This window comes from Panicum virgatum, chromosome 1N (genome assembly GCF_016808335.1).
Source record: "Panicum virgatum strain AP13 chromosome 1N, P.virgatum_v5, whole genome shotgun sequence".
Taxonomy (NCBI): Eukaryota; Viridiplantae; Streptophyta; class Magnoliopsida; order Poales; family Poaceae; genus Panicum; species Panicum virgatum.
Window position 1 is genome coordinate 44,684,454 of NC_053145.1, and position 63,553 is coordinate 44,748,006.

Genomic DNA, 63,553 nt, shown 5'->3' on the forward strand with positions numbered 1-63,553 from the left:
TGACCTTGTTACCCCTAATTAATTATAGCAGTTGTGATTGAAATTGCATTGTTTATATATTGTTCCCAAGATCATTAAACACCATGTTCGGCTTGTCTGCTTTCGGCTTATTACAGCTTATTCTCTCTCAAAGCGTACTACTGAATCAACCAGCTTGTTCCACCAACCGGCACTAGAAACAGAAAAATAATATCTACTAATGCATTTGGTTAGCTTCATATCTTTCTCTACATAATAGTTTCTTGGTGCTTGACATTGCTTTAATTAGATGAATCTCATTACAATCTAAATGGACAGTCTATGTGTAACAAATTTTGGAGGTTAAATGAACAGTCTTTGAAACAGAGGAACTATGTCTTTAGGGCTATATATTAACGGAGTCTAGATTTTTGTCAAGAGAATTGTCTTCTCCTTACTGATTTTATTAACTTAGTAATACATTTGAATAATCTTTCAGTAACCAAGAGTAGGGGCGGGTCTAGGGGTGGGTCCGGTGGGCCCCGAATCACTTTAAAATTTGGCCCAAACACTCTTATTCCCAGTTTTCTCTTATCTGCCCTTATTTATTACTCACAAAAATTAGCTACTAATTATTTTCTTGTGTAAAACAAGTGATAATTGAATTGACAAAATGAGAAGTGAATCATTACTTTTTTATGAGATTAAATTGATTTATTCACTAATCTATTTAAAATTTTCTTCTATTGGATCACACTAACTAGAAATCCTAGATCTGCCTTTGACCACGAGTCCAACAGTAGTCGCTTGCTGCTACTTGAGTCATGTGCACTGCCCCGCGACACTTGTATGTAACATTTTCTGCATTTGGGGGATCTTTTCCACGTTTTTCACGTCTGATAAAATTTTGAAACCTGCCCACTAACATATATATGTTCATTCAGGTGAATGTAGCTGGCGGCGAGAGCCCGTCGGCGGAGGACATATACAAGCCGGCCGTGTCGGAGATCATGGTCTGGCTCACCACCTAGGCCAGCCGGCGGGCGCCGGCCCGTGGGCTCCTCAACAGCGTCCCGTGCGGCGCCGCCGCCTGTCGACATGCTCAGCTGCAGCCCCCTCCGAACTGCAGCGGCAGGAGGCACCTACTATAGTAGTAGCTTGTTTAATCAAATTCGCATTCCAGTCTTAAGGTTTGAGGATCGTGAGTGCTGGTAACTGGTCAGGTCGAACTGAGAACCGTGCTGCCCTGTTTGTGTGTCGTCTAAGCTCCTTGTCAGCGTTGGTCATGTCGTGTCTTAAACTATCGTACACGGTCTTATGAGTTGCTAGCTGAACCGTTTTGATCTCTGGATCATTGGCTTGATTTTGTTTAGATTGTTGTCTTTGTCTGGCGTTGCTGTTATTTTTCTTTTTCTTTTTTCCTTTACTCTGAAGGTTGATCGTTTGGTGGTGGTGTTCTGGTTCGTGGTAGTGTGGTGGCATGCAGCTTGATGGATGTGATGTGTTTCTGCCCGTGTCTCGGTGACTCCGGCGTGGTGGTGGCATTTGGGTTGGGCTGACATGCGGAAAGGCCTTTTGGTCGAAGCCTGCTGGTGTAGCGCTCCAAAGCCCATGTGGGAAATACGTGCGTATCAGATGGGCCGAGCGCACTAAAGCCGGTTTGTTTGAATAGTGCCTTGTGCTTTCTTCTTCGAGTGCCCACACACAGGCAAGGAAGGAAGAAGTCCATCACGGTGGCTGCAGGTGCGAGACCATTCGCTAGTCGATCCTCCTTGGTCCTTGCATTGCATTGTCCTTCCCCGTCATGTGGTGCCAGCTACGGCCCCCGCTGTCACCTGGATCGCCTCATGTGGCGTCCACCATATTAGCATTATCGAATTCTAGAACTGCGCCCTCCCCACACGCACGCACGCACGGCATGTGCGCCCCCCCAATCCCCCCACGGATCAAGCCGCCCGTCCGCTCCGTCGTCGGGGTCGGGGGAGTGAAAGATAGAACCCAGACCAGAAGAATGCTGTGCCGCACATGAAGCATCACAGGCAGGCGAGGCGTGCAGCAACAGCGCCGAAAAGGGAGCAGGCACGCGCACAGCCCAGGCAGGCGAGGCGACGTGGCGCGCACCTCCAGCACAGGGCGCCGCGGGAGCTTCAGTCCTCGATCGAGCTGTTCAACAGCACTACAGCAGTGGCCAAGGCCCGGACGAACGCCGCCGCGACAACCGCAGGGGTGGGTCTATCGCAGTGGGAGAGAAGAATCTCATGCCATCGTCGCCCGTTTATCGACGAGGTGCTCCGTCGTACGGCAGGCCCATTTCTTTTGGCGCCTAGCTAGGACCGCCTAGCTAGCTAGGCCGCGACACCTTTCTTTCCCGCACAAATTCTCATGTGGATTCCCCATATGATGCTGCTAGCTGCTACTGATTAATCTACTAGTAGTATACTAGCACCCACTCATCACGAAAGAAGAAAAGAAAAGAAAACACAAAACAAAACAAAACAAAAGGAAAAGGGAGCAGCGAAAAGATCGCTCGGAAAAGGCAGGCGGAGTGGCGAGCAGACGACGGAGGGAGCAGCGTAGGCAATAGAACTCCACTGAAGACCGTGGACACACCCTTTCTTTTACAAACAAACCAAACCTACACACACAGTGCATCACTACAGTGCCCGATTATATTCTCGCAAAAAGCGCAGGACGCAGCAGCCAGCAGGCACGATTCCCCCTTCATTCAACTGGTGGCCGATCGATCCCCTCCTCTTTCTGAAAGCGGTCGCTGGGTTCTATGTTATCCTGCCCATCGCAGCGATACAAGTAACTAGCAAAAGCAGGCAGGAGGTAATGCGAGGACCTGTCAGCAGATACCGGCGAGAGGGCCGGGTGCCTGCATAAACAACTGGATCGTTCTCGGTTGGTGGAGCTCGAGAGGTGTAGTTTAGGTCTCGAGCTCCCCCTCGCTCGAGCTCGGATATGGTTATTTGTCCATTTCGTAATAATATACATACATGCTGAGCTGCTTAGCTTTAATTTGGGAGTTGGCGTCGCTTTGACCAGGACCGGTCATCGTCCGTCCAGTGGCGGAGGCTGGAATCACCGGCAAGGGGGCTGCTTCCTCCTCTTCTTCCTCCCGCCCCCCTTTCTTCTTCTTCTCTCCCTTCTTTCCTCTTCTTCTCCCTCCCCCTCTCCTCTAATTTCCATGGAGTTCATGGGGGTAGGGGGGCTGCATCCGTCAGTGGAGGGTGAGGCATGTCTTCGTGGACAATCTCAGGAATTCTCTGTTCCCCTACCCCAACATGGAAACAGATATAATAGGTGGTGATGACGCAAATGCTATCGTTTATAAATATGTGGTTCCAAAAAGGAACCCAACCAGCAAAGGAGTATTAAACTAAGTTTGTTCAGGTAATAAGTGCTTTCGAAAGTTCTGCAGAAAATGTTTTCTCCGCCCATTCTAAAATAAATTTATTTGTTTACCCTAAGTCAAAACATACAATGTCTCACCAAGAACAATACTACGATAGTATATGAGCATCATCAGCGTCCTGATCTGTTATGAAATATGTTTTCATAGTTTCTTTTATTACGTGGTGTATATGGTGGTATTTTTTTTCCGATAAACTTGATCAAACTTACAGTAGTTTGATTTAGGATAAACTTTAGAAAAGTCATAGTTATGGACGCAGGGGTAAGATTTAATTTAGAAACTTTTCTATACTTTACCTGATTTTTTCCCGTTCCTTTTCTGTGCACACAGCCGGGGAGCGGGGCGGGAGGGGGGGTTAAAATTTGTGTTCCTTTGAGGCTGGATGGCAAATTTAAGTAATTTGAGCCTAGATGTTCAAGAAATTCCCACGCATTTCACTCTTTTCTTTTAGGTAATTCATGGATCCCTCTTTAACTATCCCCGTCAGTTCTTGGAACAAGTCTATCACCTCGTGCTCCCACATGAGCTAATTAGAATTAATATAAGAATAAGATTAATAATTATAATTATTTATCTCACATTCTTTTTCATCTATTAAATGTTCTAGCACATACTCTAAAATATATATTTATCATTATCTAGTTACAATAGATTTCATTTTGCATCACACCTCCATATGTATTTGATATATATTTAGTTGAACTATCTGTTTGTGAATTGATATTTTTATCTCTTCCATCATACATGAATATATGGTGACATATATCGTGGGTAGTATTTTTATATAAATAATATATTAATAATGATAGAAATAGTAATTTAGAATTTTATATTGGTGCACTTTAATATTTTATTAGAATTACATAATTTAGATTCAGATTTAGGAGTAATTTAACTTGTAACATTAATGATATAATTGGATAATTTATATGCAAATTTAGGGTGTATTTGTATTATTTTATAGTGGTATATGTGGGTAATTTACACAAAGATTAGGGGGTTACTTTAACCGGTCTGATGGTTAGTATAATTAGAGTTGTTGGATTGACGGATGAATGTTTCTGATTTTTATGAAAATTTATAGGATTTTTCTATTTTTTTAGAGTGTCTACCTATGATCATTGATGGCTTCACGTGGAGACTCCAAAGAAGACTTCAATTAGTAATAATAAGATATAAGTGGTTGAAAATGAGCACCCCTAAATTGAACATACAGGGGTGCAAACAAGTTGCCGTAAAAGCATCTCCAAGAGTACTTTTAGATGGTTTAAGGTGGATGGATACTCTTAGCCTTTGGCGCACCTATTCCCATCGTTATGAACAGAGGACGAAAGATGTTTCAACCGTGGTTTGCTGATAGTTGCTGAAAAATCATATCCATGGTCAATAGCATTATCCTTCAAGTTAATCAGCCAACTCTATCTACACTGAACACTCGTGGACGGAGGCTCCGGACCGGAGCTTTTTTATTTTCTTCTGGTGAGCTAAAGCGTAGTACAAAATTCCACCCTGTCGATGGAGTAGAGTGTAGAGACCAAGAGACGGAGTATCTACTACGAGAAGTGTCGCATGAATCCCGCTGGTTTGATTGTACTCGACGGCTCCGGCCGGAGGGAATCCAGATCCACGGGCTGAATTCCGGACCAAGGAAAGCTCGCTCCTCGCACGATCACAGCTCGAAAAGCATCATCATCTCGTGGAACAGTCAGACTAAAGCAAAGGATCTTTCCCTCCCGTGGCGTCCTGCTCTGCTAGTATTCGACGACCGGCTTCCTCCCCGGCTAGTCTCGCCTGCCACACTGCCAGCGACCAGCATGGACAGTATCACCGGCTGCTCTGCTTGCGAAGTGCGAACACGCTACACGCGAGATCGACCGGCGCCCGCGCGATCCACGGCGACCGCCACCTCTTTTCCGGCCCGTCAGTGCGCGGAGAACGGCGACGAGATGCCAGATGCGGACGGGCACTCCCCTTCCCCCCGTCGCACCCCTTGCTATAGATAACAATGGAGAATGGACTAATCCTCCGTGCGCCACCACGTCGGCAGCGCGACGACGGCCGTAGGGCGGGCCCCGGGCGGAGGTCCGGCTCTGTTCATTCCCCGGCCCTCGCCGCGCGCACGCTGCAATCATGGGCCAATCTTTGACTCCGCAGCAGGGGAGGGGGAGAGCCGAGGTCTGGACGGCCGGCGAGGGGACCGGGCAGGGGTGGCCGTGGTGGTGATAATGGAGGCGCGCGGCGCACAGTGGAACGCGTCGGCAACAGTGGCGCCTTGCTCGGGCCTCAGGTGTCACGGCGGGGGCGCCCGGCGACGACGGATCGGAGCCACCGCCAGCACGGGGCCGATACGGCGGCCGCGGCTTTACGCTCGCTTTGTGCCCGGCTGCTCCCCTGCCGGTGGGTAGCGCGACGTGCTGTGTTCTTTTTCAGGCGGCCGGGGAAGCAAACAACATAGCAGTCCCGGTCCAAGTCCCCGGCGAGGGTGCGCAGGGGAGGAGGTGGCTGGCCCTGGCTCCTGGCTGCCTGGCCGGGCGCACTAATGAGTGACGAGCGGCATCGGAGCGGGGGGTAGTCTTGGCAGCTCCGCTCGCCAATCCGGTCAAAAGGGACAGCAGGCGCCGCAGGGGAGGTGCTGCACAGCCTGCACTGCACTGCACTGCACTGCAGCTATTTGCAGCGGCCAGCGGCAGTTGCCCCGCCCAGCCCACCCTTTCTCGCTCACTCTCACAGCCAGCAAGCCCCTCCTGGCCTGATGCCATGCTTGTCTACCTCTAGCCTGGGTTTCCGATCCCCATCCCGTCGCCACTGCTCGTACGCATGCCATGCCATGCCATGGTCCTCCTTTTCAAACCGCACGATCCGCCTCTGTTTCACTGCCTGTAGTGTGTGTGTCCTTTGTCCTGTCCATTGTGAGTGTGAGTGTTCATGAATCATGAGCAAGGTTAACCTAACCGGTGGGAATCGGTCCGGTTCCGGTTCCGGCCGGTACCCAACCGGCCAAAATTCAAATTTTAAATTTGAATTCAAAAAATGAAAAATTCCCAAAAAATTCCTAAAAATACTTTGAGGTGTGATGAATCTAATGGTGTCAAATTTTCTCAAAAATTCATTCATTTAGTATAGTTTGTGGGAATTTAAAGTTAAATCAAAAAAGAAAAAGAAAAAAAATGGGACGGCCCATGAAGGCCCACCGATCAAACCGGTCAAACCGGCCGGTAAACCGGTAAAACCGGTCGGTAAACCGGTAAAACCGGCCGGTAAACCGGTTGCACGGGAGCGTTTGAATTTCAAACCGGTCAAACCGACCGGTAAACCGGTAAAACCGGCCAGTAAACCGGTCAAACCGGCCGGAACCGGTTGCACGGGAAAATTTGAATTTATTTGAATTTGGATTTGAATTCAACCGGTTTCCACCGGTTACCGGCCTAACCGGTCCGGTAAACCGGTACCGGAGGGCGGCGGTAACCGGTTTCCGGTTGGGAAATAAAACCCTGATCATGAGAGAGAGAGATGGAGAGGACGGAAACAAAAGAAAAACAGAAAACAATTGCGGAGAGAGGAGAGGGGCGGAGGCTGTGATAATTGAGTCAATTTCCTATATGTCATTGGAAAATACAGTCTATCTCTTATGTGTCATTAAAAATTACATCATCTCTTCTATGTCATCGTTTATAATTTCTCATCCCTTACATGCCATTGCCGTTAAAATCAGCTAACAGAGCTGTTAAAGGGCATAGTGTAAAGTCAATAATACCCCTAGCTAGGATGGATCATATTTGTGGCCGAAATCCCTTCTATGCCATTACAAATAAAAACAATATACAATGACCTGGTTATTTTATCAACAGATAGAAGGCCAGGTAGGGGCCTTCTTTAGCTGGTCGCAGTTCATCTCCTCATCGTCCCCATGGTTTGTGTGGACGACGTAGAGATGACGGAGGGTGTGGCGTCCTCCACGCCACACGCTCCTCGTGTTCCTGCTCCAGGGGCAACTGTGCCTGTGGAGCAGCCACCGTCGGCAGCAGCGCGCGCTGCTCGCCGGCAAGAGTCAGGGCGCCCATCAAGGGCCCCCTCACAAGCTGCGAGCGGCGGAGCGCTGGCAGCGGCTAGGGAGTTGCTTCGCAACCCCCCGGCTGGAGCAGCCTCGCCAGACGCCCTGAAGCAGTGGCGGGATGACGTTGACCGTCTCCTCCACCTGGCTCAGGCCTCCCCCAGTTCTGCAAGGACTGGGCAACGACCTCCGCCCGGCAATGCGGTGGTACCTTACCACCAGCGTCAGGGCGGTGCGTCGGCGTCCGTGCACTCCCCTACCGTGAGGGGTGCACGAACAGAAGACCTGCGGGCGGAGCTCAACCGCCGGCGCGCGGGAGAGGATGCCCGCGTCTCCGTTGAGAGGGCGCGAGAGCGCCGTCTTAACATTGAGGGCCGTAACCTCAACGCCGACTTGGATGTGGTGGCACCCAAGCCCCCGGTGAACGCCCAGATACAGCCAGGCGCACCAGTTGCCGGGGTGGGCTGCGCTGCACTGGCGGACCACCTCCGAGCGGTGGCATGGCCATCCAAGTTCCGCCCCCATCTGCCGGAAAAGTACGACGGTACCTCTAACCCGTCGGAGTTCCTGCAGGTGTACGTTACTGCCATCACAGCAGCTGGTGGTAACGGCGCCGGCGCCAAATGTCGTGGACTATTGGGGGTACCCACAGCCGGGTGGCGGAGCGCACCCGCCTATTCCCCGAGGGAGAGTGCTCGGGGAGGTACTAGGCGATTGGGCTGATCTTAGCTCTGAGATAGGCACACAAGAACACACAATCTAGAGTGGTTCGGGCCGTCGGAGCGTAATACCCTACGTCCACTGGGAGAAGTTTTGATCTCTGTTGAGTATGAGTCTATCCTCTGCCGGGCCTTGGTTCTCCCCAGCCTCGGTCTTCCTTCTAGCGGGCGCCCCCTTTTATAGACAAAGGGGTCGGATACATAGGACGTTGGGGCCCCGACAGGTGGGCCCAACGTGACTGCGCAGCATACTACGCAGAGTATTCAGATGGGTACAGTGGTTACGGATCTTTCCTCCGATACGCTCTGCTAGCGCTACAGTGGTCTTCTCTTGTCCTGTCACCAAGGTGTCCGTTGGGGGAGCGTAGCTTGCGGCGTAGCCTGTGGAGGCTATTATGTAGGCGTCATAATGGGTGAAGCCGAGCCGTCGTATCCATCTGTTATGGCAGACTTGGCAGGCGCGGCGTGGGCGGCGCCTGCGGCTCCACTATCTTGGTAACACGCGATCAATAGTGCCTCCTGGTCAAAGAATCACCTTGGCTTCCACCGCATCAATGCGGGTGTCCACCTACCACAATAAATGCAGTGGTGGGTGAGGCTTAGTATGGAGACCAAGCGGCCTTGAAATGTCGTGCTTGTAGACACGTGTCGCTCCGGACCACCCCGAGGCAGGGCGTCGACTTCTTCCCTTAGCGAGTGGTCCGGTTACCATACAAGGGGTCCGGGACCCTATGAGGGGTCCGGGGCTTCCGCGGGGGTCCGGACCCCTCGGGAGGTCCGGAGCCCCGGCTGTTCGGGCTGCCCGCCTCTTCCGGGACACGCGTCGTTCCCGAACCTTTCCCAGTCGTGAGGCAGGTCCGGAACCGTCGCCGAGAGATCAGGACTCCGGACCACAGGGGTCCGGCTGTTTGGACATAGTCAAGGATAACTACAAGGCTCTTGCCTAGATACAGCAAGAAGGGGTACCCCAGTCCTGGGGTACCGACAGTGGCCCCCGGGCCTACCTCGGGAGAGGTACGAACCCGCGGGTGGGGCCACTATCGTGATGTGTTTCTACGTAACCTGATTACGCTGGTGTGCTCATACAAAGAGCGGGTGCTCCAGACCCCTGAGGCCGGTACACCGGTTGCCAGGTTCAGGCTCTAGAGTGCTCTCCGCAGGGCGATGAAGGTGTAGGCTTAGGGTACGGAACCAAGCTAAGCGGCTACACAGACCTCTGACCGCTCAGGGAGCAACACCACCTCCTGGACCTGGCTCTTGGCGACCGTGGCGAGCGGTCTCCGCCGGAGCGGGCCACCGGAGTGGACTTGAGTCGACCGTGGCGAGCGGTCTCCGCCGGAGCGGGCCACCGGACTGGACTTGAGTCGACCGTGGCGAGCGGTCTCCGCCGGAGCGGGCCACCGGAGTGGACTTGAGTCGACCGTGGCGAGCGGTCTCCGCCGGAGCGGGCCACCGGAGTGGACTTGAGTCGACCGTGGCGAGCGGTCTCCGCCGGAGCGGGCCACCGGAGTGGACTTGAGTCGACCATGGCGAGCGGTCTCCGCCGGAGCGGGCCACCGGAGTGGACTTGAATTATTGCTGACGAACCAAAGGAAAATGTCACCGGACCTCACAGTAAGGTGCAAGAAACCAAGCCTTATACTAGAAGGGAGCCCGGGACCTCTAAAGACAGCAGTCTTGGATACTAGAGTACATGTAACAAGGTAGTGAAGTACGTAAGCTTAGGGTACATTACCAGGCTAAGCTACGCGGAGCTCCTCTACCCCAGGATACGAGTACCACTTCTCCAGAGTAGGTCCTTAGGGGTCCGGACTGCCTTCCAGCTAGAAGGGGCGTCCTCACCTGACTTCAAGCCGGCGACTTAACTTGGATCGCTAACAAAAGGAAAGACTCTGTTTGGGGGGAAGAGACGGTTAACCAAGAAATAGCCAACCAGAAAAAGTGAATGTAATTAGAGTGGTGGCGAGACAAGACTAAGAAAATAACTCTCCTTTATTAGTGTGGTTATCACGGTATACATCAGAGGTCGGGATTACGAGGTCGGAGCTCCACCGCTCCGGACCGCTTTTTGCCTGTTTGTGTGATAGTGCCAGAGGTCGGGTTTATAAGGTCAGACCTTGACCGCTCTGGACACACACATAGGCGCCACGTTATTACAAAGGAGGATCTCTTAATCTTTTCTTAGGAGTAACCTACGGCTGCATGCTATACAGCGTGTTCTTCTCCGGTTGGAAGTGGTACGGTCACTCCTGAATTCTTCATAGTCGTCGGAGGCGAAGGCGCCCTAGATGTGCTTGAACTGCATCATCCAGCATCACCTCGGGGGCTCGGGGGGCCACTCCTTGCCTAAGAGCTGTCATATGCTTAGGTAGCATGAGACAAATTCTTTGGCTTTGAGTGGGAGAGACCCCCCTACCGCCGTCGTCGCCTGCCGATGGAAACCAGACGCCCTTGCGCAGCAGAAGGACCGGACGTGGAGCGCTGAGAGGTGCAGTCGTTCGCCGGCTTGTCCTTGGTGCTAGCGCCAGGGGCCTCCGCGCCTGGCGGCGGGGGCTTGTCAGCAGCAGCGCCGAGCTACGCTGAGGCGGATCTCCGGTGCTGGCGACGGCAGGACGACACGGCCAACTTCCTCCGGGATGGCCGTCGGCTCCGGGCTCCATGTTGAGAGAAAGCCTTAAGCCGACGTCATACCGCTGGAGAGGAAGGATGACCGTTGCTTGAGAGAAAACCTTGAGCCGACACCGGGATGGCGCGGGGCGGCACGCGACAGGCGTCGCCCCCGCGCACCACCGTGCCGGCTCTGAGGCGTCGTAGTGGCGACGCACAGCAGGCGCAGCTGCCGTGCACCGCCGCACCGAGGGCGCTGGCGCCCCAGTGCCACAGCATGCGGCGTGGGTGCCACCATGCCTCTCTTCATCTTCTTGTCCGTCGTTGCAGAGGATGAACACGGCCCCAGAAGCCTGAAGATCCAGCCAGCGCCTGTTCCTCCCCACGGATGGCGCCAAATGTCGTGGACTATTGGGGGTATCCACAGCCGGGTGGCGGAGCGCACCCGCCTATTCCCCGAGGGGGAGTGCTCGGGGAGGTACTAGGCGATTGGGCTGATCTTAGCTCTGAGATAGGCACACAAGAACACACGATCTAGAGTGGTTCGGGCCGCCGGAGCGTAATACCCTACGTCCACTGGGAGAAGTTGTGATCTCTGTTGAGTATGAGTCTATCCTCTGCCGGGCCTTGGTTCTCCCTAGCCTCGGTCTTCCTTCTAGCGGGCGCCCCCTTTTATAGACCAAGGGGGCGGATACATAGGACGTTGGGGCCCCGACAGGTGGGCCCAACGTGACTGCGCAGCATACTACGTAGAGTATTCAGATGGGTACAGTGGTTACGGATCTTTCCTCCGATACGCTCTGCTAGCGCTACAGTGGTCTTCTCTTGTCCTGTCACCAAGGTGTCCGTTGGGGAGCGTAGCTTGCGGCGTAGCCTGTGGAGGCTATTATGTAGGCATCATAATGGGTGAAGCCGAGCCGTTGTATCCATCTGTTATGGCAGACTTGGCAGGCGCGGCGTGGGCGGCGCCTGCGGCTCCACTATCTTGGTAACACGCGATCAATAGTGCCTCCTGGTCTAAGAATCGTCTTGGCTTCCACCGCATCAATGCGGGTGTCCACCTACCACAATAAATGCAGTGGTGGGTGAGGCTTAGTATGGAGACCAAGCGGCCTTGAAATGTCGTGCTTGTAGACACGTGTCGCTCCGGACCACCCCGAGGCAGGGCGTCGACTTCTTCCCTTAGCGAGTGGTCCGGTTACCATACAAGGGGTCCGGGACCCTATGAGGGGTCCGGGGCTTCCGCGGGGGTCCGGACCCCTCGGGAGGACCGGAGCCCCGGCTGTTCGGGCTACCCGCCTCTTCCGGGACACGCGTCGTTCCCGAACCTTTCCCAGTCGTGAGGCAGGTCCGGAACCGTCGCCGAGAGATCAGGACTCCGGACCACAGGGGTCCGGCTGTTTGGACGTAGTCAAGGATAACTACAAGGCTCTTGCCTAGATACAGCAAGAAGGGGTACCCCAGTCCTGGGGTACCGACAAACATAATGACCAAACAATATATATAAAAACAGAACAATGACCAATGTTACCCATACCCATACAGAGATATGTCAAATATATTAATTACATTGCAAGCTGCGAGTTTTGTTCATACAACTAATTTTGGATGTCCAAATATGCATCATTGCTAGCAACAAGTGCTGTCCATACATGCCAAAAACAGCAGCAACAACCTCACAAGGTTCCAGCAAAATAACAGCACATAGTCTAGGTTTTATAAAGAGCAAGCAAAACATGACACATCAACTTGCAGCCCATACATAACAACAACTAGACATTCAGATCTGGCAGTGAAAGCTTTTTTTTGCTTCTAGTATGTGAGACAGGGCTATGCTTGTGGGGGGTTGTCTTGCTTCTAGTACCCATCGCTGGACTATCATGTGGCACTGAAACTTGTTTCTTCTTCAACTTACCTGTTGTCTTTTCCGTCCCTACTGTCTTTGCCTTCCCCTTCGATTTCTTCTCCTTTGTAGGCTTCGAGGTAGCTGGTGGTGGTGTGCTTTCACGTGTAGGTACCATAGGGTACTCAATGGAAAATTGCTATATCTGGTTTGAGCCACTTCCAGACCTGCACATGTGTTCCATACACGAGGACATATTATGATTGTTAAAAGATCTAAATGGTGTTGAACAACAAAGTGCTACAAATGTACCTGAGAGAGTGTCCAGAACCTAAGCTAGCTGAAGCACTTTGGCTGTCATGCAAATATGTAATCAGAAATTTGTGAAAAATTTTAGAAAACAAAAGTAGAATATAAGTGTTCAGATTTTTACTTAGGAGGAAATTGCATTGTTTTTTGTGTTGAACCAATAGGTACAATGCTGCTCTCACTTGTTGGTGCAGTAGTTTTCTTCTTTTTGTTTGGTGGACCCCTAAATACCATGAACAACAATTAAATAATGTTAAAAAGTAGAAATTGCAGATAACATATGATAGAAAGGCTAAATCAATATTGTAATACGTACTTTTCAGCTAGTAAAGCTGCTATATCATCAGGATCACCATCCTTGCAATTATACCAGCGATGGCCATATCCCTTGCAAATAGGGCACTGATGTTTACCTTTCGGCCTTGCACCGCCACTAGCCTCAGTACAACCTTTGAACCTCTCGTTCTGCCTTCTACCCGCTGTAGATTTTATGAGTGGTGGATGCATGAAGAAATCATGGTTAGATTGTGCCCATTGTGCCTTGTCAGCCATGGCAGTGATTAGAGCCATGTATGCAGCTTTGAATTTCTCAACCGAGTAATATGTGTCAATATATTTCTCCAAAGGTTCCCTAAGAAGTGTGATAAATGCAATGACATGTTTGCAAGGTATGCCTGTGACATCTCATTTTCTGCAAGAACAAGTTCTATTTTGTAGGTTGACAACACATTTGTAGCCACTACGATCTTTCACAGAAACCTCTTCAAGAATATCCCCACTTCTCTGTACATCCATATCCAAATTTCTACTTTGCTCTCTCAAATTCTTGATGATGTGTGGCAAAATGTCTCCTTTCATCTTGTTTGATATATCCTTTCTAATATCCCACTTGTCCATTATAAGTTGCCTGAAATTGTCCATCAAATCATCCAAATTCAGGCCCTTGATATTCTTTATCCCATTGTTGAAACACTCTGCCAAGTTATTTGTGACATAGTCAACCTTGCAATGGGTCAAGAATTGACTTCTTACCCATATCTTGGTATGGTTTTGCCTTATATAATCCATTGTTGGTGGACATGCTTCCTCCATTAGTGTCCAATGCTTCTCAAAGAAGTATGGGCTTCAAGAATATGCTGCTGGCTAGAGATTTTCTTCAAATATCTTCCATGTATATCTTTTCTTGAAGTTCTTAACTAAATGTAACATGCATTCCCTATGCTCTGCAGTTGGAAATACATCCTTAACCCCTGCCATCACTGCTTGTCCAGCATCTGTACATATAGCTAGACCTTGTGGAGATACAATTGCATCTCTAAGCCTCTCCATAAACCAAATCCAGTTGTCATTTGTTTCAGAGTCAAACACTCCAATTGCAACTGGATACATCCAATTGTGTCCATCTACAGCTACTGCACATGCTAGCTGCCCCCTATATTTTCCTGTAAAAAAATATGCTATCTATTGCCAAATATGGTCTACATCCATTGAGAAAACCATCAATGCATGGTTTCATAGCAAAGAACAGCCTATTGAATCTGATTTGGTCCGCTATTGTGTGATGGTCTATAACTACAAAGCTGCCAGGAGAGCACCTTTCAACCTCTGCCTTAAACCTATATAGGTTATTGAAGCTCTTGTCCCAACTACCAAAACAACTTTTTGTGTGCCAATTCCTTACTAGTATACACTCTCTTATAGGACACCTCTACCTTGTAACTATATCTATGTACTAATAAACAAAAAAACAAATTTGCCAATAATAAACAATTATCTTTATTGTGACACCATCTCTATATGTAGAAGCATGTAACCTCCATCTACATCCTTCTTCTTCCTTCCTCGAATAATAAGCCCTCATTCTCTCTGGATCACTTTTCTCAATATTATACTCAAATTCATTCTTGATAGCATGTTGAGAAAGAGCCAACCTAAATTCTGCAATATTGGGATATAGGCTGCCTACGCTCATTGGAGGGTCATTTCGATCATATGCTACATTAGCCATAGGTAGCACAGGATCTCCTCCAATCAGACCATCCTCTTCCCCAAACTCCACATCAGATTCAGATTCAGACTCACTTTGTGCACCCACATCACCACCATCCACATGTGTCTTAGGAGCAGGTAAGTACATGCCTTCATCATCAACTTCCATATGTTCTTTGTGTGGTTTAGGATTTGCCAAGTGGCCATCATCATCATCAGGATCGTCATGAGGTTCATCATTAGGTTTTGCGGGTTGTTGGCTAGTTGTAGGCTTACTACGTTGGCTGGATACATGCTCGGTTGACTGGTTTGTTGTTGGCTTATTATGTTGGCTGGATATAGGCTGAGTTGATTGGCTTGGTGCAGCAAAAGATGGGCATGCAACAGAAGGGGTGCAAGGGATATCAAGTCTAGCTGAAATTACTGAATGGATGCACTCAATGATAGGCACATCTCTAGATTCAGTGTATGTAATGGTCATGCGCACCTCCTTGTTATCAACATGTTTGCTAAACATTGCAAGCAATTCCTGATCTGTTCTCACTTCTACATATTTTTGGAAATCATCATAATAGAAAACATGCACTACTTCCTGAAATCCATGAGGGTACTGATCCACAATTTCTCCGACAAAATCTTTGAAATTGCAACTATCAGAATCCACAACTTTGCTGAATCTATAGCATGAATCCTTCCTACATTTCCTAGGGTTGGCTTTAAAATGGATATCTAGCATAAAACTGCTCTAGGATTCATCCTGTTAATGAAGAAAAACTAATTGTTTTTTGTTCCAATTCAAATAATTAGAGAATGAAAATAGAAAAGAAAGTAGTGAACTCACCTACAGGAAGCCAATCGAAATGGTTCCCTTTCGTCCCCATCGTCACCTCTGTCCGCGCCCGCTACCCACGCGAGGGCGGCGCGAGCAGCTCCCTCCCAGCGCTCGCCCGCACCGCCGGAGGGGCACACGGCCCTAGCGCCGGCCATGCGCTGTGCCCGCCAGGGCCACGCGGCCCCAGCGCCCGCCCCAGCGCCCGTGCTGTGCCTGCGAGGGGCGCGCGGCGCACAGCTCCCAGCGCCCGCGCGCCCTAGCGCCCGCGCTGCGCCTGCGAGAGAGGGGCGCGATTCGGGGCTCCTCCTTCGCGAGATCTAGGGTTGCGGCTGTAGGCTCCTTTGGAGATGCGTCGCGATGGGGACGGGGTAGAGAGCTCTCGGGGGATAAAAAAATTGATGAGGTAACTTCTATACTTTGGAAGAAGGGTATTATTGACATTTCACAATGCCCTTTTAACAGCTCTGTCAGCTGATTTCAACGGCAATGGCATGTAAGGGATGAGAAATTATAAACGATTGCATATAAGGAATGGGGTAATTTTCAATGACATATAAAAAATAGACTATATTTTTCAATAGGAATTGACTCGTGATAATTTCACGGCCACAACATTCCATTCTGCAGAAGCATCCTGCATCCTGCAGCCTGCAGGAGGGGGCAGCCCCACTCCCCCACCGCCACCGGCCAAAGCCCTGCCTCTGCCCAGCTTTCAATGCGCAATCTCCCCAGTCCTCTCGCTGCTTCGCCTGTACTTTCACTGATGGCCCAAACACACACGCACCCGCGCGCCCGCCTGGTGGCAACAAAAAACAAGCATTGTTTTCCCCCGGGTTTTTGTTCGCGACCAGGGAAAATGCGAAGAATGAGTGCCATGTAAGAATCGGTGATTGCGCTGCTGCTACTACTGTTGATCGAATCAAGAACCCATCCTCCTCCCCTCCCTGCCAACATTACGTACGTACAAAACTGGACAAACATTAGGGAAAAAAATATTCTACCGCGTTCCTCCGTCATTACATACACGCCGCCGGCGCCGGCGCCGGCGCCGGACGCCGCGGCCGTTGCGTTGCTCGCACGGCCAGGCCATACAAGCCGGCGGCTTTTCCCTTCCCTTGCATTTGCGGCGACTGGCCATACAAGCCGGCGGCCCTTGGGGAACGGAACAGAATCCACCAACTGCGACGCGGGCGGGCGATGATGAATTGATGATGGCCGGTGGCGATCGATCAGTACGGTTGCAGGAAGTCGTCGGAGTTGGCGATGCAGTCGGTGGTCGGCCAGGCGGAGCGGAGCAGCTTGAGGAGGTGCTGCGCCTTGCGCTTGGCGCGCTCCGAGCACCCGCCCTGCACCATGAGCAGCAGCTGGCTCATGGCGCCCGCCCGCACCGCCTCCACCTGCAGCGCCTCCGACCCGCCCACCACGGCCACCAGCGCGCCCGCCGCGTGCTCCGCCGCGCGCCCGGACATGGCGCGCACCAGCGTCGCCACCGCGGCGGACCCGCCCCCGGCCCCGGCGACCACGGCGTCGCGCCCGCCCTCGGCGCGGCACAGCCGCTCCACGGCCGCCAGCGCGCGCTCGGGCTCCCCGGCGCCGCCCTCCGCCACGCGCCGGGCGAGCGCGGACGCGGCGCCGGCGGACACCGCGCGGGGCCGGTTCTCCTTGGCCAGGCACAGCGCGAAGAGGCCCCGGATCCCGACGCGGACCGCGCGCGCGTGGGCCTTCTCCTCCACCAGCGCCACCAGGCCGTCCATGACCCCCTCGGCGGCGCCCAGCAGCGCCCGGGCCTCCGCGCCGGACGCCGACGCGGCGGCCTCGACGACGGCGCCCGCGTTGACACTGGCCTCGAGCGGGCCGGCGGCGGCGAGGACCTTGCCGAGCCTGGCCACCCGCTCCTCCCGGGCCACGACCTCGGCGGCCTCGGCCTCCCCGAGGCCGACGAGCGCGAGCACCGCCATGGCCTCGGCCTGGAGCTCGTCGGAGCCGGAGGCGAAGGCGACCTCGAGGAGCGCGGCCCTGGTCTCGCGCGTGGCCATGACGAGCCTGTTCTTGTCGGACTCCCTGGCGAGCGCCCTGAGCCTGCGGAGCGCGGGGAGGCCCGGGCCCTGGGCGACGAGGGAGCGGACGAGGTCTGGGTCGGCGGGCTGCTTGGGCGTGGGGATGCGCTCGACGCCCATGGAGTGGTGCGCAACGCACCAGTCCTGGATGAGGCGGCGGAGGGTGTGGTTGGGGATGAGCGTGAAGTCGGCGAGCGGCGCGCGGGTGACGGGGCAGGTGGTGTTGCCGGTGGCGACCCAGGACTCGATGCTGGCGCGGTCGTAGGTCTGGCCCGTGGACACGGTGACGGGGTCGGCCATGAGCTCCAGGGAGATGGGGCACCGGAAGTACCAGGGCACCTGCACCCCCGCCGTGTCCAGGCCCAGCGCCAGCGGCATGCTCCCCGGACCCGGCATTGCAGCCCCGCAGCCGCTTGCTGTTGGTTGTGGATCTGGACCGATCGAGCAGCGAGAGCTAGCTCGCGCCGGAGATGGACTTGGAGGTAAGCTAAGCGTAGCGTGGTGGGGGAAGAGAGAGAGAGAGATAGAGAGAGAGAGAGAGAGAGGTGGTTGAGTTGAGGGAGTGGTGGGTTGGTGGGTGGAGAGGATGGTGCTGACCGCGGGTGCGGTGGGGAGGGAGGAGGAGGAGGAGACCGGCCGATTCGATCGAGGGCCGGGACGAATGGCGCCGGGTATAAGTAGGAGGGAGGTGGCCAGCACGTGTGCGGGTGGGGGTCACTCACGACTACGACTACGGACTACGTGCGTGCGGGAAGCGGGAGACTCTCGTTGGCTCGTTGCCGCACTCGAGCCAGATGCTGCCGCAGCGTCCGTCAAGGCGTCAAGCCGTTTAACCGGGTTGGCTCATGGCTAAGCCTGCTCAGCTAGTTAATGGGCTGGGCCGGATTGAACCGAGGCTCCCGCTCCACCAGTCCCTGCCACAGTGCTGGGACCCACAGCGCAGCGGGCCGGACAAATCTTGTTTGGTTCCCGTTACAATTGGTAACCAGCGTTACAATTGGTAACAACTTTGACTACTAATTACGGTGTCAAACAAAGTCAATTTACAAAACCAATTTCAGAACCCCGCGCTAGTGACCCTGAATAATCTAATGAGGCAGTTGGCCGCGCGATTATAAAATGATTATTGTAGCATCACTGTAGCTAATCATCGATTAATTACCGTCATTAGATTCGTCGCGAAAAGTTACACACATTCCTAAAAAGATTTTGCGATATTCTTTTCTCAAAAAAAAAGTGTGCACTAGTTTTGTGCAAAACCAAACAAAGGCCATATTGTTGAGGACTTGAGGTTGCCCGTGCGCTGCTGCTCGGGTCGGGGTGGGGGCGAGACTCGAAGGCTTGTTGGCATCCCCCGCCATGGTTCACAAAACCGGACGGGAACCGACGCGGTTTCCGCGGTTCCCGTTTCTCGTTCCGATTCAAAAACGAAAACCCAGTCGGAAAACGCCGGAAACCGCACGGAAACGCCGGAAACCGCCCGATTTCCCGTTCCCGGACTTCACCGGGAAATAACTTCCCGACGGGAAGTTAAACCCTGTCCCCCGCAGGCTCTGCCCTCTCCCGCCCTCCATCGCCAGGCAACAATACAAGCAACGCGAGCACGGAGCAGCTCGACCTCCCGCTCGCCCCCCATATGCCTTTGGGTGGCTCCGAAGAAACAACGGAAGCGCGGGAAGCGGACGGGGCTACCCCTACGCCGTAGCCTGTCTGAGCGCGCGTGTGCATGGGGATCGGATGCCGACGTCTCTACGCTAGAGTGGTCACGCACAGTACGCACACACGGGCACACCTAGATGCCAACCCAGCCATCGACCCACGGCAAACGGCGGATTCCTTCAAACGGCCTTGTTTGTTTTCCCCACGCTATTCCATTCTATGAAAAGAATTTTGCATGCATAGTATATTAAATGAAGTTTATTTATAAAACTTTTTCAGAAATGTGTGTAATTTTTCGCGACGAATCTAACGATGGTAATTAATCGATAATTTGCTACAGTGATGCTACAGTAACCATCATCTAATCGCACGTCCGAATGTCTCGTTAGATTCTTCAGGGTCACTAGCGCGGGGTTCTGAAGTTAGTTTTGTAAACTAGCTTTGTTTGACACCGTAATTAACTGTTAAATTGTCACTATTCACTAGCACAGCACAAACCAAACGCAGACGTTGGCCCTGTTTGGATACCCTATGTTAGTGTTAGTTTGTGTTAGATCAGAGCAAACTAACACCTAAATACCCAAACAGGTGTGTTAGTTTGTGTTAGATGCAACTAACACCCCCAAAAAACTAGCACTTCTTAGAGGTGTTTTTGTGTTAGTTTTGGTGGAGTCCACAGGAAAAAAGAGAAGTCCCACTCTCTCTCTCCTCCCTCTTCTCTCTCCCATGATTGGAAAAGTGATTTTATTGTCAAACTAACACTAGCATCTAAATATCTCAAGTGTTAGTGTTAGTTCTGTGTTAGAAACTAACACTAACATCTAACAGTGTTAGTGTATCCGGGCCGTTGTACTCCAGTTCGGTCCTGGTGCCTGGTGGTAAGTAGTGCTACCGCTGACGTGGACAGTGGTAGGTGGTAATACTGTGCTACTCCAGTTGCTGATCGAAGGGAGCTTCATCCCAAGGGCCAATGGGTTGGTCATGGCTCGCATAGCTCTAATAATCGCGTCAGGTTACGTGCTCGTGTTGCCCTACACCCACAGTGACCACGCGCGTGGGGTCAACGCAGTCAACGACGACATGTTCCGGCGGCGGCTCCACCTGATCGTTCTCCCGTCGTCCATGGGCAGTACTTCCTCCGTCACAAAAAAAATTAAATCTCGCTTCTTGAAAAGTCAATTTTTTTAAATTTGATTAAATTTATATAAAATATTATTAATGTTTGTGTTACAACATAAGTATCTTTAGATTAATCATGTAATATATTTCTATACTACATCTATTCGGAGACACAAATGCTAATAATTTTTTAAATAAATTTAGTTAAAATTAAAATAATTTGACTCCTCGAAAAATGATTTTTTTTTTGAGACGGAGGAAATAGTGTTTTGTCGGTCGCCGCGCTGTCCGGCTCGCCGTTTAAACCTGTCCGCTTCACACGGGGCGGCCACACGATGGAGCCGGTCTACTCCCTTGATTTTGATTTGAGGGTGGAGCCTCCATCCATAGGCAGGGCCAATTAATGACCTGGCGACAACTATTCGATCGGTGAGAGCGCCACACGGGCTTGTAGTAGTTTCTGCACATTTTGTATGTGCTGCTGCATCTCTTCGCCCAAGCAGACGAATTTTGGATTTTAGTTACTATACTATCATGTTCCGTGCTCCAATCATCAGGCTATTTAAAAGGCCCGTCTGAAACACAAGAACGGGCCTACCACTAGGCGAGGAAAAGAAAAGTTGCATGCTAAACACATATGGCCGTGTCATCTGTTACAAAAATCAGGGCATGTGCAAATAAAAATTGGAATTGTTTTGTACCCTAGGATTGCGCTCATATTGAACTAAGGTAATTGTCACAAGAATGGAGCTAGCACTACTAGAAAAAGAAAAATAGAATTTGACACATATTGTTTTCTTTTATTACAAGGATCGGTGCATATTTGTATTAACAAAGGGATCTAATAAAAAGCTCTACCCAAAATCAAGAGGTACCCCCACCGTACCATTTTTATTTATAAGTTCATATTAGGTTGTCCTAAGTTCGATTTGGCTAGCTTTGACCAAATCTATAGAAAAATAGAACCACCACAACAACAACAACATATTAACAGCAAACATATAGACTACCAACAAATATTTCACGGTGAATTCTAGGGGCGGAGCTACCCTATCGGCGGGGTGGAGCGGCCACCGCAGCTACCGGCAGGCTCGTCTCAAGACCCCCCATATTTTTTCGGCCCCTCCATATTTTGCCGTCCTCTGTCAAGCCTTCATGTCAACCTGTAGACGCAAGATTGGAGATAAAAGGCAGAGTTGTAGGTGGACTATATTTGTATCCATGAGCCAGCAAAGGCCAGCACGAACTAGCCGCCCAGAGGCCAACTGGCCAAAGCCCGATACTACTATCACTTGTTCCGGTTATCAGACTCCAGAACCCAATAACCCTTCTCTTGCAGTGGGTGCGTTTATATATTTAGAGTCCAAGCGGTGGCGGCGGCTGCCGTGAGCACACCAGAAGGTGGGGCAGTGGGCGTGCGGCGAGCCGATAAGGGCGCGGCCTAAATGATTTGGAGTTCCTTAGTGATTTGCTAGTCCTTTTATTTCAAAAAGTGATTTGCTAATCCCTAGTGGTATGTGTATTCTTACAACATTTTGAGGCATATGATCACTTTATTGTTACTATAAATTTTTGATAGCATATTGACGCAAAAACTATAAATTTATTTTCAAATTTGAGGTAACATTCTAAAACTTTGCTTGAAATTTGTAAGATTGCGATGTGTGAACGCGCTACTGCGGTGTGAATGGGTGCGTTTATATATTTAGAGTACTCTTTCGCTAAAAGTCACCCCACCTATAATAATTTCCTGGCTCCACCACTGGTGAGTTTTATGGAACAATTTTGGTATTGTAAATATTATTCTTTTTCTATAAATTTGGTTAAAGTTTACATATTATTTTTTATGAAATCTCTACCACGTTGCACCTTTGGACTTTAACTAGTAGCCCCGCTACATACGGGACAGTTGTATATCGCTTAAACTTCTATCACCTGAAGAAAGACTTTGTGTAGGCGTAGGCTCCGGTTTGGCCGAACTCAGTCTTTTGTTTTTCAGCCCCCACATGTGTGTATACAGTAGTCCTCAACATAGAAGAGTACGATGCTGCCTCATAGATTCGTTCTTTTTTCCATTCTCTTTCGTTCTATTTTCTTTCCAAATTTTCTTTCATTTTTCCAACCGTTATTTTGTCTTCTCGCAATTAACATGTTTTTCTTTAAAAAAATTCATTTTTTCATTTTTTCTTCCTTGTATTTTACGTTGACTTTTCTGGATTATGTTTTTTCTCTCTTTTCTTGGTGCGATAGGTTACTTTATATCCTAATTTGTTACGTGAGTTCACATGTTGATTTTAACTTTATATTTTTTTCAATTTTATTAAAATAATAAATTTTATCACTACAGTACTTAGTATATTTGTTATTACTTTGTATATTTCTTTTCACAAACAGATTTAGCGTCTCGGTCTGCTCCAAACTTGCTATTACTTAGCATATTTCTTTTCACATGCAGATTCATTTCTTCACGATCCAAATAGGATGAGGCATAATATTATTATTTTTCTATTCTCCTTTTTGCTTTCTTTCTGTAATACTAATTTTCTTTTTTCTTTTCCTTTTTAATTTTTGTTTGGCTTAACTAAATTATTAGTCATCTTATAGAATTTATGTAAGTTGAGAACGTATCACGTACTATTATTTTATAATATATTTTTTATATACTTATTTAGCACCTTTATATATACTTATAATAATACATTTTTGCGATGTAGATGCATTTGTTCTTCCTGCAAATTATTTTTCTATGTGTAACTAATTAGTTCCCAATGCTAAATTATTTGTTCGCTTTGTAGATTAAATTGTTTGGTGATGTTTATTGATTTATTCGTCATACTCATTTTTTTATTATTTATCCTGTGCAATCAATGTTCACGATATTTATTCTTTAATGTTTTGTTTGTGATACATTATTATTTGTTCGTTATGTTTAATGTTTTATTTATAAAAAATAATTATTTATTCGTGTTGTTAAAATATTTATCTCTAGTATCCAAAATTAAGTATTTAGTTTTAAAGAAAAACTTTTTTAAAAATTATTTTGCAAACATAGGTAAGTGTGGTTTTGTTTTGAAGATTTTATTATATAAAAAAGATAATGATGCAACCTAAATTTGATATGGATGCTCGGTTTAATACTTATTTAGTTTAGAATTTGCATGCACGTGAGTGATATCATCATCATTGCACAAACAATAATCCGTCTACCCTATGTTATTGGGTTGACTGTCCATCTATTTCACACAAATTAATTTTTCAGATTATGGTTGGTGTAACTGTGACCGACGGTGACATATAGGCTACATAAAAGTACTGCATCGAACTTATCCTAGGACCTAATAGCATTTGTTTTCCATCTATCCATCCAAGTTAATAGCTACTCTCTCTGTCCTGAAATTTAAGGTATTAAAGAGTTTAAAATTTGTATCTAACTGTAAGATATTCTAAGATCTTTTGGGTCCAATCTCTCTCCCCATATTAAATCCATCGGGCCACAAAGTAATAAACTGAATGGAGATTTCCTAGATTTTGATGCGGCAACCAGTGGCTAGCTAGTAATCTTGCTATTAACTAACTAAATAGAAAATTAATGAGAGATACATGCGTTTTTTTCGCATCTCTTTATTTTGTTGGCCTCTTTATTTTATTGTCAAAACGCTACGAGTATTTCTCAGGTTTCCTCTCGTCCGCAATGGTCGCGCTGTAATCTTCGTTTCCACTGTTACGCGCGGAGCTTCTACAGTACCAGCACAGTACAGCTGGCTTTGTTTGGTTCGCGCTACAATTGTAGCGCACTAGGAATAGTAACAGCTTTGACCACTAATTATGGTGTCAAACAAAATCAGTTTACAAAACCAACTTCAGAATCCCCGCGCTAGTGACCCTGAAGAATTTAATAAGGTCTTTGACCGCGCGATTAGAAGATGGTTTCTGTAACATCACTGTAGCTAATTATCTATTAATTACCGTCATTAGATTCGTCGCGAAAAGTTACACTCATCCCTAAAAAGTTTTTGCAAATAGACTCCATTTAGTATTTCATGCATGCGAGATTCTTTTTTCGAAAAACATGCGCGTTAATTTTGTTGCCAAACCAAACAGGCCAGGGGTCAGGCGAGACAAAAAAAAAACCAGTTTGACCGTGCTACAGTGCAGGTTCAACGCACCCGTCGAGGGAGCACGCAGTGAATCTCCATCCACCACATGTAATAACGGTTGTCAGTGCCGCTGCACGTCTTCGCGGTGCCCAAGATTATCCAAACGGCAGCTCCCGGCCGCCCCCCGGTCCGGTCCGCGCTCCGCGGGCTCCGACGCGCTCTGCCCGCACGGGCGCGTGGGTTTCCGGGCGCCTCGTTGCGCGTGTCGGCACCCGCGCCCTATCCGGGCCGCCCATCCGTCCGCCGGGCGCCGGGGCCTCGCGGACCCCCGCTGGTCAAACCGGTCAATCCCCCGCTCCGGGGCCGCGGGCCCCGTGCCCCGGCGAGAACTGGAGAAGGAAGCTGGAAGCCACCGCCTCCCCCGCTTCCGCACGTCGCTGGCTCGCTCGGGACCCGGTGGCTGCCTGGCGACGCACGGACGGGCAGGGCCGGGGGGACCACCGTCCTCCGGGCGCAAATATTCAGGGAGCCACGCAGGACGCAGCCGCGGGCCCCGCGCTCCTCCTCCGTAGCCACCGCGGGCGACGTGTCGCCAGCCGGGCGCCCGCGCGGGCGTGCGGGACGGGGCGCCGGTCCCTGACGTGTGGGGTCCTCGGGCGGGCGCCTATGAGTGGGGCAGGGGGGTGTCCCCGGTCAACCGGGCAGTGCGCGGGGTCGGGCCGGGGCGCACGTGCGGGACAGCGGGGGCGAGCGCTCCGAGTTTTGACCGTATCGTGTTCGGCGTGGGGGCTATAGGCTCGCCGGCCGGTACGGAATCCTCACCCCCCGCCTCTTTTTTTAGAGGAAAGAAGAAATATATTAGACTAAAGTTGAGTACGTCATTAGATTACAAACACGTTGGAATACAATCTGATTATCTAAAAGTCTTGTATAGTCTAAATTTTCAACTCCAGACCTATATGACGCTTCGTATAGAAGGCTGCACAGGCAAACACTCGACGTGCACATGCAAACACCCGGCAACAAACTCGAGAACAGAAGCCCAACGAATGGCGGCCAACACTCCTGCAGGCGAAGTGGAGAAACTTATTTCTTGTGTCTTCCATCTTCTTCTTTCTGCCACCGAAGAAAAAAAAAGTCTGATCTGCATATTCTCCCTAGTTCTTCATTGTGGTCAGATCTAACCACAGCAAAACGGAGAAGAGACTGGAGAAAATTATTCCATGAAGGTGGCATCATCTCCACCTTGATGTCACTACTCGGAAAACCAAATCTCCATGTCGTTAAATCGATGAAGTTGTTGGCGTTGGTGTCACCCCCATCTTCAACAGATCCGCCATGGAGAAGACGAATCCACCCTGCCCCCTTGCCGTCACCGGAGAGGAGGAGGAAATAAATCTCCAATACCAAGAGACTTGGCATGGAGAGACTCTAAACCTAAAAAAAACTTTAACTCTAGATGATTCGATCTACTGGAGAAAACTAGAAAAAAATGATGGATCTCCACTCCCTTCGACCTCCGGCGAGACGCCGAAGGGAAAGGGAGGGGACCAAGCGGTGTTGGAGGCGGGAGACGCCGGCGGCGGCGCTAGGGCTCCGAGTGGAGTTGGCGACGTGAAGCGTAGCGGCTTTTCTCGGGCCCCGCCTCCTTGGATGGCGCCGCTGCACTGCACGATGCCACGATGGGGTGGGTGCTCGTTTCATCCGGGTGCTGCACGATCCTATCTCCGCCGTCCTCTTTCCATCTGATCTCTCTACTTGTCCTTTCTGTTTGGTTTTGTTACCGCGCAGCTCCGGATTACAGAGTTGACGCACGCGACCTCAGGGCCGCGCGCATGTGAATGCACCTCACTTGCCTGTAGCAAAGGTGCGTGCGTCCTTATCATTTGTTTGCCTTCCTGTAATGATGAGATGCACAATCCCTCTTCCGGTGATAGGAGCACAGGATTCCGGAAAACAATGTCGCCTTGACTAACGCAAAATTGGATAAAGATCGCGCCGAGTACTCTCCATCCATGTACCAAAAGTGCAGTGGGAGTTGATGGGGAAAAAAAGGCGTGCTTGATTTCTTCGTAAAGCCGAACCAACTGACAAACTGGTCTAACTAATTCTTATTTTTAAATCCGATCATTATGTTCAGGTATGCATGGAGTGGGCCGCAAATGCCGTTGCTATCTTCTGTTCCATGCATGATTATCTTTCCATGCATGTTTTTTTTTGTCTTCTATAACTCTTGTTATTGTTATGCTATGATTGGTCCTCCTTTTCGTTCACCATGTAGACGCTTCGTGAGTGAACGAAGCTCCCTTGCTCATTACAATGGAGGGCCATGTTGATTTCGTTGTGAGAAAAGAGGGAATCGTCGAGCCATCTCCTCCATGCTGAGATTTCGTTGGTCTGCTCAATGCACAATATAATCTAGGGCTAATCTTGGCCATTGTTACACATGTATGATTGCATCGCCTCCACATGTTATATATGCTGATTTAACCTCCGACCAAAAAAATAATCCCGTTTTGATCACATCTGCTATTTAGGTGAACATTGACTCCCCTTCCTAAAAAAAGAACATTGACTCCCCTAGCAAAAGGAAACGTAACAACTCAGATACTCACAACGTACGCACATCACCCATATGAACATATGTAGGCAAACCCTACCCCTATGAGCATCTTCGAAGACTGAGCCGGCAAATTCTCAAGATTGATGAAGTCACCACAGACGCCTCGCCGTCGGCGGGAACGTCGCCTACCACTGAAAACACAACGCTTTAAATTCTAGAATATTCGCTCCCACGGGTGGTCAAACCCAGCACCTGAGGTGCTACTGAGGCTCATGTAACCACTACACTATAGGCCCTTTCGCAAAAGGAATCGTATGTGGTTGAGTGTTTGGATCCTTGCATTGGCAAAAATTTTCTTCTTCACCCCTAAAAAAAAAAATCTTCTAGGCAATTCAGTCCACCTTCTAGGCAAGGTAATAAGACACTATTACGCTAAGCCTAGCCCGGGGGTGGTAGGGTGAGGTGATGGTACACGGGATTATGGGAAATCAAACCTATATCATTAAAGGTTTGGCTATGGCATGGTCACTGATGTTTAATTAATTTCTATTAAATATTTACAAACTTTACTAAAATTTTGAGCCTAAGACGATTTTAGTGTCTTTGAAAAGAAAATTACATATATATAGCACTACTTTCATGGTACAACTTTTTATTTTTTTCCCATCTGAGGTCTATCCTACAAGTTACAACTTTTTTTTGCAAAGCATTTTTACTGACCTTATTATAGTATACTTCTAATAATGTGCCGTGGATATTAAATGGTACTCCCTCCGTCCCATAAAGACTGTTTGTTTAGTCTTTAAATTTTGTCCCACAAAGATTATTTATGTAGATTGTAGTAAAGTTCATCTAATTAAAGCAATATCAAATACTAAGAAAAATAATTGCATAGAGAAGGGCATGGGGCCAATCAAATATTTATTTTTCTAGTTCCAATGCATTTGCATGTGAGGACCTAGGGAATCAAATAAACAACGCGGTTTTCAATCACAATTACTATGGTTAATTAGGGTAATATAATCATCTTTCATTATTACTAATATGTCTGAAATTTTCTAGACGATCAGTCTCTGTGGGACGGAGGGACTCGGTACTAAGTTTGTCTGCAAAAGGTGGCGTGGAACCAATAATGTGTCATCCCAATTCCCACCAGATAATATAATAATACACCTCCATGTTCTTATTCACTGCTGATAAAATAAAAAGTAGAACCAACAGGGGGGCACGCCGCTGTTCGGATTTGGACTGCGTGTCGCTGTTCGCATGCAGAGACTGATGAAACAGCGTTAGGAAAACCTGCGTGTCCGCGCGTGCCGACCACGGTGTGAACGCGGCGCGGGCGCAACTGTGCCCGTGCAGGGACCAAACTGGAACCCGCGTACCCATCAGGCGTGCGCCACATGTTCCTTGGAGAGCACAGAGCAGCTAGCTCTAGCTTGGCAGCGCTGGACTTGCAGTCCAAGGTCTCGTTTAGGTGTAGGGTGTAAAGTTTTTGAAAAAAATCTTTTTAGATTTAAAGTATTAAACATAGATTAATCATAAAATTAATTACAGAACTTGTATGTAAATCGCGAAACGAATTTAATGAGCCTAAGTAATTCATCATTAGATGTTGATTACTGTAGCATTAATATAGCAATTTAGCGTCTAATTACAGCCTAATTAGGTTTATTAGATTCATCTCGTGATTTACAAGCAAATTGTGCAATGCTTTTTTTATTTCGTCTAGATTTAAGTCTCCATAATGTCAGAAAAAAATTTGGAATTTTAAATTATGCAACTAAACAAGTGACAAGTTGGAGTGCGAAGCCGTCGGCGTGCAATGCAACAATCCGACCCCAGGCAGCGGTCAATGCGAGCACCGACGACACTGGTGTTTGTTGCATGCATGCCCTGCAGCCTCTTGCTGCAGCGCCGTGGAGGCGTGGACTGGGTGGTGATCAGGTGGTGAGGGCCTGTGGGCTGTGGGCAAAGGCCCTGGAGCTTTCACAGGTGTGCACGGACGGCGCGGAAAATGTTGGAGCTCTCTGCTGCTGCCTGCTGGTGAAGATAAATAGCCTCTGGGGATTACTCTAGGCTGGCACTGGCACGGCCGTGACTCTTGAGACGGTCCACCCCACTGTACGTTGGATGGATGGATGGCACTAGTTACGTATCCGACGAGTAGTAGCCACCGCAACCACCAGGACTAAATTTTATTGTTACCCATATCAGCACACAAGTAGAAAAATGATTCCATATCCGTATCGCGCGGATAATTTATACCTGACGGGTAACCCACATCTAAAAGCATACCCGAGAATTACATATAAATATCGAATATTCACATAAAAAATAAATCGTTTCAAGCTAAAATTGGAGTGCATGTGGAGTAGGATTTCACGGAGGGTTATATACTTTAATTGGATTTGGGCTAAATTAATGGGCTATAAGAGCTAAAAATGAGTTAGGCACTTAGGCTATCTTTTTTTTTCTACGGGCGTTTCTTATCCGCGGGTAGGTGGGTATGGTTAGTATACATCCACAACCATATCCACCATACCTGATGGTTATAGAATTTTGTCTGATAATATATCCACGGATAGAAAATTTATCCATCTTCTCATTAGGTAAAATCCGTTGGATACTTGGATTTTAGGTAGCCGTTGCCATCCCTAGGGCGAGGCTGGCGTTGCATAAATAGACCACCGGCCGGCCCAGGCCGGGCACCCTCCATCGGGAACTTGGACGTGTGAGGAAACCGTCGTGTCACTCATTATCACGGTAGGAGCTAGCAGCAGCCGTCCGGCGGGCTCTCTGAACTCTGAATTCTGATCGATGATAGCATGCTACAGTGGTCGCTGGTCGCTGCCTGTGAACCAGGAGCCTTGACTGCTCGCGGGGGCCAGGGTTGATCTTGTGAGCGATTTGTGAGGCGCCGCTCGCTCCAGCGCGGGGCATCTCTGTGGCACTGAATAAATTAACAAGGCTACCAGGCCTGTGTGGCTTCTTTCTGGGCCTGGCGGCTCTCACATCACCTCATCACCCGCCCGGCATCAATTGTAATTGGCCATCAGATCACAAGGATCACATCAATGCCGCTGTTCCGCACGCCCGCGTCTGCGCGCTCCAGGCAACCCGCCCCGCCCGGCCGGGACGGGACGGCGCGGGACCGGGAGCCAGGCAGCGGCCGGCGGCCGGAGACCCGCATCGTGCGCGTGGCCCAAGTGAGCATGCAGGCAGCGGCGTCCAGCGGGGTGCCGCCTCCGTTTTGGGCCGGCAGGGCGCCCCGGCGCGCACGCTCGCGTCGCCCTCTCGCTCGCCCGGACGGTCCCAGGCTCCAAGCCTGGCCGGCTGTCGTCGCGTTCGCGTCGCGTGGCGTGGCGTGCCACCCACCAGGAGAGAGAGAGAGAGAGAGAGAGAAGGCGTCCCTGTCCGGCGGTCCCGGGCTCCCGGCCGGCCCCTCCTCCCTGCATGCGTTTGACGGTCGTCGCCTCGCCTGCGGGCGCGGTACTTTGCCTGCCGGGCTCGGAACCGCATGCCTGCCCTCTTCTGTCCGGGTGCCCTGCCTCTGCTGGCTCCCATTCTCAGGTGGTTCTGAGCTCTGATCTGCGGTCTCGTCGCGCGTCTCTCCGTCTGACCGATCGGGACGCCGTCTGCGTGCGTTCACGACCAAAAATCCGGCACGACCCATCCGTACGAGAACAGTATGCTTATTCTCTTAAAAAAAGAGAACAGTACGCTTATTGTGTGCTTCAGCTACCCCACGCTAATCTTGCTTTGGCGTGTTTAGTTGAAACGCAAAAAAAATTTCGAAAGAATCTTGCTAATTTGAAGTACTAAATAAAGTCTATTTACAAAATTTTTTGTACAAATGGGTTGTAAATCGCGAGACGAATCTAATGATGCTAATTAATCTATAATTAATCCATAATTAGCGGATAGTTACTATAGCATCACTGTTGCAAATCACAGATTAAGTAGGCTCATTAGATTCGTCTCGCGATTTACAGCCCATCCATGCAAAAAGTTTTGTAAATAGACTTCATTTAGTACTCCATGCATGTGTCAAAATATTCGATGTGATGTTTTTTTTTGTGTTTACGGGGTTTATGGGTGGGAACTAAACATGGCCTTTGGCTCCTATATACCTTCCTTATCTTGGAGGAGTATGCTTATTTTTCCCTCTGCTATTGATTTCTATCTGTTGCTCTGCGCTTACTATGAAAGTGCCCTGTTGCATATACTATAATGACTTCACCGCACTTCTATTTTGGGCCAGTTTTGCTGTTTAGTGAATAATATGGGCCTAAAGAAATACAATAATACGTTATCAATTCTAAACCCCACAGAGCCCAACTTTTGTGCCTATAATATGGCCCGGAGCACTTCTCAACGTGGGCTTTCATAGAACAAATTACTATTCTTGGTTGAAAAGCATCATTCCGCTGATGCCCACTATTCTTGGTTTCTTTCTACGCTTTTGATGGCCAAAATCATATTTTCTAGACTGATTTGCCAATCACATGACTTGCAGTGGAAAGAACAAAATTAATAGAGATATTGTAATCATCAATATAATTAAATGATGAAATAAAAAATAACATGATGCTCTTAAATCTTACTCGGCGTCTAGGCTCCCATGGCCGTCTGGGAGTGGTCGTGGCCCGTGGCTGTGCGTCTGGCGATCGGCGTCAGGGAACCAACACCGCGACCACCAGGCGTCCGTCTCCACGAGGCGTGAGGCCGAGGCACGAGTGTCAGTGCGCGATAGGAGAGGAAGAAGCGTCGGTCCTACCTTTGGTGTTGGTGATCGAGTCGAGCGCCGCGGCGGCCATCGAGCAGAAGGCTGGGTGGGAGTCAGGCAATCAATAATTCGGGATACAATGTGACTTCTGGGTGCAATTTGAGCCTCGTTTTGATATAGATTGGGCTGCAAATTAATAAAATTGAATCCTTTTATATTACTATATATAAAGTATACATCATATTTTAGGGGACCTTCAAATTTGAGGGCCATGTGCAGTCGCACAGCCTGCACTGGCCCAGGGATGCCCCTGATGCCATCCCGGCAAATCTATTTATCGCGTGTGTATCGTAGAAGGGCGTAGGTGCTGGGTTTGGTGAACACCGGCGACCATAGAAGATATGGGTGGGGATGGTAGGGAAGACCAGCGGTGGTGGCGGGTTGCGGAGAGACTGCGGGGACATCACCAGCATCTAACAAAATAGTGTAGAAGGAGAGGAAATTGCGGCGACAATGCCTTCAAGAAGAGAAATGGGGCCTGACGGTGTAGTCGTCGTGGAGACCTGATAGATCCAGCATAGCTTTCACTGGCGATTTCATCAACCCGCCCACACATGGCCAACCTGCAGGCTGCAGTGCATCACCTCCTGGCTGGAGTGGAGCAGAGGCGCTTGCCACCGGCCACGGGCTGAGGCCCCACCGGACCCGAAGAGAGAGCCAATGGAGAAAGGTGCTCGCCGACTGCCGGTGAGTGGAATAGGCAACCCTTGCATCGATCCATGACTGCTATCACTGTCGGGCAGTGTGTGCAACACTGTGGCGTCGCCGAAGCCAACAGCCCCCAACTTGAATAGCAAGGCTTGCATGGAGCAGCCCCGTTCGCCGCCTCCCTGGAGGAGCCGTAGCCAGACAGGGCCACCCAAGCTCCCCAACTAGGGATGTCCGGAAGATGGCGGGAGGGACCGGACCAGGGCCGGAGATGGCCAAATCCTGTGGAGGGAAGCCAAGCTGGGGCCTTAAGAGCCGGCGAACGGAAGGCGCCCGACAGAGGCTGTGCCCGAGCAAGGGCAGCCTCGCGCTGCCTAGGCCACCTCTCAGCACTGATGGTCCAAGCACTGTAGTAGAGGAGGGAAGCCTGCGCCACCGTGCCGCATAAATCTGGACCCTGGGTCACCGGATCCGACATGCAAGACGCCGGATCTGCAGGCCCAGGCCGCCGCCGCCGGCGGCGTGACAAGGGGTGGGAGCACCCTAAGCGGTCAAGAGGAGCCTTGCCACCGCCATCCCAGCAACCACACGAGCTTCCAGTGCTCTGCTCAGGCGGCGGCAAGGTGGAGAGGAGGTCGGGAAGGAGGAGGCGGCGGCGAACAGTGGGGCGCCGCTCGAGTCGCCTTCGGGGGGAGACGTAGGGGGAGGGGGGTGTTCCACTTGGCACTTTCTTCTATAGTGTCTGATGTGAAAAATGTTCCATGGTGAAAAATCTACAGGCATCTTTCTCAGCCATGCTAAATCTCGTTTCTTCGTCTTCTGCCAATTTCACTGATGTGTGGCTCCATCCGTTACTTGATCTTGACCAGAAAGAAATTTTTTTGAAAGAGACGAAGCAATTTGTTAACCGAAAATTTCTATTTTCTATAAAAAACGGTGGTGGTTGCACACCAGCAGCATCGTCTCGTCTCTGCGTGTGCGGCCATCTGGCAAGGCCCCTTTCATACCATCAAATCTGGTTCATATCACTTGCATGCTACCAGTAGTTCTGTCGACTGTCATGTTGCAGTCATCCAAACATGATCGCACCGAACCGTTGAGAAAGATTTGATTGTGGAGGCAAAGGATCTAAAATGAAAGTGATGATAACTTGGGGGTACGATGCAAAATATACTATAGATTAGGATAGTAATGTGAAGTTCGGGATATTCTTAGGGGGCTTTCCAAAAACTACAGTGAGATGTACCCTGCTTTGCATCCTATTCATTCGTTTCTACTTGAATGGTGGAGATGAAACAGTAACATGGCACCGGATATATTCTCTATATAAACCATCTACCGCCCGCACCTCACAACTCATGCAGAACCACGCAGAACACAGCCTCACGCACTCCTCCCCAAGTTTGGTGATGCCTCCCAAGAAGGCCGAGACAGACGCGCCGGGCGGGTCGGGCGGGGTGGGTGAGGAGGCAAAGGAGGACCTGGCGGCCAAGGAGGCGCCTGTGGCCGTGGTGAGCAAGGAGACACTGGCTGCGCTGGGGGAGGAGAGGAGGTGGCAGCGCCAGCTGGGGCAGCACTAGCGGCAGTGGTGGCCATGGCGGCAAGGGCGGGCCGAACAAGAAGGGCGGTCGAGGAGGCACGAGTGGAACGGGGTTTCAGTGGCAGACAATGGCACCGCCGGTGATGGGGGTCGGGGGGGGGGATGCCGGGGCTTTCAACTAGTTAACCCAAGCTCGGCCTTAGCAGAATAAGGAGCTCAATTGGCTTGAGCCAGCGAGAACTGGTGCAATTTGATGAGAGGCAGAGTACCAATCCCCTAGTGGTGTACCTAGGATTTTGTCATTGGGGGGGCCAAGCACTCTTGCCGCCGACTGCCGCTGGGGAATCTCCACCTCTGCTAGTAGTCCTACGGGAGCATTGGGGGCCCTACGCCCCCTGGCTCCGCCCCTGCACTCCCTCACCCACCTGCATGCATGAATTGCTGTTAGTGCTTGTGAGATTTAGTCTTAATTCCTTGCTTGCATGGTTTGTGGTGATCGTGGATAATGTTTCTTGATCTGATTGTGAAGGCAAAGGATCCAAAATGAAAAGTGATGATAACTTGGGGGGCTTCTCTTTTAGTATAAAAGGGTTTTGATACTGTGGGTATCTACTGTAATGACCCGGACCGGGATAACGGATAAGATCTACTCTACACATTGAGTAGACCACACCTGCTAATTAATTCTCTTGTGCTTTCGTCCTTGCTTCGCGCAAAAGAATCGATCCGGAGTTAACTAGCTTCCCGCGACCGGCTATTTAAGCTGATTCGATTCCCACTCAGATTTCAGTCTGGGACTAAAGGAATACTGCGCCGCGTCGCTACAGTAGTGCATCGCTACAGTACCCTCGCGCTACAGTAACCCGGAAAAGTGGTCCGGCCCATCTGGCCCATGGGCCGTTCTGTTACAATCACCCATCCTTTAGGATTCGACGTCTCCATCGAATCATCGAACTAGCTTACCAATACGGGACAAAGGATCATGATCTCCTATCTTGGCCACGACCGTATGTCCTAGTGCCAATCAACACATCACGCACATGCGTCCAGTGCTAACGATGCATCCCCGATGCCCGTGCACTGACCCACACACGACCGTGTACACATGATGGGCTCGTGACCCACACCTACCTGTGAAACCGCGAGAGTCGGCTCTGATACTACTGTAACGACCCAGCCTGAGATAACGGCTAAGATCTACTCTACACGTTGAGTAGACCACACCTGCTAATTAATTCTCTTACACTTTCGTCCTTACTTCGTGCAAAAGGATCGATCCAGAGTTAACTAGCTTCCCACGACCGGCTATTTAAGGTGGTTCGATTCCCACACAGATTTCAGTCTGGGACTAAAGGAATACTGTGCCGCGTTGCTACATTAGCATGTCGCTACAGTAACCCTTGCTACAGCAATCTGGAAAGTGGTCCGGGCCATCTGGCCCATAGGCCGTTCTGTTACATCTACCCCACAGTTTTTCCTTCAAAAAAACTTGGGGGTACGATGCAAGGATAGTAATGTGAAGTTCAGGATATTCTTAGGGGGCTTTACAAAAAAATTGCAGTGAGATGTTCGTAACTTTGCATCCTATTTATTCGTTTCCACTTAAATGGTGGAGATGGCACGGTAACATAGCACCGGATATATTCTCTATATTAACCATCCACTGCCCGCACCTCACAACTCACGCTGAACCACGCAGAACACAGCCTCACGTACTCCTCCCCGAGCTCGGCGATGCCTCCCAAGAAGGCCGAGAGAGGCGCACCGGGCGGGTCGGGTGGGGCGGACGAGGAGGCAAAGGCGGACCTGGTGGCCAAGGAGGCGCCGGTGGCTGTGGTGAGCAAGGCGGCACTGGCTGCGCTGGGGGAGGAGGTGACAGCGCCAGCTGCGGTGGCACTGGCTGCTGCGGTGGCCATGGCGGCAAGGTCGGGCCGAACATGAAGGGCGGTCGAGGAGGCACGGGTGGAACGTGGTTTCAGTGGGAAACAATGGCACAACCGGTTATGGGGTCGGGGGGAGGGGGGATGTCAGGGCTTCCGGCTTGTTGACCAAGGCTTGGCCTTAGTAGAATAAGGAGCTTAATTGGCTTGAGCCAACGAGATCTGGTGCAGTTTGTTGAGAGGCAGAGTGCCACTCCCCTAGCGGCGTAGCTAGGATTTGGTCATTGGGGGGCCAAGCAGTCATGCCGCTGACCGCCGATGGCGGGAAGCTTTGCCTCTGCTAGTAGTCCTACGGGACCATGGGGGGCCTACGCCCCCTGGCTCCTCCCCTAAACTCCCTCACCCACCCGCATGAATAAATTGATGTTAGTGCTTGTGAGATTTAGTCTTAAATCCTTGCTTGCATGGTTCGTGGTGACCGTGGATAACGTTTCTTGTTAACACAGGCAACAGGTCTCCGAATCAGTTTGGGTGGGAAAGATCTGATTGTGGAGGCAAAGGATCTAAAATGAAAAGTGATGATAACTTGGGGGCTTCTATTTTAATATAAAAGGTTTTTGATACTGTGGGGATCCCCCCATAGTTTTTCCTTCAAAAAAACTTGGGGGTATGATGCAAAATATACTATAGATTAGGACAGTAATGTGAAGTTCGAGATATTCTTAGGGGGCTTTACAAAAATTGCAGTGAGATGTTCGCCGCTTTGCATCCTATTCATTTGTTTCTACTTGAATGGTGGAGATGGCACGGTAACATAGCACCGGATATATTCTTTATATTAACCATCCACTGCCCGCACCTCACAACTCACGCTGAACCACACAGAACACAGCCTCACGTACTCCTCCCCGAGCTCGGCGATGCCTCCCAAGAAGACCGAGAGAGGCGCGCCGGGCGGGTCGGGTGGGACGGACGAGGAGGCAAAGGAGGACCTGGTGGCCAAGGAGGCGCCGGTGGCCATGGTGAGCAAGGCGGCACTGGCTACGCTGGGGGAGGAGGTGGCAGCGCCAGCTGGGGCGGCACTGGCTGCTGCGGTGGCCATGGCGGTAAGGTCGGGCCGAACATGAAGGGCGGTCGAGGAGGCACGGGTGGAATGTGTTTTCAGTGGGAGACAATGGCACCGCCGGTTATGGGGTCGGGGGGAGGGGGATGTCGGGGCTTCCGCCTAGTTGACCCAGGCTTGGCCTTAGCAGAATAAGGACCTTAATTGGCTTGAGCCAACGAGATCTGGTGCAGTTTGATGAGAGGCAGAGTGCCACTCCCCTAGGGGCGTAGCTAGGATTTGGTCATTGGGGGGGCCAAGCAGTCTTGCCGCCGACCGCCGATGGCGGGAAGCTCCGCCTCTGCTAGTAGTCCTACGAGATCATGGGGGGGGGCCTACGCCCCCTGGCTCCACCCCTGCACTCCCTCACCCACCCGCATGAATAAATTGCTGTTAGTGCTTGTGAGATTTAGTCTTAAATCCTTGCTTGCATGGTTCGTGGTGACCGTGGATAACGTTTCTTGTTAACACAGGCAACAGGTCTCCGAATTAGTTTGGGTGGGAAAGATCTGATTGTGGAGGCAAAGGATCTAAAATGAAAAGTGATGATAACTTGTGGGCTTCTATTTTAATATAAAAGGTTTTTGATACTGTGGGGATCCCTACATAGTTTTTCCTTCAAAAAAACTTGGGGGTATGATGCAAAATATACTATAGATTAGGACAGTAATGTGAAGTTCGGGATATTCTTCGGGGGCTTTACAAAAATTGCAGTGAGATGTTCGCCGCTTTGCATCCTATTCATTTGTTTCTACTTGAATGGTGGAGATGGCACGGTAACATAGCACCGGATATATTCTCTATATTAACCATCCACCGCCCGCACCTCACAACTCACGCTGAACCACGCAGAACACAGCCTCACGTACTGCTCCCCGAGCTCGGCGATGCCTCCCAAGAAGGCCGAGAGAGGCGCACCGGGAGGGTCAGGTGGGACGGATGAGGAGGCAAAGGAGGACCTGGTGGCCAAGGAGGCGCCGGTGGCCGTGGTGAGCAAGGCGGCACTGGCTGCGCTGGGGGAGGAGGTGGCAGCACCAGCTGCGGCGGCACTGGCTGCTGCGGTGGCCATGGCAGCAAGGTCGGGCCGAACATGAAGGGCGGTCGAGGAGGCACGGGTGGAACATGTTTTCAGTGGGAGACAATGGCACCGCCGGTAATGGGATCGGGGGGAGGGGGATGTTGGGGCTTCCGGCTAGTTGACCCAGGCTTGGCCTTAGCAGAATAAGGACTTTATTGGCTTGAGCCAACGAGATCTGGTGCAGTTTGATGAGAGGCAGAGTGCCACTCCCCTAGGGTGTAGCTAGGATTTGGTCATTGGGGGGCCAAGCAGTCTTGCCGCCGACCGCCGATGGGGGATACCTCTGCCTCTGCTAGTAGTCCTACGGGAGCATGGGGGGCCTACGCCCCTTGGCTCCACCCCTGCACTCCCTCACCCACCCGCATGAATAAATTGATGTTTGTGCTTGTGAGATTTAGTCTTAAATCCTTGCTTGCATGGTTCGTGGTGACCGTGGATAACGTTTCTTGTTAACACAGGCAACAGGTCTCTGAATCAGTTTGGGTGAGAAAGATCTGATTGTGGAGGCAAAGGATCTAAAATGAAAAGTGATGATAACTTGGGGGCTTCTATTTTAATATAAAAGGTTTTTGATACTGTGGGGATCCTCCGATAGTTTTTCCTTCAAAAAAACTTGGGGCTATGATGCAAAATATACTATAGATTAGGACAGTAATGTGAAGTTCGGGATATTCTTAGGGGCCTTTACAAAAATTGCAGTGAGATGTTCGCCGCTTTGCATCCTATTCATTTGTTTCTACTTGAATGGTGGAGATGGCACGGTAACATAGCACCGGATATATTCTCTATATTAACCATCCACCGCCCGCACCTCACAACTCACGCTGAACCACGCAGAACACAGCCTCACGTACTCCTCCCCGAGCTCGGCGATGCCTCCCAAGAAGGCCGAGAGAGGCGCGCCGGGCGGGTCGGGTGGGACGGACGAGGAGGCAAAGGAGGACCTGGTAGCCAAGGAGGCGCCGGTGGCCGTGGTGAGCAAGGCGGCACAAGCTGCGCTGGGGGAGGAGGTGGCAGCGCCAGCCTGCGCGGCACTGGCTGCTGCGGTGGCCATGGCGGCAAGGCCGGGCCGAACTTGAAGGGCGGTCGAGGAGGCACGGGTGGAACGTGGTTTCAGTGGGAGACAATGACACCGCCGGTTATGGGGTCGGGAGGAGGGGGATGTCGGGGCTTCCGGCTAGTTGACCCAGGCTTGGCCCTAGCCGAATAAGGAGCTTAATTGGCTTGAGCCAACGAGATCTGGTGCAGTTTGATGAGAGGCAGAGTGCCACTCTCCTAGGGGTGTAGCTAGGATTTGGTCATTGGGGGGCCAAGCAGTCTTGCCGCCGACCGTCGATGGGGGGAAGCTCCGCCTCTGCTAGTAGTCCTACGGGAGCATGGGGGGCCTACGCCCCCTGGCTCCACCCCTGCACTCCCTCAACCACCCGCATGAATAAATTGCTGTAAGTGCTTGTGAGATTTAGTCTTAAATCCTTGCTTGCATGGTTCGTGGTGACCGTGGATAACGTTTCTTGTTAACACAGGCAACAGGTCTCCGAATCAGTTTGGGTGGGAAAGATCTGATTGTGGAGGCAAAGGATCTAAAATGAAAAGTGATGATAACTTGGGGGCTTCTATTTTAATATAAAAGGTTTTTGATACTGTGGGGATCCCCCCATAGTTATTCCTTCAAAAAAACTTGGGGGTATGATGCAAAATATACTATAGATTAGGACAGTAATGTGAAGTTCGGGATATTCTTAGGGGGCTTTACAAAAATTGCAGTGAGATGTTCGCCGCTTTGCATCCTATTCATTTGTTTCTACTTGAATGGTGGAGATGGCACGGTAACATAGCACCGGATATATTCTCTATATTAACCATCCACCGTCCGCACCTCACAACTCACGCTGAACCACACAGAACACAGCCTCACGTACTCCTCCCCGAGCTCGGCGATGCCTCCCAAGAAGTCCGAGAGAGGCGCGCCGGGCGGGTCGGGTGGGACGGACGAGGAGGCAAAGGAGGACCTGGTGGCCAAGGAGGCACCGGTGGCCGTGGTGAGCAAGGCGGCACTGGCTGCGCTGGGGGAGGAGGTGGCAGCGCCAGCTGGGGCGGCACTGGCTGCTGCGGTGGCCATGGCGGCAAGGTCGGGCCGAACATGAAGGGCGGTCGAGGAGGCACGGGTGGAACGTGGTTTCAGTGGGAGACAATGGCACTGCCGGTTTTGGGGTCGGGGGGAGGGGGGATGTCGGGGCTTCCGGCTAGTTGACCCAGGCTTGGCCTTAGCAGAATAATGAGCTTAATTGGATTGAGCCAACGAGATCTGGTGCAGTTTGATGAGAGGCAGAGTGCCACTCCCCTAGGGGCGTAGCTAGGATTTGGTCATTGGGGGGCCAAGCAGTCTTGCCGCCGACCGCCGATGGCGGGAAGCTTCGCCTCTGCTAGTAGTCCTACGGGAGCATGGGGGCCTACGCCCCCTGGCTCCACCCCTGCACTCCCTCACGCACCCGCATGAATAAATTGATGTTTGTGCTTGTGAGATTTAGTCTTAAATCCTTGCTTGCATGGTTCGTGGTGACCATGGATAACGTTTTTTGTTAACACAGGCAACAGGTCTCCGAATCAGTTTGGGTGGGAAAGATCTGACTGTGGAGGCAAAGGATCTAAAATGAAAAGTGATGATAACTTGGGGGCTTCTATTTTAATATAAAAGGTTTTTTATACTGTGGGGATCCCCCCATAGTTTTTCCTTCAAAAAAACCTAGGGGTATGATGCAAAATATACTATAGATTAGGACAGTAATGTGAAGTTCGGGATATTCTTAGGGGGCTTTACAAAAATTGCAGTGAGATGTTCGCCGCTTTGCATCATATTCATTTGTTTCTACTTGAATGGTGGAGATGGCACGGTAACATAGCACCGGATATATTCTCTATATAAACCATCCACCGCCCGCACCTCACAACTCACGCAAAACCACGCAGAACACAGCCTCATGCACTCCTCCCCGAGCTCGGCGATGCCTCCCAAAAAGGCCGAGACAGGCGCGCTGGGCGGGTCGGGTGGGGCGGGCGAGGAGGCAAAGGAGGACCTGGCGGCCAAGGAGGCGCCGGTGGCCGTGGTGAGCAAGGCAGCACTGGCTGCGCCAGGTGAGGAGGTGGCAGCGCGAGCTGGGGCGGCACTGGCGGCAGCGGTGGTCATGGCGGCAAGGGCGGGCCGGACAAGATGGGCGGCCGAGGAGGCACGGGTGGAACGGGGTTTCAGTGAGAGACAATGGCACCGCGGGTGATGGCGGTGGGGGGTGATGCCGGGGCTTCCGGATAGTTGACCCATGCTCGGGCTCAGCAGAATAAGGAGCGCAATTGGCTTGAACGCGTCGTTGTAACGGCCAGACGCATGCTTTGTTCATGCATCAGCCTTCCTGTTGTGTAGCCCTAGTGGTGATCGCGCGCGCATCACTCTCGTTCGTGGGATGGCACAGACCTATGAGAGAGATCGTGGCGTGCGCAGTGCGTGTCCGTGGTGACTGGTGGCGTGCGCAGTGCGTGTCCGTGGTGACTGGCATGCTTCCAGCCGTGGGATGGCGCGGCAATGGCGGGGGCATGGAGGTTGCAGCGTCATGGCTTCATGCCTTTGTATGTCGACTATTTTTATATCTGCAATAGAGTCCTGCGTTGGTTGCGACACAAGATCGTGTGCTTGTTCTCGTGTGTTTTTCAGTGCGTTCATGTGTGTTTTCTGGTGTTCTCAGTTCATCGTCACCATCGCTAGCGACGGGTGCCAGCGATCCGGGGTAAAGATGGGTTGGGTCGCCGAACCGGCCTGTGAAAATAACTCTAATGGGCCCGGGCCACTTTTTTTTGGAACCATGAAGCCAGCCTGGCTCGTTGGATCAGAATCACTGTTTGATTAAATTTCTAAATTTCATGTCCTTGCTCTGCTGGGCTTGAGCCCTCTGCACGCTTCATCACTTTCAATTCCAGGTGCTTGCTTCTGATCCGCGGTCCCATCTCTTCTACTCCCTCCATTCTAAGATAAATATACTGTCTCCATACTTTAAAAAAATATTGTTTTGGACAAAATTTGGGTCAAATACTGAGAATATAAAGCATGAATAACTTTCAAGTTGTTAAGTTTCAAAATATAAAAACCATATGAATAGATTTTTGTTGAAAAATACTTTCACAAAAGTATAAATATATAATTTTATGATAAATATTTTAATGAAAACAAGAAGTCAAAGTTAAGTTTTGGAGAGCGTATCGCTGTCCAAAACGATATTATTTTCGAGTATGGAGGGAGTACTTCTAGAACTTGGACACAAAGATCAATGCTAGTATGAAATTACATACATACACCCTCTGTATTGGTAAAAGAAGTCGTTTTGGACAAGATTTTAGTCAAACATTGGGAATATAAATCATCAATAATTTTTAAGATGTTGAGTTTACAAATGTGAAAATTATATGAATAGATTTGTCTTGAAAAATACTTTCATAAAAGTTTACATATATATCACTTTTCTATAAATATTTTTTTAAAATAAGAAGTCAAAGTTGTGTTTTAGAGACCGTGTCACTATCCTAAACGACTTCCTTTACCAACACGGAGAGAGTATTCCTATAAAGATGTAATCATTGCATCTTTGGAGGAGAGAAATTAGAAAAAAGACAACCAGAGTTAGATTGTTCTATTCATAGAAATGTATTTATTTTAAAATAAATTTTGAATTCTAGAAGTGTATTTATTTTAGGACCGGGTGTAGGAGACGGTCTGAATCCTCATCCACCGGAAACAGCACACAGTAGCAAGGCACTCGCGAGATGAGACCGGGTGCACCAAACTTCAAAACTGTTGGGCTGGAAGTAATCAAGCCCAGGTGAGTTTTGATGGGCTCGAAAGGGGTCTCCCTTGAATTGGTAGGTCCGGTATAAAGAAAAGTTCGCAAGGAAATAGAGCCATGTATATCTGTCTTTCAGTTGCGTCATCCGGCAACGCAGTCTCCGCTTCAAGCAATTGTTTTGGGTTTGCGATGCAAAATTTCCCCCCACAAGCCACATCAGCGAGGTGCAGAGTCTTTTGCCGATGGAAGCAGGATGCCGATCTGCCAGCCAAACTGTGCTGCCCAGTCACTATTTCACTTTTTTTTTTATAATGAAGGCACTAATTCACTTGGTTCCCATCCACGGAAACCCAGGGTGTCCTTCGTCACCGTTTCACTTGGTACAAGTGATTTATTAGTGGAAGTTTTTTTTTTAAAATTTAGAGAAGTTTTCCTCCGTCCTAAATTATTAGTGGTTTTAACTTTTCTAGATGCATTTTCACAATGCATCTATATATATTATGTCTAGATGCATTAGTAAAATCTATATATTTTGCTAAGAAAAAGTAAAATCTATATATCTAGAAAAAATAAAATGATTAATAATAATCTGGAATGGAGAGAGTAATTCACAAGGTGGAAAGTGCTTTGACGTAATAAGAAGAAGATATACGTAGCCAATGATTAGCTTCTTCATTAGCCCCCACATAACATTACGTGGACAGAGCGCACATAGGGGGTGGGCCACGTACGCATACATATTTTAGTGGTTGCCAACCAGTCTATCGCTAGTCCGGTGACGATTCACAATGATTCCAACGACTGGTTACACTACACTGCCAGAGATCCATGAAGAAGGGCTCCAGGTACTGAAAGACATGACTCGTGACAGTTCTGAATTTTCTTTCTTTTCCAAAATTCTGGACTTTATTTTGTGGCAATAGACCTGGCCAAGAATGAATGGAGGTCGTGTTCCTGAAAATGCCACACCACCTTCTTGGAAGATGGCTATGAGAACGTATTGCAAACTATGCATTTTGGATCTTTTATATGGAATCTTTTTTTTTTGTAAGGAATGGCAGGTGCTCTGCCTTTTCATTAGAGTAGCAAATATGTATAGGTTCTAGCCTAGATGGGATTTCACAAGATCTGCCAATTAGTTTACGATGAGGAGAGATTTGTGACAACAGAAAACTAAAAGCGATGGAAGATCTTGCGAAATCTCTCGGCGTCGTTTTCACTGTTGTTCTACTTATGCATCCTATTCACGCAACGAAAGTGAAAAGTTGATTATAAAAACTTAAAGAGGTCACATAACCACCAGACCTAGCTAGGCTTATTCTTTTTACAAGGAATGCTTGAATAATGTGGGTGGCAGTGGAATTCATCATATATAGCTTGCTAGCTACCTTAATACTACTGGTAAAAAAAATTAGAGCTGATGGTGGCAAGATGTGAGAAAAGGGGTGAGAGTATGAGACACTGCCGTTCCAACCACCGTAGCGTAAACAACACACACCTCAGCCTGCATCTCCAATAGAGCAATTCCACCGCAATTGATTATTGGACGAGCATGTTGTGCCACCCTTGTTACCACGTGGCTGGTAGTTGTCACCCACGATTCCTTCCACTGCCATCTCCTGATCTCCCCTAACTTCCAAAGCAACCGACGCAGCATACGGCATCGTATACTAGCTAGCTGCTAATCCTTCTCGATCCGTTAGCTTAACTAATCGCTAGGTACCCGTCGCCAATATTTTTTTTTGTTGAAAACTGCCGTCGCCAATATTCAACACGCACATTCTATGCCTGGAAAGAGATCGCACCTTTTTTTTTCTGTTCAGAAAATCAGGGTGGGGTCGTGACAAGCATTTAGTGCGCCTGCGAAAAGAGGCAGATGCTGAAGTACGGGTACCGGCGCCGCAGTGAGCGTCCATTTCCTGAAGAAGCCGATCGATGGTGCCTGCTTGGCAGTGGAAGAGCTAGCTTGAGCGAATGCTGATCCATCATCACAACTCGGAAAGGGAAACCGCGCACGCCACAGCGATGGAGATCTTCCTGATTGCACTGGAAATGGTTGCAACAACAAGGCTTTCTTCCTTTTCCTGTTCTTGAATGGATGAAGTACGAGTATATAAAAGTTTTCCCGTTCAAGATTTCCATATGGACTTAACAGGAGGTGGGCCACATGGTTGACCTGAGTGCTCATTGATGATCAGCTCTCCCTAGTTGCATTGGTGAGCAAGTGGTGCTGATTGATCAATCAAACGTGTCCAAAAAAAAACTTGGAAGAATATCGCAATAAATCAGGCTGGACTCTAGCTAGAACTGACAACATGGCAAATTGTCCTCTAGGACCATTCATTATTTAGTCCGTGCAGCTTCCACGAAAATCGTCTTCAAACACGAAACTCCTTAGAACTCACATTGTAGTTTTAACAAAGAATCTATCTATCTATGCATTCAAAACAGGATATTAATTAAGGACGCGTACGCAAAGAAAAAAAACTTGATAAATTATATAGGGACCAGAGCATCTATATCTACGGCCAAAATTACCAACTTCTTTTCTATCCATGCTTAGAGCACGCACGGCGCACGCGGTGGTTGCTGTATGTACTCTGACTTGGAGCACGCGGGAGAGTGGCGCGCAGCTTAGCCCAGCTGACCGCAAATCCGGTGGCGGTGTGTCGCCAAGCTTTATAATTGTCCGATATCCTGCCTTGGTGTGGGACCTTCTTGACATATAAATCATGCGGTGCTTGCTGTGGGCTGTGGCCACCCACAACATAGAACGTCGTCAGACAGTGCTAGCCTTCATGGTGAGCGGTATAACAAAGCAAAATCCTTAGTCCTTATTAGACCTTAGGATTGGTTTGTTCTTCTTGTAAAGGCATCTTTGATGCTTACATAGCCTCTTTTTTTTTGGCCGTCAGCCATGGCTGTGTTTAGATCTTGGAACACGGGTAGAAAAGGTCACATCGGCCACTGTAGCACACTGTAGCACTTTTCGTTTGTTTGTGGTAAATATTGTCATACCATGACCTAACTAGGCTCAAAAGATTCGTCTCGCAACGTACATCAAAACTATGCAATTAGTTTTTTTATTTACCTATATTTAATACTTCATGCATGAGTCATTTGCTATATTTAATGTTTCGATGTGATTTCGATGTGATGGAAAGTTTGGAATGTTTGGAGGAGTTTGGGGTATCTAAACACACCCCATGTGTTTTTTGCTCTGTAGTCTTGCTGGCAAGGAGCAATAATAGCAAGTTGAAGCTTTCCAAGTATGATGTCATGGTCAATTGGTCATCAGTCGTAATCGGTTCTAGAGTGAGCAGTCTCGTGAACGATGCAAGTGCTAAAATGGTCTGGAATGATAATTGTACAACCGTCAGCATCCGGAAAAGGAGTATTAGCGGGTCAAGCAAGGGCATCCTCGTGACCTCGTTCAAGATTTAATTCTAGCACGCATATAAGAAAAAGAGAAAATTTGATCTGTACCATTAAAATATTATAAAATTAAATATATACCATCGTTATCTCATTGAAGTGTGGGATTCACATGAGTCAATGACATGTGAGTCATAATGGTATATGTATCTAACTTTGGGATCTTTTTAATTTTACAGATCCAATTTTTCCTTAAGAAAAATCAGTGAGGTCATAGACTCATAGGCCACGTTTAGTTGCCCGTGTAAAGTTATAAAAATTGAATCTTTGCACATTTGAAGTATTAAAGACAGACTAATCACAAAACTAATTACAGAACTCGTCTGTAAACTACGAGACGAATCTAATAAGCCTAATTAATCCATCATTAGAGCATATGTACTGCAGTAATTACTGTAGCAATTTAGTGTCTAATCATAGCCTAATTAGGCTCATTAGATTCGTCTCACAATTTACAAGCAAACTATGCAATTCATTTTTTATTCGTCTAGATTTAATATTCTATACATGTATAGATTTTGAATTTTGAATTTCGCAACTAAACTACTCCTAGTTCACTGAGATGTTGTCCTAAGACAAGAGGTTGTGTCGTCCATTGAAGGGTGAACTACCACCTGAAACTCGTACGGGGTTGCAATAAATCTCTTCCTTACAAACACATCCTTTGTGTGTTTATGTCATTGGAAGGGACAACCAACAGTATGGCACACTGTAGATGGGGGACCTCTAGCATATAACACCTGCGAAAACAGGGCATCCAATTGACATCCAGAAGAAAAATGGGTGTGCAACATGCCCTCTGATCTAAAAATGCCAGCTCCTCCAGTAGACTATCAGTAGGCCCTCCTGGCTGTATCCCATTCACCTCACAGGAAACGGACCAGATGCCTCTTCTTCTCCACTTGAATTATTATTCCCCTCCCCTCCCTGCTGGGGGTGGCTCCTCCCTCTCTTCCACCTCCATGCATGCAGAGGAGCAGCGCTCTCATTACTTCCCATTACTCGGCCTCCATTTCCTCTCTTCTCTGTCCTCCTGACGCCCTCCTGTCTTGATCCTCCCTCTTGTCACCCTCACTTCGCCGGAGCACAGCGTTCGTCGATCGGCTTGGCCGCCCACCACCACCAGCCACACCATCGCTGGTCTGCTGCTCACACCAGAATCCAAAATTTTCATCACACCAAACCATCCACTCCCTCACGTTCCCCCCAAGCAAATCCGATCTTTACAACCGCCCGCATTGTCGCCGACAACAGCCTCCTTGCCTTCCTTCCGCGCCCGGCCGGTTACCCACCCAAATCCAATCCGCTGCGCCCAAAGTCGCGGCCTTTGCTACTGTTTCATCCGCAGAACCAATCTTCACCGCCCGATTCTGCTCGGAATCCGCCGTAGTTGCGTCCATTTCGGTCCCAGAAAATCCGAGCTCGATGCTGCTTGCGCAGCGGAGCCCAGTCTTCGCGGCTTAATTACGGTCCAGAACACGAGGAGATCCGGCAATTCGCAAGTGGCTGTAGGTGTGGGGCGGTGGTGCCCTGGCTTCTCGCGTGGTCGCGCCCCGCCGGGTCCCATGTCGGACTCGGAGCTATCCCGCAGCACGGTGGTGTTCGGGCTCCGCATGTGGGTGCTCGTCGGCATCGGCGTCGGCGCCGCCTTCGTGCTCCTGCTCGTCCTCATCTCCGTCCTTTGCCTCCTCGCCTTCCGCCGCCGGCGGCGGCGGCAGCGGCCGACCAACCACGCCCAGCAGCTCCCCACCACCGCCCCTCCCAAGAGCCCCGCGAATGTCAAGGCGCCCAAGGACATCCAAGAAGTCCCCTCCCACGCCGCCCCGGCGAAGGCGCCGCTCGCGCAGGTGCTCCAGCTCCCCACGCCACAGGTCTCCGAGCATATCGTGACCGGCAAGGAGCACCGCATCACGAACCCGGAGCAACGGCAGCAGCACCCCAGCCAAAGGCGCGACGGGCCTTCGCCGCACGGCAGCGACGAGAGCCGAGGCGGGCGAGGTGGCGCTGCGGGCCACGCGCCACTGGCGGTGCCGGAGGTGTCCCATCTCGGGTGGGGCCACTGGTACACGCTCAAGGAGCTGGAGACGGCGACCGGGATGTTCGCCGACGAGAACGTGATCGGCGAGGGCGGGTATGGGATCGTGTACCATGGCGTGCTCGAGAACGGCACGCATGTCGCCGTCAAGAACTTGCTCAACAACAGGTATCGGACGGACCACCTACCACTACCAATAGTGGTCAACTTCGCGGACTGAAAATTTAAATTCACTTGGCATTTTCTATCTTACTACCTGACAGTGCAGCTTAGGTGATTAGTCTGTAGTTGTTTGTTAATGCTGAATTTTAAAATGCTTGGCATTATGTTGATTGTCATCATGCCATGGTTAGGAATCGTTAACTCATCTCGCTGATTTTGAGTTTGGAGGTCAAGTTCAGCAGGAGAACTGCATTTCGTATTCCAAATTGAGAAGTTTGCCTCGGGAAATTCACTTATGTTTTCTAGCTAGTACCTACAACTGGTTTTGAGATGCAAAGTTCAGCAAGAGGGCTGAATTTCTGTAGAAATTTTCTGTGTCTGAGTTTCTTCAGTGTGCTTCTAAAAATCTAGAACTTCTACCCTTCATTTGTTAGGGGTCAGGCAGAAAAGGAATTCAAGGTTGAGGTTGAAGCGATTGGGCGTGTGCGGCACAAGAACCTTGTGCGCCTTCTAGGATACTGTGCTGAGGGTAATCAGAGGTATTGTCTTGTATGTGCACATCACTTGCATAGCTTGTTTATATTGTAGAATCAGTAAGTTTAGTAACATGAATGTTGTTGATGTGGATCTTATTAGGATGCTTGTTTATGAGTATGTCGATAATGGGAACTTGGAGCAGTGGCTGCACGGAGATGTTGGACCCGTAAGCCCTCTTACATGGGAGAACAGGATGAAGATCATACTGGGAACAGCAAAAGGGTGTGCGCCGTTCAGCTTATTCTCGTTGGTTACTGAATTTCACTGTCATTCTGTATAGACAGTTGCCTAAATTTCTGCCATTCTGTAGGTTAATGTATTTGCATGAGGGACTTGAACCAAAAGTGGTTCACCGTGATGTCAAGTCAAGCAACATCCTTCTGGACAAGCACTGGAATGCTAAGCTCTCAGATTTCGGACTCGCAAAGCTTCTTGGTTCAGAAAGGAGTTATGTTACTACACGAGTTATGGGAACTTTCGGGTCAGATTCTGTGCTCTGCACTTTTACGCTTTTAGCACAGGCTTGAGTGTGATGGATGGGCACTAATTTTTTCTTAATAATTACAGGTACGTTGCTCCAGAGTACGCAGGGACTGGAATGTTGAATGAAACGAGTGATATATATAGTTTTGGAATTCTCATTATGGAAATAATATCGGGTAGGGTACCAGTGGATTATAACAGGCCACCAGGAGAGGTTAGTCATTGCTGTGCCTCCATATAGCCACTGCTATATTATGATCTTGTTCAAGTGCATTATGAATCTTCTGATCATGCTTTTCAGGTTAATTTAGTTGATTGGCTTAAGACAATGGTAAGCAACCGAAATTCTGATGGCGTTGTGGACCCAAAGATACCCCAGAAGCCTAGTTCTAGGGCAGTGAAGAAGGCTTTGCTAGTGGCATTGCGATGTGTAGATCCTGATGCTCGGAAGAGGCCAAGAATTGGGCATGTCATTCACATGCTTGAGGTTGATGATTTCCCATACAGAGAAGTAAGTTAATAAAGTCAATATATTAAGTTACATCTCAGAAATATGAAATGTTTTGTGTCTATCAGTATCATGTGTGGTAAAGTTACTTTTGTTACCCTTTGTTGATACCATAGGAGAATCTGAGTTAGACAGTTAGTTACTATTATTCTGCATCATTGCTAAGTACTTGCTTTGGTTTGCACTATGAAGTAGGGAACATCTTGACAGAAATCTTTTTTTTTTCCGCGAACGTGACTGAGCACGTGTTTCATTAAGAGGAAAGCAATACGACTGGTACAAATCTTAATAGGCAGAGGCTATTAAGGTGGTTACAAAGCACCACTAAGCAAGTGGCAAACGACCCAACACAACAAGAAAAACAGCAAGAACAACAGGGGAAGGAACATACAAGCCCGCAAACCTAGTCACGCCAAGCAACTGAACCTGCTAAAAGATGCACCACCGTCAAGAGTGCAAAGGTCACCAAACTCGGAGGTGGCAAAGTATCCACCTGACCAGCAAACCAAGGCGGCAAAGTATCCGCACAAAGCGAGCAACAACTATGGCGGCAAAGCATCCGCCAGCGACGAGGGGCGGCAAAGCATCCGCCAGCAGAGAGGGGCGGCAAAGCATCCGCCTGCAAAGGGGGGCGGCAAAGCATCCGCCAGATGACCTAGGCAACTGAACGAGGTGGACGAAATGAGGCGCTGGCAGGCACAGAAACATGGACTCCCCGAGGAGAGCCGACGACCACCACCAGGAGAACGGCAACAATTTCATCAGCAACAAGCAGAGCTTCCAAGACGACGCCTCAAAGGAGGAAGCGACGCTACGTGCGCCGTCGTCGTCCGATCGAAGTAGTCAAGGCTTTCGCCCGGAAAGCATCTCTGAGAGGAGGGAAGTGGGAAAAGATGACGCCTTCAATAAGGAAAACGGTACCCAAGGGCATCGCCGTCATCGATCTGCAAGCAAACCCTAGGCTTTCACCAACCTCCCACTCCCTCCCAGAGCTGAAGAAACTACTGGAACACCGGAGCAGAGCACCCCGACCAGACCCCAGATAAGGGCAGAACGCCGGGGTGCCTCCTCGCATGGAAGACCACCGAAAGCCAATGCGGCGGCGCACCACCCCTTGGCCCCACCAGGCGGGGTAGAGGGCAAACGAGCGCCGCGGAACGCCCCAGCGCGAGGGCCATGGCAACGGCGGTGCGCGGCCGAGCACAGCAAGGCCACGGCCACGGCCGGAGCGGCACGGCGATAGCCAACGGCCTCGGCCACCGCTAACAGACCGCCCACAGGCCACCAGCGACCGCGAGCACAACCGGCGGGGACGGACCGGCCACCAGCGGCCGCGCCCGGCGAGGGAGCGCCGACCACCAGAGGCCGCGAACCCCGGCGAGCCCCCAGCGGAATGGCCAAATCCGACCCGAGGAAGCTCAGATCCGGCGAAGGGGACGCTGGATCTGGCCCCAGGCGGCCGGCGCACGAGCGAGGTTCACGGGCTGGAGGAAAGGGAGAAGAGAGGGAGGGAGGAGAGGGAGGGGCAAACCGAACCGGCTTTAGCTCGGCTGCCGGCCGCCGCCGCCCGGCCAGCCGCCAGCGGCGGCGGCGGCCACCGGAGTCGGGCAAGGGGAGGTGGTTGGCCGGGCGCGGGTTCGCCCTCGAGCCACCAGGGAAGGCGACGCGGGGGAGGGCTGCGACGAATTTGACAGAAATCTTTAAAATTCTTTATTCCATTTGAAGTTACCCTATCTACTCAGGACCATTTTTCCACATCCAGATCACTCCATTAGTTCGTCTTCTTGCATTTGCACTGATTTATGCATCTACTGCTGTTGGTTTCAGGATCGCCGGGGTAGCAGAGCACCAGGGCAAGCAAGAGCACCAGAGAAAACGGCTGGTGGATCAAGTCGCCCTGAGACTGACAGCAGTGCAAATGGTGGCACACAAGCCGAACCCTTTAGATGGAGAAACCCAGATGCTTAGGTGTTGTCGATCACTGATTCAGAAAGTCAACTCCTCATGATTTCTGAAGGAGAACTGTGAGGACTGAAGCCGCGTACTGTTCGTTTCGCTGCCTTCATCGGTTCGTGTGGCATCCATGGATCTCACCACATCATTTGTACATGTCAACAATATGGTTTAGCCCTTAGTAAAGTTTCCTGTTTAGTATTTATATAGGTAGAAGAAATATGCATGTATGTTAAACCATGCCTCTATGCTTTTGCACAACCATACAAGTTTCTAAATTAGTGCTGCCCTACAGATCTTTTTTTTTTTTTTGCAGTGATGGGCTCAATTCATGTTGTGTTGTTTGGACACTGAACTGCCAATGACCACCATGGATAAATAGTTATCGAGCAAAGTCAGCAAATTGGTTGTCAATGTGAATATGTGTTTATTCAGATGGTCCACCAAATTTCTTTTACTGAAGTGAGTAGTATCCTTTTCACTCTGATTAACTTTTGTTTTTCTGCGGAGGACATGAGTAAACCGAGGTGCTAGCATATTTTCAGCAACGAAACAAAACGGGCGTCGGCCTGTCTGAACACGCGATCCAAGTCTGCATGATCATGGCCTGCCTGACATGCTTAACAAGCTGCCAACGCCCAGATCTTACAGTAATGCGACCACATATCACACGCCAATAATCAGTACGCACGCAGCTTGACCAAGATGCAATCTGCAAGCGAAGCCGCAGCAACAGTGCTCCAACAACCACCAGAGAGAGAGAGTGGGGGAGGAGAATCCAAGAGACGGGACAGGTGGCGTCCACGTCATCGCTCCATCTCCAGCTCCTCGTTCTGAAAGCGCGGGCGATCGACGGCGAGCGACAGCGACGGGAGAGCGTCGGTGCGCCGACGGGACGGCGACCGTGCAGCCGCTCGATCGACGTCGACCGGCCATTTATTTCGTCTTCACGTTTAGTTCAGCGCCATCCCTTGTTATCAGGCTCGTTGAAAAAGGTAGTGACGGAGCTGGAATTAAAATCTATATATAGCAAACCTACCACTACTCATTTGTATAAAAAAGTATAAATGACGAACGGTTAGTGGCGGCTGCAGCACCAGCACCATCAGGATCTTGAATCTTGAAGAGTATTAGCCGGCTCCGTTTCCACGCCATCGAAACCGAGGCCGCACTGACCTTGCTCGCTGCCTCGCGGCTACACCCTGCTCCATGCTCCGTGCAGCGCGGCCTGCTCGGCTGCTCCCCGTCCGTAGCATCTATTAGAGGCACGAAACGACCTGAAGGAGGGCGAGCGGGCGACGAACCAACGCAACGAGCCGAGGTAGAAGGCTGAGTGGTGAGGGATGGTTCACCTTTTGAAGTGGTCAATGGACTTGGGAATTTGTGATGGGCTCGCGCTTGAATGCTTGACAGCCCAACAGTCTAAAAGGCCCAAAACCTAAATGTTATCTTTTTCCTCAGACTCCAGATAGTGAACAGCTCCATGGCTCCATGGCGTAGGTAATTCTGATCGGCCAAGGGTCGGGGTTCATTGCCAGCCTGGTACGGCGGCCGCTATGGCTCGCCATACTGGTGTGGCTCCGCCACTTCCAAAAGGTTAGCAGAACAGAAAGCACACGAGGCTACGAGGATCTTACTATGCTGTCTCCCGTCAGAACAACATCTTTTTTTAAGTAAAGTCAGAACAACAGCTTGTTTCGGGTGTAAGTTGGGTGCTAGAACGGTCGATCAAATCGTTAGCAAAGGCTAAAAATGATTTGCAGAAGAAGCGAACGGATGCGAAAACTAGAGCAAAAATCATACTTCACGTGCTTTTGCAGTAGGATTTTGCAGCAAAATCCTACTTCGGTACACTACTACTAAATAGTGCCTGTGTAGTGCTACGGGTAATATAATAGATCTAAGTAATATCATCAACTCTGTGTTCATTATTCACTTTATGTACATGTCGTGCCGTGATTATGCGAGACATTGATTGTCCATGTTTTGATTGGAATTTCGGTTGATTTGTCCGGATTCTGATTAGAATTCGGATTGATTTATCCAGACTCCGATTAGAATTCCGATTGACGGATTAAGGAAGCATGCTTGCTTTAGAAATAGTAGGATTTCAATTGACGAACCAAGAAAATATTGTTTGTTTTAAAAATAGTAGACATAGAGATAGTGATATGTATGTTTGTTGGGATGAGGTTAGGGTATGCTCAACCATACCCGTGTAACCCACTGTATACACCTATGCCACATAGCCTGGCGAGATGAAACGAGATTTGAGGAGCGCTATAAAATCAGGAGGGCTGCCTGTTTGCAGCACATACCTTTCTTAGCTTTTAGCTAAGATTAAGTATACTACTAAATGTTGACGTGACTTTAGCATCGGATTGTTTTTAAGTAGAGATATAATAGCATATGAATAGTACGTAAGACTAAGATGTAAGAGTATATCATAGATAATACATTGATAGAGTTAGATCTGAGCTTATATATTGTCTCAAACCAATATATATATTGCATATGATGGATTATGGTACATGCAAAATAGAAGCATACGTGTATGTTAGTAAACAATATCTTCTTGGTCAGCTTATCATTACCATGGATATCTGTTCAATTATTGGATTATGCAAATTACGGACACAATAGAAATAAGTGATTAACTCCTGATACACATATTCAACCATTTACATATTTCTACTTTGTGGCCAAAATGACAAAATGGTTGAAACTTGGGAATGATCCAAAATGGCTACAAAGTAGAAATATCTAAATGGCCACAAAGCAATTAACCATTTAGATATTTCTACTTTTTTGGCCAAAATGGCAGAATGGTTGAAACTTGGGAATGATCCAAAACGATCAGAAAGTAGATATATCTAAATGGCCACAAAGCAATTAAGATGACAGCTATAAAAGGGGGATAGTTTATGATCCAGAATTGTTCCCCAAGTTTTGTGAAACTGCACATTTTGAAGTTATGTTCCTCTAATATGCTTCATCTTCCTCCAGCCTCCTTCTCTTCCTTCTACTTCGAGCTCCTCCTGATGCACCTCTGATCTACTTCCAATCCATGTTTGTTTCCTATCCCCAATTCTCTCTCTCTCTCACTGTAAGACTATCTGTACTTGTTAATTGTGGTGGATTGAGTGGTTGCTAACAATTGGTATTCAGAGTAGTTCACTATAAGTACTTGTTAATGGTGGTGGATTGAGTGATTGCTAACAATTGGTATTCAGAGCAATTCAATCCGTGGGGCTTTGGTGATGGATTGGAAAAATCAGTGGTAGAAGCTGTTGCAACCTGAGGTCAGACTGGTGCAAGGGGAAATCACCGTTCGTCAGGCTTAATATCCCTATCTTTTGTTTGGTCCATTTGATTTGGTGGAGCAAGTGAATGTCATTGTTGTATCAGATCATGTTTTGGCTTGGGTCGCTTTCCAATCCAAGCATGCTTCAGCTGAAGCTTTTGGTGGCTTACATGGCCGTTGTGTGTATACTGGTTGTTATCAGTTGGACATCAAATGGGGGTTATCTCAGGTATTAGGCCTCCTTCTGATATTAGTTGATTCCGTGGGACAAATCCAGATGTTGTTTCAGAGACGGGGGTGGGAATTGGAATTCTTTAGAGTACTTATGTGAGCTATTCTTGCAAACTGATTCAAATGTTTAGAATTGAGGGCCGAACTAAAGCAATATACTGCAATGTTCAGGGCCATATGAGTTCATGTTCAGCACAAGTAAACAATACTTAGAAGATATCTCTTATTATTTGTGCAGTCCAAATTAAGTACATACATGTGTTTCTTTGCCGAAAGTTGAATATACTGAAAGTGGTGTGCACTACTGGGGTTGGAAGGGACAAATAGATGAACAACAAATGTTTCTATTCAAATTCTTTTCTTCATGTTTACCTAGCAAGGAAGTGATGCACTATTCTAGTTGGTACCCTTCACTTCAGAATGTGATGATGATTTGCTGGAGTCCAGGGTTGTTATGGACATAATAAACATGGGATCCACGTGATGTTACTGCTGCTGAAAATTTATCTGCGTTGGCTTGAGGCAAAGCCAATTAAAGGAAGATGGGATGTTAGGGCCCAGCCTAGACATCGATGGAGTTGCTCGATGGGCCGCAATGCACTAGCCAAGTCAGGCCCAAGCAAGCTATCCTGGAGACTACAAGAGGGCCGGTCAGAGATTGGCTCCAGGTCCTTTGACCAGAGGCACTTTCTTCTCTCTCGACCCCAACAGTAGAGAGCGGCGACCGGAGGGCGATTTCCTCCGTCGATTCACCGTCGTCCTCGCCTCTGGCGCCCTCGTCGGCGTCGGAGGAGGAGGGCGACCGGCTGAATCGGCGGCGGATTGAGTCCCCTAGTATAGAGCTACATATATAGTAGGGTTAGGGTTTCGGTGGCGCCTTCAATGGCTGCTACTGCTTTTGAGCTCCTGGGTGCCGTTGGATGTTCCTGGGGTGGTAGATTTGGCTGCGGTGTCGACGAATCTGTTGCTTCCTCCTCCGGCGAAGCTCCATGGAGAATAATGGAAGAGCTCGGCGGATCTGGACTTTGGGTTCCAGTTTCTGTCGGCTTTTCCTTCTGTTCTCTCTTCGTCTTCGTCGGCGCCGGCGATGGCGTTTATGGCGAAGGCCGCTGGAGCTATGGTTACCAACTTGGGAGACTGGGTTGGTGTTTAGATCCCACCTTATCTGGTGGTTTACATCCCCTTCTGGGTGTTCTCTTCTCCGGCGTGGTGGGGTGGATGCGGTCGGTGGCGTCTGTCCCCTTCTTCACCGGCGAGGTGATGGCCGATGGCCATCTTGCTTGGCCTGCGCGTTCATCGTCTATACGGCATGTTGGTTTCCCGATATGCTTCTCTTAGTGCCATTTCTAAACTCTGCAGCTTCTTCGTCGGGAGGGTGGTCGGCTCCAAGGCATCTTCCCCGGGCGCCGGCGACGAGAGCAACCGGGTGCTGCTTACAAGGACTTGTTTGTAATTTCCTTTTCTTTGAAGGGTGTCTTTGTAAGCTAAATGATGTAAACTGTCAGACTTTTCTTTGAATATATAACCCGGTTTTTTAAAAAAAAAAACAAGAGGGCCGGTCATCACCTCCAGGGGTGTTCATGCTTATTCAAAAATCAGTTATCATCTTCTTCCTTCCTCTGGAATCATCCTCCTCTAACATGCTTCATCTTCCTCCAGCCTCCTTCTCTTCCTTCTACATTGAGGTCCTCCTGATTTACCTCTGATCTACTTCCAATCCCTGTTTGCTTCCTATCCTCAGTTCTCTCTATCTCTTCCTGTATTAGACTATCAGTATTTGTTAATGGTGGTGGATTGAGTGGTTGCTAACACAGCCATGCGTGGATAGCAATTGGCATCTGAGTGGCTTCATTTATGTTGCTCTCTCGCTCTCCATCAAGATAGCAAATTGACTGAAGCTTTGCCCAACAAATCTCTAATATTGCATGTGTCCTTGTTGTGTTGGCTGTGCACTGTGAAGGGGATGGCTCAGCCGCCGCAAAGTTGGTGATAGCCATGGATAGCACCAGCAGCGTGGCTGCTGTAGTTGAGCCTGCTCTGCCCTTCGGGTGTAAGAGGTTCATCAACACCTTAGGGACAACCTGCAATCTCAATCTGCTGGTGGTTGCTTTGGACCTTTGGTTCTGGGCTGACGTGGTTATTGGCTTACTGCCATGCCTATGGGCACGTAACAGGAAGCTGTGTAGAGAGAGCGGAGCGTTTTTTTCTTTTTTATATTTTTAAAAAATAAAAATTTCAAAAATATATGTCCGTTTTGAAATATTTCAAAAATCCCCCCGGCCGCCCCCCACAGGGCGACAGGCCCTAAGTGTAATTTTTTTTTCAAATTTGCAACGAGGTCCCTGGAAAAAAAAGGGGGCCTGTCGCCCCCCCCTCGGGCGACCACTGGCCCCAGCCCACGGGCGCGGCAGGGGGGCCTGTCGCCCCCCCTCCCGCGCGGGCGACAGGGGGGCCTGTCGCCCCCCCCTCGGGCGACCGGGGTAACCCCTTATATAAGATCCAACCCCCCCATTCACTCCTCATTTGAGCCCGAAAATTCCACCAAAAATCCAGAAAAAAAGAGAGAGGTGAGGAGAAGGAAAGCGGCGAAGCTCTGCCGGATTCAGCACTTGTGATTTGCAGGTTAGTACATTTAGTTTATATATTTTTCTATTTAAGTACTACGCATTTAAGTAGGAGTAATTTAAGTAGGGGTGAGTAATTTAATTTAATTAGTGCTATAGTAGAACTATTTAAGGAGGAGTTTAATGATACTTTAGTTTGTAGTTACGTAGTAGTAAATTAGTTTAGAAAATTAGTACTACGCATTTATTATTACAATTGTAGTACTATTAGAGACGTGTTTATAAATTAATTATGATTTAGAATAGAATTTGGCATATGCATTATAGAATTTGAGTGTCATCACGTAGTTATGAATACTTATACGTTGTAGTTGAATTTCATACTTAGTTTTTACGGATTATTGAATAAGGTAGTGAAGTAAAGAGTATAACTCGATAAGTATTATGTGATATATAGATATGTCGAGCAAGATGCAGTTTCAAGTATTTTATGGTGACTACAATGTTATGTATGGGCCAAATGGAGTAGATCTTTTTGCCTTTAAGTGCACATCTAGCGCCATAGATAAACCTCTGGAAAGGAGTTTTGATTCCATATGTAAGTGGCTGCAGCGTGGGTTCTGTGTTGATCCGTTGACACATGTGATCACCGTCCAGTCTCTTGTTAATTGGGAGGTAGAAAGTGAATTATGGAAATTGATGATGATACACAGCACTGATGACTGGCAGAAGTACATGCAAGCAGCTCTAGAGCGTGGGTGGCCTCTGGCCATTCTTGTTCAAATCCGGGAGAAGACACAAAATGAAATCCAACATTGTGCAGATCAAGGAACTCCGAGTATTCGAAGAGAGACCAATTATGTTGAGCAAGATGAGTCAGAAGAGATAGAGAACCAAAACATGGGACCACAGGGCCTTGCTGATGAGGGAGAGAGGATACATAGCATTGTGGACGAGATGGAGGCAGAAGACCAAACCACAATAGAGATGGAAGAATATGAGGGCTCATCTGATGACGAGCAGTACTCATTGCCAAAAGAGTGGAAGGAGCATGGTTTTGGCAGTCATGTCGCAGAAGATGTACAAAATCAGGAGTGGGAGTACAGAGGGAATGAGGTAGTGCAAGGTGCAACATATCCAAACATTGAAGCCGTAAAAGATGCTGTGAGACTATGGGCAATATCATTGAAACGAGAATTCAGAGTCGTAAAGTCTGGCAGTAAAGAATATGAGGTGGAGTGTGTGAATGATAGATGTCCATGGCGAGTACATGCATTCAAGGGAAAATGGAAGTCAAACTGGAAATGTTCCATTGTGACAGAGCACACTTGTTTGCTGTCAGAAGTTCTTCCCTCGCATCGCAATATATCTTGCGACTTTGTTGCAAAGCAAATGTATGGATTTATTATGGACAACCTAAATTATGAGCAAAAAATGATTGTTTGACACATTGAGCAGACTTACCAGTACACCATCAGTTATTTGAAGGCATGGCGGGCTAAACAAAGGGTGTTCGAGATGCGGTTCGGCACATACGAGGTATCATATGATAACCTACCTCGTATGTTATCCCAGGTTGCTGCTAGAAATCCTGGAAGCTTTTATGACACATACCTCGTACCAGCCGTGACTAGGGGACAAAGAATTATGCGACGAGCCTTCTTTTGCATAGATGCTTGTGTTAGAGCATTTCAGTTTTGTCTTCCTGTGATCTGCATTGATGTCACATTTTTGACTGGAAGGTATAAATGTCAGATACTCACCGCAATCGGTGTAGATTGCAACAACCAAATAGTTCCGCTAGCATTTACATTTGTTGAGAATGAGAACATAGACAGTTGGTATTGGTTCCTTGAACGAGTGAAGATTCGTGTTGTTGCTGCATATCCAGATGTGTGCCTTATTAGTGATAGGCATGCAGGTCTGCTGCAATCAATACTGAAATTGCAACGTGGAACTGCGACAACGCCTCCATTGTGGCCTGATGTCCAAAACAGGTGGTGCATTAGGCATATGGGTGCAAACTTCTATAATCACTTCAAGAACAAAGATTTTAAGAACATGTTTAAGAGGTTGTGCACCCAAAATCAACAGAGAAAATTCAATGCATTATGGCAGATGCTTGATCAGTTGACTGCAGAGCTAGTGAAGGTAAGGGCATCAGGAGCAGGCACGAGTCAGGCTGCAGATGCTAGGGATTCAATTGAGAAGCCATTTTCACACTGGATTCGAGGTGCACCTAAGGAGAAATGGTCATTCCTTTATGATACCAACGGAATACGGTATGGTATTCAGACAACGAACCATGCAGAGTGTTTCAATATGGTTATGCGTTCTTATTGTGCCTTTCCTCTTGTGAGAATTATTGAGTTCATCATGTATGGGTGCATGAAGTATTTCAGAGAGCGTTACATGGGCCGCAAGCATAAACATCAGCAACCCCCAAATTCAGTTTTGCAACACAATATATGCAAGAGAAGATTGAAAAGGCTAAACTGCAACGCGTCATATCGACGAGTACAATGGAGCATAGATTTGAGGTTCTATGCAAGGATAGAAGTGGTCGTGGTATCCGTAGAGATAGGGTGGTACAGGAGAGTTTGATTACAGTAGATGGCAAAGCCTTCTGCTCCTGCATGAAGCCTAAGTTATTGCATTTGCCATGCTCCCATCTCATTGCGGTGCAGAGTCTGCGTTGCAGCCAGGAGTATTTGTTTCACCTTACTTCAGCAAGGAAGCAGCTGTATCCACCTGGGGACATGAGGTATACGGGATTGGAATTGTGGGGCCTTTCACTCAGGATAATGAGAATAAGATGTTTATTCCTGATCCAGCCACTAAGAAAGGCAAAGGCCGCCGTCAGACACGTCGTATTCGGAATGGTATGGACGAGTCGGAAGCAAGCAAGGCACAAAAGCGTTGCAGCCAATGTGGAGCATTGGGTCACAACTACAAGAAGTGTCCTCAGAATGCACTTCACGATGATGCTGACGTCGGTCCTTCCGGAAATTCCAGAGATGGAGCACCTCCTACGTTCAGACGAGCATCGGCGAGAATTGCTCGTGGAGGGCATTCGGTGTCATGATCCACAATTGTATTTCATTATTTGTAATATGTAGTAATGAAATATTATAGGTATGTAATGAAGTATTATTGTAGCTATGTGTTCAGTTTGTATGAAATATATATTTACCTATGTGTTCTCATATATTTTTGAATGCAGGTATGGAGATGGACTCCTTGCTAGACCCAGTTATCGACTCGAGCCACATGTCTTACTTTGCAGCTGTTGAGCACCGAGCCCTAGAGGTGCTACGTCCTCGTCCACCCGGGGAGGCGATCTCTATACACCACGATTGGTGTGACCGGTATGTAATGAAATATTATTGTTTATCGCTTATGTATTCATCGGTATTCCTTTGTTTCGACAATTTTGTTTTTTTGCAGGTTACGTGAGGCCGGTCTACTGACTCTGAGCCGTCTTGTTGAGGTTGGGCCTATTCAGCTCGACCGATCCCTCCTGACAGCGCTCATTGACAGATGGAAGCCGGAGACACACACGTTCCACCTCCCGTGTAGGGAGATGACTCCTACGCTGCAGGACGTTGCCTACCTCCTCGGCCTCCCTATCGTCGGGGAGGCTGTAGGTCCGCGTGTGGTGGCGGCCTCGTGGAAGGATGACCTGGAGGCCCGTTTTGCCCTGGTTGACCACGTGGAAGAAGCCGGTCCGATCAACCCGCACCCGCGAGCAGCAGGTCCTTCGAAGACCTGGTTCCTACAGTTTACAATACGTATTCATTCCATATATAAATTTAATTGTTACAATTCACATATTCCATTGACAGTTGAAACCATTAATCTTAATTGTTTATGCAGCCTGCCCTGTTGGCTGCGGATGCCGACGAGTACAGTGTGACCAGATTGCTGGAGGCATACCTACTTTGGTTGTTTGGTTACATCATGTTCAACAACACTCATGGCAACTCAGTCGATAGGATTCTCCTTCCGTATGCACGGGAGATTGCGGATGGGGACGAGGACGTACCGCCCTACAGCTGGGGTGAGGCGGTACTTGCAGCCACTTACCGTGGACTCTGCGACGGCTGTATGAAGACACATGGGAACGCTATCCTGGCAGGGTGCCCACTACTGCTCCAGCTTTGGTCGTACGAGAGGCTAGCCGTTGGTCGGCCCATAGTCAGCCACGAGCCTTACCACGGGGGCATGTACGACGACGAGGAGCACGAGAGGCCCACTATAGGAACTATCTGGATCTGGCGTCAGGTACGTTAGCAACAAATCTAATTTTGTTATTCATTGTTACATGATGTATTAGCGCACTTTTAATTTTACTTATTCGGAATGCAGAGGTCCTGGGTGCATACGCAGGTTAGACGCGCATATCCTGAGTTTGTTTCGGAGCTCGACATGCTGACACCCGAGGACGTTGTCTGGGAGCCTTACAGCCCAGAGACTGTGGCTACCCGTGCACCAGCAAGCCTATCTTCGCACTGCTCCGCGAATGCGAGCCTGTGGCTTACTACCGCCGTCCTGGTTTATGACATCGCGGTTGAGGCATATTGCCCCTGGAGAGTCAGGAGACAGTTTGGGCAGCGCCAGGAGTTTCCGGTGCCCACCGCGTTGGAGCGTGTCAGTCGCCAGGACCACAGGTAATTATGAATGAACTTGGCTCATACATTCGTGTCGAATCTAACAATTCTTCGTGGTCCACTTTTGTAGGTTGTCAAGGAGTGGCTTGCCGTGCTCTGATGATTGGCTCACCAAGATGCAGTCGTGGGTGGACCAATGGGAACAGGCAGACGAGCACTTGGTCCATCCAACAGGACCACACATAGACTGCTCCTTTAGGGCTTACCTCACCTGGTATTTACCCCGGACTCGGGCTCGTCTGGTTTATGTTGACACTCACCCGCAGCCACACCAGGCGAGGCCTCAGGATGGCTATGCCCGGCACCACGTGGAGGCACTAGCTGGCGCGGTGAGTCTCTTGATCATATTTGCATATATATATATATATATTCATATTCATATTCGTAAGATAATTCATGTGTTTCTAACTATACCTTTACTAAATGGATGCAGTTTCGTCTTTGCAATATGATGGAGATGGACTGCTCGACTTACGTGACGAGGGTACGTGCCGGATCCCCAATGACCCAGTTTGAGCAGACAGAGGCATGGTCGAGGCAGCGTGATCAGTTGCGTCAGGTAGTGCACAACTTGGGAAGTCGTGTGC

General features: G+C 49.2%; 3 protein-coding genes across 3 annotated transcripts; 1 reads left to right on the forward strand and 2 right to left on the reverse strand.

Annotated features, from left to right (window-relative positions):
- Positions 1-12,303: 12,303 nt before the first annotated feature.
- On the reverse strand, positions 12,304-14,110 carry LOC120654107. Its single transcript, XM_039931679.1, has 4 exons — positions 13,222-14,110; positions 13,030-13,128; positions 12,909-12,950; positions 12,304-12,823 (listed from the first exon to the last, which is right to left on the reverse strand). Exons 1-4 carry the CDS (start codon positions 13,473-13,475, stop codon positions 12,796-12,798), a joined length of 423 nt encoding a protein of 140 aa, XP_039787613.1. The 5' UTR covers positions 13,476-14,110; the 3' UTR covers positions 12,304-12,795.
- A 2,148-nt stretch (positions 14,111-16,258) lies between these two features.
- On the reverse strand, positions 16,259-18,412 carry LOC120656023 (U-box domain-containing protein 26-like). The gene has a single exon (XM_039934007.1). It carries the CDS (start codon positions 18,177-18,179, stop codon positions 16,956-16,958), a length of 1,224 nt encoding a protein of 407 aa, XP_039789941.1. The 5' UTR covers positions 18,180-18,412; the 3' UTR covers positions 16,259-16,955.
- A 28,944-nt stretch (positions 18,413-47,356) lies between these two features.
- Positions 47,357-52,505, forward strand: LOC120656024 (probable serine/threonine-protein kinase At1g01540). Its single transcript, XM_039934008.1, has 7 exons — positions 47,357-48,722; positions 49,151-49,255; positions 49,353-49,475; positions 49,564-49,734; positions 49,821-49,950; positions 50,038-50,247; positions 52,072-52,505. Exons 1-7 carry the CDS (start codon positions 48,085-48,087, stop codon positions 52,210-52,212), a joined length of 1,518 nt encoding a protein of 505 aa, XP_039789942.1. The 5' UTR covers positions 47,357-48,084; the 3' UTR covers positions 52,213-52,505.
- Positions 52,506-63,553: the final 11,048 nt, after the last annotated feature.

Bases quoted from the DNA above. Each gene is read 5' to 3' on its own strand.
- LOC120656024 (XM_039934008.1), top strand. From the start codon at position 48,085: ATGTCGGACTCGGAGCTATCCCGCAGCACGGTGGTGTTCGGGCTCCGC. The intron at 48,723-49,150 runs GTATCGGACGGA...TTCATTTGTTAG, and splicing joins AAGAACTTGCTCAACAACAG to GGGTCAGGCAGAAAAGGAAT. The intron at 49,951-50,037 runs GTTAGTCATTGC...CATGCTTTTCAG, and splicing joins ATAACAGGCCACCAGGAGAG to GTTAATTTAGTTGATTGGCT.
- LOC120656023 (XM_039934007.1), bottom strand. From the start codon at position 18,179: ATGCCGGGTCCGGGGAGCATGCCGCTGGCGCTGGGCCTGGACACGGCG.
- LOC120654107 (XM_039931679.1), bottom strand. From the start codon at position 13,475: ATGGCTCTAATCACTGCCATGGCTGACAAGGCACAATGGGCACAATCT. The intron at 13,129-13,221 runs GTACGTATTACA...CATGGTATTTAG, and splicing joins GCAGCTTTACTAGCTGAAAA to GGGTCCACCAAACAAAAAGA. The intron at 12,951-13,029 runs GTAAAAATCTGA...TTTGCATGACAG, and splicing joins ACAATGCAATTTCCTCCTAA to CCAAAGTGCTTCAGCTAGCT.